At 35.4% G+C, this 72,089-nt stretch overlaps 4 protein-coding genes and 1 non-coding gene across 7 annotated transcripts; 3 read left to right on the top strand and 2 right to left on the bottom strand.

The window, feature by feature from the left end:
• Positions 1 to 5,144: 5,144 nt before the first annotated feature.
• Positions 5,145 to 8,240, top strand: LOC25490533 (receptor-like protein EIX2). Its single transcript, XM_024777823.2, has one exon. It carries the CDS (start codon positions 5,212 to 5,214, stop codon positions 7,603 to 7,605), a length of 2,394 nt encoding a protein of 797 aa, XP_024633591.1. The 5' UTR covers positions 5,145 to 5,211; the 3' UTR covers positions 7,606 to 8,240.
• A 531-nt stretch (positions 8,241 to 8,771) lies between these two features.
• Positions 8,772 to 17,274, bottom strand: LOC25490534 (DEAD-box ATP-dependent RNA helicase 53, mitochondrial). Of its 3 annotated transcripts, none has more exons than XR_003010568.2 (8): positions 16,828 to 17,273; positions 15,116 to 15,243; positions 14,582 to 14,993; positions 13,728 to 13,826; positions 13,249 to 13,473; positions 12,395 to 12,556; positions 10,225 to 11,066; positions 8,772 to 9,638 (listed from the first exon to the last, which is right to left on the bottom strand). XR_003010568.2 is itself a non-coding variant. In XM_013604125.3 (7 exons), exons 1-7 carry the CDS (start codon positions 17,173 to 17,175, stop codon positions 10,764 to 10,766), a joined length of 1,677 nt encoding a protein of 558 aa, XP_013459579.1. In that variant the 5' UTR covers positions 17,176 to 17,273; the 3' UTR covers positions 10,098 to 10,763. The 3 variants fall into 3 exon arrangements, 1 of the variants encoding a protein (XP_013459579.1); XR_005645435.1 differs by lacking the exon at positions 8,772 to 9,638 and having other exon boundaries at positions 10,098 to 10,539; positions 10,667 to 11,066; positions 16,828 to 17,274; XM_013604125.3 differs by lacking the exon at positions 8,772 to 9,638 and having other exon boundaries at positions 10,098 to 11,066.
• Positions 17,275 to 52,993: 35,719 nt separating this feature from the next.
• On the top strand, positions 52,994 to 54,860 carry LOC25490535 (ribulose-phosphate 3-epimerase, cytoplasmic isoform). Its single transcript, XM_039832337.1, has 5 exons — positions 52,994 to 53,144; positions 53,255 to 53,352; positions 53,566 to 53,658; positions 53,696 to 53,737; positions 54,535 to 54,860. The coding sequence occupies exons 1-5, from the start codon at positions 53,072 to 53,074 to the stop codon at positions 54,685 to 54,687; spliced, it is 459 nt and encodes a 152-aa protein (XP_039688271.1). The 5' UTR covers positions 52,994 to 53,071; the 3' UTR covers positions 54,688 to 54,860.
• A 23-nt stretch (positions 54,861 to 54,883) lies between these two features.
• Positions 54,884 to 54,955, bottom strand: TRNAM-CAU (transfer RNA methionine (anticodon CAU)). Its single transcript has one exon. It is a non-coding gene; the product is annotated as a tRNA-Met (tRNA).
• Positions 54,956 to 62,574: 7,619 nt separating this feature from the next.
• On the top strand, positions 62,575 to 67,607 carry LOC25490539 (leucine-rich repeat receptor-like serine/threonine-protein kinase BAM3). Its single transcript, XM_013604129.3, has 2 exons — positions 62,575 to 65,375; positions 67,036 to 67,607. Exons 1-2 carry the CDS (start codon positions 62,678 to 62,680, stop codon positions 67,347 to 67,349), a joined length of 3,012 nt encoding a protein of 1,003 aa, XP_013459583.2. The 5' UTR covers positions 62,575 to 62,677; the 3' UTR covers positions 67,350 to 67,607.
• The last annotated feature ends 4,482 nt before the right edge of the window (positions 67,608 to 72,089 follow it).

The following is a 72,089-nucleotide window of genomic DNA, read 5'->3' on the forward strand; positions in this document are numbered from 1 at the left end:
AGAATTGAAAGGGAGGTATCAACGGTCATTTGAAGAGCAGTGGGTATTTGTCCTTCGTTATCAGAGTTGACAAAGTACAAGTGTACAACCACTACCTCCACTACTTTTCTCTTGTCCACACTACAAGACAAGACAACAGCTCTGCCTGTAGAATTGTTCCTTCAAGATGTGAATGAATTTGAAGTTGATTCTTCAAAGGACTTCACCCAAATCAGGCAAAAGATTACTGGTGGATGATCAAAGGAACTCAACGACTCTTTAGACGTGCTAAAAATCTCAACATCTCTTTCACACCACTATATAAAGGAGTGAAGACTTGAAGATTGGCAAGAGACATCAACACAAGTTAAAAGCGCCAAAACTCTGCCAAATTTGATTCTACAAAGCACATTGAATTTCTGCACTGATTTGATACATCTTAGAAATTCATAAGTCTAGAGTCTTTATTGCATTGTATTGTGAACACCACTGATTGTATATCAAGTGTTCAAATCAAACATTTTCTCTGTATTTTTGTTTGAAAAGAAGCCTCTCGCATGTGTGCTTGAGCATTAGAAGACTCTTGCTTTAGTGCTTGAGCATTGGAAGTCTCTCGCCTGTGTGCTTGAGCATTTAGAGAAGTCTCATACTTAGAGAGTATTGAGCATTTGTAATCTTTGTGATTATTAGTGAAATCTCCTTGAAAGTGCAAGAGGGACTGGACTACTTCCGATTTGTGGAAGGAACCATGATAATTGCTTGTGTCTCTCTTTCTTTTCTCTGCTCTGTTTTATTCCGCTGCATATCTGATTCTGAACATCACATCAGAAGCATTTCTAACCAGCTTCTGAAGTGTTATCAGAAGAAGAATTTTTAGAGAAAAAGAAAACACAATTCAACCCCCCCCCCCCCTTCTTGTGTTTTTCTCACCTTCATCATCGACTAATTCATTTGCAATCAAAATACCATCAAGAATTTGTCTACCCTTAATACCCTCAATTGCGTTTTAAAAAATAATATATATATGTTTAAAGAGGAGGGATATTTTGACTTCAAGAGTAAGTTTATAGGCTTCCCAAAAAATCAATCGAGATTGTCTGGTTTCAATAGTCGGTTTTTATCGTTTGATGGCCGGTTAGTTCTCCTAAAGTCTGTCTTGACCTCTCTACCTGTCTATGTTCTTTCCTTCTTCAAGGCTCCGTCAGGTATAATTTCTTCCCTTGATTCTATTTTTTCTAATTTTTTTTTGGGGGGATGTGAGGATTCTAGGAAGCTCTCGTGGGTTAGTTGGACCACTATTTGTTCTCGGATGGAAGGTTGGCGGTTGGGGGCCGGAGAGGTTCTTCTTGGTGGAACGTGATTGCTAATATTAGGGATGGGGTTTTGCGTGTTGATGGTGGGTGGTTTCAGGAAGGAGTGTCTCGACTGGTAGGTGACGGGGCTAATACTTTATTTTGGCATGATTTGTGGTTGGGTGCGGTGCCTTTTCTTGTGCACTTTAGGCGCCTTTTTGACCTAGAGATTGATAAGTCATGCACGGTCGCTCACATGTTCTCTAGTGGGTGGGATGTGGGGGGAGCAGGTTGGAGATGGAGTCAGAGATTGTGGGTGTGGGAGGAGGAGATTCTGGGGGAGTGTGTTATTTTACTTCGTAATGTTTCTTTGCAGATTGGTGTTAGAGATACCTGGAGATGGTTGCTGGATCAATCGGCAGGTTATACAGTCAGTAACGCCTATCAGTTGTTGACTTCTCAGGATATCCCTCATGTCGAAGGTACAACTACGTTGGTTTGGCATAATCATATTCCGCTTAAGGTCTCAATTTTTGCTTGGAGGCTGTTGAGGAATCGCATGCCGACACGGCAAAATCTGGTTCATCGTGGAATCCTTTCAGATACCCCTGCTGGTTGTTTGTTAGGGTGCGGAGCTGTGGAGACTTGTCAACATTTATTCATTTCTTGTGATTTTTATGGTTCATTGTGGTCTCTTGTTCGGGCGTGGCTTGGTGTTTCTGGACCCGATCCCTTTATTGTTTCCGATCATTTTCTTTAGTTGACTCATTCAGCAGATGGTTTGCAAGCAAGACGCTCTTTTATGCAGCTTGTCTGGTTGCTTTGTGCGTGGATTATATGGAATGACTGTAATCAAAGGTTGTTTAATGATGTAGGTAGTTCCATTGATCAGTTGTTGGATAAGGTCAAGTGGCATTCTCTGTGGTGGTTAAAAGCTAGCCATGCCGTTTTTGTTTTTGGTTCTGATTTGTGGTGGTCAAGACCCTTGGATTGTTTGGGTCTTGGCTAACTCTTGATTGACTTTGTATATCTGTAATTTTTTTGGTCCCCTTGGTACACCTTGTACTAGGGAGAGCCCTTGGCTTGTTAATATAAGTTCCATTTTTTATTGTTCAAAAAAAAAGTTTATAGACTTACTCAAAATATCCACCTTTCATCTTATTTTAATCTAATGGTTTAAATGTGAATTTTAATTGTTAATCATGTGACCATCTTTTTGGATCTCATTCTTAAAAATACTTTCTCCATTTAATCTCCCTTTTTAATTAATGTAATAAATACCTCCCCAATTTTTTCTTTTTTTTTTGGCGCACCTTTGCCAATTCAAAAAGTGTTTTTTAATCTTATTCTCCAACATTAGAGCAAGGTTGCAGTTTGAAATATAAATTAAAATGTAAGCTTTCCACTCTCACCTCTTGAACCTATGGATGAGAAGATTTTTTTTATTGAAATCTAAATCAAAAAGGAAAGAAATGGGATTGAGAGCCATCGTGTAGAATTGAGGTTGGAGTGAAACGGAGAACCATCACTCTATATCCTATTGTGATTTATATGATTATCCAATCAAAGAAATTGGGTGTATACAAAATCAATTGGGTGAGTTAGGATACAAAGCATTAGGAGGAAATTTTGTTGTTTTCTGAGAGTTAAAATAAATAAAAAAGTAATAAGGGATAAAGGAAATTTGTTTCATGAGAATCAAATAAAAAACTTAAAAAGCCCGTTTATGAGAGAAAGGAAATTTGTTTTATGAGAATTAATTAAGGGAGAATAATTGGAGAAGGTATTTAGATCCACAAAGATGATCATATAATTAACAATTAAAACTCACATTTAAGCCATTAGATTAAAATAAGATGAAAGGTGTAGATTTGGAGTAAGTCTATAAACTTACTCTTTGAGTCAAAATATCTCTCCTCATGTTTAAATAATGATATATTAGTGGATCACATATCTCAAAATCACAACCATTCAATACCTTTTAAATAGATCTCAATAATTTACATCCATTTTCCACAAAACAAAACAAAAAAATCCAAATCTCGTACGATAGGAGACCTAACAAGGTCATGCACCCTAGCCTAAGCCTACTACTGCTCTCAAATTTGTTGGCAAAAGTGGCCTGAAATGAGAATCACACTAAATAAGCTGAGGAAGGTTGCAGCATCTCAAGTTTCAAAGATAGGACACCCACCGTCCGTTCTAAATGATGTAAGAAAGGGAAGTGACCATTGGTACCTAACTTTTGTTTATAAGGAGCATCCTAAAAAAATAAAAAATAAAAACACTCGATGAGGTGAAGGAGCTTGTGGAAAAAAAATGGGTGGACCAACTCAGAGCACCTTTTTTTTTTTTAAATCATCCAGAAAAACTGGAGGCAGCAAATCAAGCTCCTCACAAATTATGGAACAATTCACTCAAAAATAAAATAAAAAAAATTAATATTACGAGATTGATTAACTTTTAATAAATTAATTTTTATAATTATGAGTAAATTTTTCGCAGTGTGACCTAAAATAGTTAATATTAATAAAAACTAATATTCTTTTAAAAAAATTTAATAGAACTAATATTATAAATAAATTAAAATATAAATTTTAGGCCTATAAATATTATTAGCAACCAAATAAAAACATGTCAAACCCATCATGGCCACTTGCCACTCCTTTGGATTGGCACTGCTTTACAATCTATTTACAATCAACGTATTTTATAAGTAAAGAATTTTTAAAATATTATGTTACCTAAAAATAAATAAGTGGTAATTCAAATTAATCATACTATTTTTTTTTTTGTCAAGTAGTAGAGCTCACATATTTTAAACGTGGAGAAGTGGGTGTCCGGGGTTCGAACTCCGGCCCTTGCATATAAATATGCAATATCCCTGTGAACTGAGCAAAGCTGACGGGAATTAATCATACCGGTTAGTTCAATTGCTGACAGATTGTAGTTTCTTCAATTATTAATGGCAACCAATTAAATCAAGAGAAGTGTTATTTAAACAACCATTTGATTGACAACTTACAACCACAATTTACAAAGAAAAAGTATATATTTGCACGAAAAACAAAGCAATAAAGAGATAAAGTAAAAAGTAACGTGAATATGAGAGAGAAAATTGTCACAAGATGGATGCTCAAATATCATTTCTCTTAAATCAATTTGAACAAACAGAGTCTTTAAGGCATACATTCTGAGCAACGGGCTATGTCCTATCACAAACGGACTTTAGTAAATATTAAAAGTCTTCTATGCTTTATAAAATTCTTGATGTTTGGAGCCAGGACCGGTCTTAAAAATTATTGTGCCCCGAGCGATTCAATCGTAAAAGATTCATTTGTAATCAAAATTATTTAAAAATATATTCTCAATAAAATTAATTAAAATGAGTTAAAAAAAATATGTATAAAAGAAATATATTAACCGCTGAATAGAATAATAATTTTGGTGCCCCTATAAAAATGGTGGGGTAATGATATTTGTACAATTATTTGATGATAACTTTTGTGACAACCTTCTTTTTCTCTATTTTTTTTTTGACCAAAAACTATAGAGAGGAAAAAAAGAAAAGGAAAAAACAAGAACATAATGTAAATGTAAGAAGAAAGTTGTCCAAAAAATATCATAAAAGACCGCAAAAATATCGTTTTCCACCGGCTAATATTCATTTTTTTCCTAGCAAACTCAGTTTTGTCATGTCAATCACAGCCAGTTCTCGACAACATTCATATCACTGACTTCAAAGTCTTCCCCTGTTTTTTCCATGCCATTTTCTTTTGTGTTATTTCTTTTTTCATGCTTTCCCATTAGGAAATATCTTATATAATCACACTAGATTCTCCTAACAAATGTCATTAAGCTACCAACAATTGTTTCTAGCAATCACATACCTATTTAAATTATTACTATTTTTTTCTTCCCATCCGAACATTCATTCACGATGACCACACAAATGTCACTTATTTTGCTTCTACTTTTATTTGTAACCACATTCCACAAAAGCATATCTAGCAATGATCACAGATTGGTTAGATGCAATGAGAAGGATCAAAAGACATTGTTAACCTTCAAACAAGGCATCAATGGTAGTTTTAGTCGGATATCAACATGGTCAACTGAAAAAGACTGTTGTGTATGGGAAGGAGTCCAATGCGACAACATTACCGGAAGAGTTACAAAACTTGATCTCAAAGGGCAGCCTAATTTTGATGATGAGCCAATCAAAGTCTTAAAAGGTGAGATGAATCTTTGTATTCTAGAACTTGAGTTTCTAATTTACTTGGATTTGAGCTGGAATGAATTTGACCTAATAAGAATTCCATCCATTCAACAAAACCTCACACATGCATCTAACCTTGTCTACCTTGACTTATCCTCCCTCGGCCTTGATACTCTTCATATAAGTATGGATAATCTTCATTGGCTTTTTATACTTTCTTCCTTGAAGTATCTCGACCTTAGTGGACTTGATCTTCATAAGGAAACCAATTGGATTCAGAAAGTGAATACACTTCCTTCACTATTAGAATTGCGGTTGAGTTCTTGTAAATTGAACAACTTCATGCTCAACTCATCTATTGGGTATTTGAATTCCTCTTCAATTGTAACTCTTGATCTTTCTTACAACAATTTAACCTTTCAGTTACTAAACGGGTTTTTAAATCTCACCAAAGATATCAAGCATCTTGACCTTTCATGGAATAATATACATGGTGAGATACCTTCAAGCTTGTTAAACCTTCAACATTTGAGACACCTTGATGTCTCTCAAAACCAACTACAACTATCAATTCCAGATGAAATAGGTCAACTAGCACATATTCAAGACCTTGATCTTTCCATGAACATGTTAAGTGGTTTCATTCCTTCAACTCTAGGAAACCTCTCATCTTTAAATTCCTTATCTATTGGCAATAATGATTTCTCTGGTGAAGTTTCAAATTTAACTTTTTCCAAACTCTCTAGTTTAGATATACTAGACCTGAGAAGATTAAGTGTTGTATTCCAATTTGATTTGGATTGGGTTCCTCCATTTCAACTAACTGAAGTTTATTTGGACAATACAAATCAAGGCCCAAACTTTCCATCATGGATATATACACAAAAGTCATTGCAATATCTCGACTTATCAAGCTCAGGCATTTCATTCGTAGAGTTCTCGAGCCTTACAGAAAGAATATTTGTGGAACTTCTTTTGTCAAACAATTCCATTTTCGAAGACATATCTAACCTAACATTAAATTGTTCATGGTTAGGGTTGGATCATAATAATTTCACAGGAGGACTCCCGAACATATCACCAATTGCCCGAGTAGTTGATTTGTCTTACAACTCCTTCTCGGGAATAATTCCACATAGTTGGAAGAACTTGAAAGATTTAACTTACCTTAACTTGTGGGGAAATAGGTTGTTTGGTGAAGTTTCAGTGCACCTCTTTGAGTTGATACAATTACAAGATATTAACTTAGGAGAAAATGAATTTTCTGGAACCATACCAATTAAGATGTCACAAAACTTAGAAGTTGTTATATTGAGAGCTAACCATTTTGAAGGAAGTATTCCACTACAGTTATTCAATCTCTCTTCTTTGTTTCATTTGGATCTTGCACATAACAAACTTTCAGGATCTATGCCAAAGTACGTCTATAACTTGACTAGTATGATTACTTTTCACTTGAATTCATGGTATCCGGCTACAATTGAATTGTTTACAAAAGGTCAAGATTATGTGTATGATGTTAACCCGGACAGAAGAACTATTGACCTTTCAGCCAATAACTTGTCTGGAGAAGTGCCATTGGAATTGTTTCGGCTTGTTCAAGTCCAAACCTTAAACTTATCTCACAATAATTTCAGTGGAAAAATACCAAAGACGATTGGTGGCATGAAAAATATGGAATCTCTCGACTTCTCTAATAATAAGTTTTCTGGTGAAATTCCTCAGAGTGCGTCTCTCTTAAACTTTTTGGGTTATTTGAATTTGTCTTGCAACAATTTTGACGGAAAAATCCCGATAGGAACTCAACTTCAAAGTTTTAATGCATCGAGCTACATTGGCAATCCAAAATTATGCGGAGCTCCTCTCAAAAACTGTACCACAAAAGAAAATCCTAAAAACACAACACCATCTACAGAAAGTGAAGATAATGATACTCTAAAAGAATCATTGTATCTGGGCTTGGGAGTTGGTTTTGCGGTAGGTTTCTGGGGTATTTGTGGTTCTTTGTTTCTTATTAGGAAATGGAGGCACACATACTATCAATTTATTGATGGAGTGGGCGACAAGCTGTATGTAACTTTGATGGTAAAGTTAAATAACTTTCACAGAAGTTGAGTTCCTAATAGTGAAGGTTAGTGGACCTATTTTAAGTTTTATTAATCAAACTATAGAGTAATTTGTTGTATTCGTAGTTTATGTATGACATCTTTTATTGATCAAGCTATAATTTTTTTTTTTTAAGGTTTTGTTAACGAGTGCCTTCGGACACTCTTTAAACACTCTAAATAAAGTAATTATTCTTTTAAAATATAAAAGTTTTCAATTTTCTTTTTTTATTTTTATTATGTAGTTACATGCATAACTTATATCCATTTCATTTGCTTCATATTTTCTCAGGTGATTATGCATGTGGAAGATCTTGCATTGTTTTGCAAGTCATAGACATAACTTTCCCAACAGAGCCAGTAAAGTATTGTGATGGATATAATTAAGAGTTGTATGAGATGGTATTGTGACTATACCACTATTTCTGCTGAATTCATCTTTCACTTGTCGTAATGTTTTTGTTTATTGAAAAACTGTGTATGCAAATAGGGGAATGGTAGCATTCAAGTTGTCAACTGTTCCTATGGTTTGTACTCACCTCATGTTCTATATCCTTAATTTATGCAAAATGTAGTGATTTTGGACATTGTGAATTCCTCATGTTATGTAGATCTCTTCTTTTTATCAGTTTATTCAGATAGTTGCAGAATAGGAGTTTGTGTAAAAACTTGGCTGCTTCAAAATCTACATTATGTGAATATGCCATCTGATTTGATTTGTAGTACAGAATAAAAAAACCTATAATGTCATATCTAATAACTGGATTCGTAGTCGCTAAATTTTGTTTAAGTGTCTAAAGTCTAATTTATAATGATGGTATATACAATCTTATAACTTAATTCAATAAAGAGATAACAACAATCTGAGAGGGTTTTTTGGATGCCCTGATATCTTGGACGATTTCTACTTTAATTTATGTCTAAAATATGGTTTTAGTCCTTGAAAATATGCTTCGTTTTGGTTTTAGTCTTTGTAAAAAAAATTTTGCAGGGACCTTTTTAAAAATCAAAAGATTTTGTAGGGACTATTTTTCTAATAAATGGGTTCAGTCATCTTGTGCCACGTGTGCAAATCATCACAAAAATGAGGTCAGGGACTAAAACCAAAACGAGACATTTGTAGGGATCAAAAACAACAAAAAAAATTTACAGGGATTAAAATCAAAATGAGACAAATTTGCAGGGACCAAAGCCATCTTTTAGCCTTAATTTATTAGACTGAGGTTTAAGGGTCTACATAAAAACTGGATTAACTGACCCAAACTATAAATCTGGTGAACCAAACTAGAAAAGCCCAATCCACTTTCATTTGACCTGATCCAATCCATTTATAAAAAAAAAAAATATTAAAACGGGTCTCGGTTACCATTTGACCCTTCACACTCACAAACACGATTTCTTCATAATTTCTTCTCCAAACGCTATTGCTAATGGCATTCAAATGTCCAGAACCCTTAAGGTTGCATAGGGTAACTCCACATCTCCTTCATCTTCGCGCACCTATCATTCGTCTTATACACATGTTCCCTGAATCTACGATCCCTTTTATTTGGATCTTCCATCAATTTCAAAACCAGATTCTCAGCAAATTCCATTATGAAAGCTATTTTTTTTCCCTTTGTGATGAGGAAAATCCCCAAATTAAATCGGTTATAAACCCTAAATTGTGAAATTGAATTGAAAATGAAATTGAGAAATTGTGCAAAAAATTCCGGTTCAGGCAAAAAAAACCGATTCAGGTCAAAATCCGATTCAGGTAGCATGAACCGGACTGAACTATATCAAACCGGTTTTAAAAAAAATCCTTTTTTTTTTGTGAAAGTGGATTTTTGATCCAAACTGTACCCATAACTTTCCCAACTATTCAGTTTGGATAATCCATTTGCACACCCCTACTGAGGTTGTAGTAATGTCTTTACCATCGCCTTTGTAGATACGGTTTTATCTTTGCGATGCTTCAGATAGTTCTACTTCAGAACTTGCATTGTGGATGAGGAAGCTGATCTTGTTACAAGTGCACTCAAATTTGTTGGGAAAAGTGGCCTGAAATTTAGAATCACACTAAATAAGCTAAGGAAAGGTGGAGCATTCAAGTTTCAAAGATAGGACACCCACTGTTCTAAATGATGCAAGAAAGGGAAGTGACCATTGTACCTAACTTTTGTTCATAAGGAGCATCTTAAAAAGAAAAACACTAGATGAGGCAAAGGAGCTTGTGAAAAAAATGGGTGGCACAACTCATAGCACCCTTTTTTTTAAATCATCCAGAAAAATTGGTTAGGAGCAATTCAAGTTCCCTACAAATTATGGAACAATTGACTCAAAAATAAAATAAAAAATAAAGCAACGAATAGATAAATAAAGTAATTACAATCATGTTATCATTAACAAAAACATTAACTTCAAGCAGTTTTCATTTTCTCAATAAACAGTTCCTTGTGAGATGATCTTCAAGGTAGTCAAGCAAATTTGTTTCCAATCCAACACAACCCACCCAGAATGTAAAGAACAAAAATATATCATTAATTCCCATAAATGTATAAGAAAAAAAAAGTTTATTACACAGATGATGAGAATTTCCCTATATAACAAAGTGTAACAACTATATTGCGGACAAGATAGCACCTACCTATTTCTAAAATGTTGTATCTCTGCCCATTTCAAGGAACAACTACCAAATGAAACATATCGCCGTTGCTCTATAAAGGTTGCTCTTCAAGATTGCCAAGGCCGAAGGCACACCCGGTGCATGTTCAGAACCATAATCTACCACACAGCATATAAGAGATCGCATGAAACTAATCCAAAAAAATGCATGGTACGGGCTGGAACATGCAGCACTCCTACTCACTTTCCTATGGATGGAATTCAGGATGAGCTGAAGACTGTCCAGGAAAGAAAAATTGCATGCCTCAAAGCAGACTGTATCATTCACGTGCCGTAACTTTCTCCATATCAAGTGATAAGGGGATTAGGCCAGATGCTTGAAGTTATACTATATGAGGACACTAAACTAAACTAAGCAACAAGCCAAAATTAAACCATCAAGAAGTGAAGATGGCGGCACTTACCAGTAGTTAAAATGGGCTTCCTCTATTTTAACTGTTATTATTTGGCTTATCCCCAAAAGCAGCCAAGTCACAGCCTTGGATCTCCCAAGGTCTGGCTTCAATTTCTGTCACCATATCTCCCAGATTTACCTGAGCCGAACTTTCCAAAGCCACCAGAACGACTTGAACTGCTAAATCCTCCACCACCGTATCTATCTGTTTTACCAGAAAATTCCTCAAATCCCCCTCCTGACTTCCTTGAACTAGAGCCACCAAAACCACTGGATTTCCCGTAGCCATTTCGGCCAGATCCAGAACTACTACTTGATCGACGATCCCTACCTCCCGAAGAGCCGTATCGACCACTACTCGTGCTGCCAAACATGTCTGCTGATCCACTTTCAACAGCAATCTTTGGTAACTAAAAAAAATACAAGTAAGATGCAAGCAGTTGGTCATTACACAATTATAAAGCATAGTGATCAGGGACCTAAATGTTAGCATAGAAGCGCAAAATAATTACAAAGCATGATTTGACGTTTATCATGCTGAGCATACAAGAATGTATAATATGCACATGTAGATACAATTGTAACGCCACAATCAACACCAGAGATTAATAATAAATGTCCACCATTGGAATGTCATTTTATGTACTGCCCATTTATCGAATAACAGTTTGATAAAGGCCTCAATTGTGTGCTACCAATTTGGTTAAAATGAGAACTCATGGTATAAATGCAAATCTAGCCACCTCATGATCATAATAACCAACTCTAGTATCATGCTTATAAACGTTTCTCAATTTTCTTTGTTCACCCTGAAGTCTTGAAGCTCCACTAGAAGTTTCTGAGAATATGCTGGGCAAAGCATTCAAACACATGCGTAAAGCATGGACAGTTCCTAAAAATTCAGACAAGACTCAACTTCCTCTTACTAATTATCCAATAAAAGTTCAGAACTTCAGCCTTTAGAGATCACTTCCAAGCAAACCAACACAGTTTAGAATTTTTGGCATCTACCTTGACATCTTACAACAAAGATCTTCTGGTCTGGCAACTCTTTACTCATAACATTCCAGCACCAATAGCTTACAAGGTATAATTACTTAATTCAATACAAGTATTAATATATATTTTAATACTATTTATGAAAATAAAATTTCCCAATATGGAAAATGGACTAGTATTACAGGTATTTTAAACCTATCAAGTTTTACTCATTCTCAAAAGGGTTTCAAGTCTGAATTTTGCAGCTATATCACTCCCACTCACCATTTATATTATGAATGCTAAAGGTAAAGTAACACATCAAAACTTGGATTCATGTGTATGTACATACTTATAAGTTATAATCCTTTGAACCGATCTAGATAATAACCAGCATATAAGCTATTAAAGATTGATAGGCTGAATTCCTCAATTTAAGCACAATACTTCACTGGCAGAATTTAGTTCAGATATAAAAAACAGACTGGATTTGATTAAGATTTTCGGCAACTGAAATTTATCATAAATTAGTGCACAAATGTAAAATAACACCCTGGTAAAATATAATGATTGTTTTCCATGATTCTATGACATACTAATAACATGGATATTTATCATGAAACATTAGCTGGATGGGATTTATGGCAAAGATGATAGACTATCCATGGGTCTAGCAACAAATTAGAAGAAAAGAAAGAAAGAAAAAACCACTGCAAGTAAAAAATATAGGATGCATACGAAAAGGAAGTAAAGAAGCCACCTCTTTGAATTTACATCCAACATCTCTCTCAATTGTCTTTACATCCCTGGATTGATTTTCTGTGTGGACAAGAATAGCAGTTCCTTTCTTACCGGCACGTCCTGTTCGTCCAGATCGATGAACAAATATCTCTGAATTATTTGGAAGTTCATAATGTATTACCTGTGAGGAAACCAAGGTCAAATAATCACATAATAACAAATTGAGTAACAATGGATGTTGATGTCGATGATGAAGTGTTTACAGATACACATAAATAATCATATTAAGAAAACAACATTCAGATTAGAGACAAATTGCTGAATGAGTGAAAATTGATTAGCCATGATGAATTTTTGAATGCTTAGAAGAAGCTCCTATAGGAGAATTGTGGAATGTTTATAAGTTGTTAGCTATTTATAAATTGCTGTAATTCAATTGGGATGTGAATGTGATTAACTAACTCTAACTAACTGGCTACTGCAGTTAGTTAGTTAGCATTGCCTACACTAGGTCCTAACGAGCACAGGTGAGCACGAGTATCTATACTCCTCAAATAAGAAACAACTTAAAAGGAAACATGATTATATATATCACCTTCTCACTCAAATATTTGGAAAGTTCAAATTAAAAAATGGAAATATCCCACACCTACAGGAACATTTTATTTTTGCTGCTCAACCGTACCACACCATGGTCGTATGTAGTTACCAAACTATCTCAAATATATTCTCGAAAGGTCATAAGAATGGAGGTACTATCATGTAGAAACTAGATGTTGTACTTGAACCGCAATCAACTATCCAGAAACAAGGAATGGAAGTGATAGTATAACACATGATTTCAAACAATAAGTTTAGCAAAGTAGAACTTACAAGATCAACATTTGGTATATCAAGCCCGCGGGAAGCAACATCAGTTGCCACCAAAACATTGAAATAGCTGTTTCTAAAGCCAGTAAGAGTTCTTTCTCTCTGAGTTTGTGAAATATCTCCATGCAAGGCCTCGCATTTAATGCTTTTTGCCATTATATGTGATAGACGATCAGCATCACGTTTGGTTTGAGTGAAAACAATACATTTTCCTCCTTTAGCATGTTCCTATCAGAGGATAGATCATTAAGACCACAAAAGCAAGTATGGTGACAAGATTGCAGGGAGACAAATAAAGCTCTGACAAACTCAATTGCAGTCATTTTTATTATTGAAGAAGCTAAATTAATTGCAATCACTTTTAGTAAACAAAAATACGTAAATAAATTTTAAAATAGTGTGTTATAATAAACAAAAAGAATAATAGCAATCATTAATCATATATAACCAAAAAATAGAAAATATATAATATGTTGTCTTACTGTTATAAGAGGTACAAGAATTCCTGCTTTAGAATAGGCATTAGATGCAATGGAGTACAGTGAAATTCCATCTGCCAACTTCTGATCAGAATCTCCAACCTAATATATACATCAAATCTCAAACAGATAATTCAATTTCAAATATTACTATCTACTCTTCATTTTTATAAAGTAACAATAGTCTAAAAATGTGACTAAGAAACAAAGCATTGCATAAACATCAAGCAAATAAATTGTACAGAGATCTCGTACAACAGCAAAAATTCCAAAAATATATATAAAGTAATGAAACCAGAAAAATATTTATCGAAACACGAATGTAAAACTAAAAATTTCTTTTGAAGGGTAAGAACGCAGCCAGTGAAACCCACAAATATAACCAAAATATACGAATCTACATTCTATATAATGAAATTGTTCCTAAAAATTCTCCCAGCTACAATGGTCTACATGGCCTATATTATTTTAACATGCCTTACTCTGTATTTATCGGGGAGACAGGGTAGTACTTGTTGCTCAATACTATTAAAAGATGTGAAGAATTAGCAAGTTGAAGAGACAGAATGTGCTAGTTTCTGGAACAATTTGAAGAATATAGTATGAATAATTTGTTTTTAGTAATTTTCAGTGCTATTATGAAACTTTTTTTGTACCTTTAATTTAAAAAAATGGTGTAGGGTACTACTCCTCAAGAAGATTTTTTGTAATATGAAGAATATATTATTCATAAATTCATCCACATAAACCTTTTGGCCCATATCATTACCAGACTAGCACAATCTGAATAAAAAATATCATTTGGAAACTGCAATATCCTCCTACTCGCCATCCCCAAAACAGATTTGCATACTTACAAGATCAATTGTTAAGGGTTTATTTAGGTAATTGCGCGTAAGATTCTTTATCCAAGAAGGCATTGTTGCCGAGAACATAAGAGTTTGACGCTTTGAAGGCAACTTCTGCAAGATAGTCTCCACCGCTTCTTGAAATCCTACTTGAAGCATCTGATCAGCTTCATCAAGAACAACATAATTAACATCCTTCAGTTTCAGTGAACCCCTTTTGAGAAGATCAATAACACGTCCAGGTGTGCCAACTACAATATCTACGCCACTACCAAGTTTGCTAATTTGTTGCTGAATAGGCATACCCCCATAAAGGCTAATTATTTCCAAGTTAGGTGCAGCATCCTTGAATTCCTTTTCAACTTGTCGTGCAAGTTCTCTGGTTGGTGCTAACACCAAAGCCAAAGGATCCCTTCTTTTCCTGCCATAATCAACCACAAAAAAATTGAATAGTTAGAGACAAAAGTAAAGATCTACCAACCAGAAAAATAAGGCAACAGAATCAATTTAAAGTATTTTGCAAGTATCAAAAAAATAACCAACCCATTCTTAGCATTAAACTTAATAATCTTATCCAAGATGGGTATCCCAAAAGCAAGAGTTTTCCCAGTTCCTGTTCTAGCTCGACCAATCATATCCCTCCCTTGCATTGCAGGTTCCAGCACAGCTCTCTACAATAAATAATAATTATAAGAGAAGCTCAAGTTGCAAGTTACTAAGATTTCTGACAGCAGCACTAGCAAGTATGAATTGGCTTTCCTAAAAACGCTGCGAACAAACACTGTTTGACTCCTTTTTCTGCTCAAAATATTTCGAAGAAATTTAAGATAATAACACACACACACACACACACACACACAAACAGATATTTCCGAATGGATATTAACTCATTTAAGCACAGTTGTCTACTGTGACTGCTGATGCTACTCTACTAATCTAGCTGCTACAACTAATATAAGGAAAACAGGTTTTCATGAAATTTCTATAAACACAAACATTTGCCTTCTTTAACAACCAAAACTAACAAAAGGAAAATTGAAAAAAGTTAACTGAACCTTAATCAAACCATTTCAGCACAGCTCCCTGTACTACTTCTACTGTCACTATTTTTTGCAAAAGACTATCGCTAACAATCATAATAACAACAATAATAAATAATCTATCTATACTTTTATATATAATATAGGGGAAAACAAATGTTGGTGAAATCATTTTGTCTAATTTAACCATTCATTTTCACTATTTTATTTATAATTTGTCCCTGTTTGTTTAAGATTCTTCTAAATCATTTTTTATATTTTAGTTATGATTGTGCAAGCTTTTTTATAAAATCCTTTTTATATAATGGTCTGTTTTTAATAAACTACATAGACAAGCTTATGAATAATACAATGAGGTTGTTTATTTGCGTAAGCTGTGTTTTGCATAAACTCAAAAGTAAGCCATCCAAACGGTCCTAAATCATTTTGTATTTTTTTACAAATTTTCTCCCTTCAATAAAAAAAATTTCTTCAAAATCTAATCCAGAAAACTTCTCATTTTCAGCATAAAAATCATTTTTTAACAAAATAATAAAAGTAACATATACATAAACATAACTAAGCATCAAAAATGATTTTTAAAAGAATCTAAAACATGCTCTTCATCTTTATTTACTCAATCAAACAACTAGAAGATTTAACCAATGATTGGGCTCAAGTTTTGTAGCATACATTATTTTGCTACGCTAGTAGCAATACCTGTGTATTAAAAAAAGGTTTTTTTTTTTAACTGCCGATTGTAAAAAGGGTTGTATTAGTCAATTTTGTTTTTTTGTTAGATAAACGAAATGACAAAGCCATTATAAACTCACACACACAATGGAGGTACCTGGGTTCGAACCCCGGTCATGGGTCCGGCCTAACAATTTCGGCATTTTGCCGGTTGAGCTAGGAGGACTTCTGGATAGTCAATCTTGTTTTTAATCCTCAAGTGATATGTTTTGGTCCTTGTAAAATTTTTTTTTTTTTTTTGTTTTATGACTTTCAAATTTTTGAATGATTTTTTAAATATTATATTTATTTATAACATTATACAAAGTCCATCTGCAAAAACAAATTACCTCAATTTGATTTTAAGGTTAGATTTTCGTTACTTTAATCTCAAAATTTCGGTGTTTAGAAATATTTGTATTTTTCTTGTAACGTTCTTAGAAAAAAATTCATATTTTATAATAATAATAATAATTTTCACGGAAATTCGAAATTAAAACATACCTGAATGGGAAAAAGCTTTGCGATCCCTTTCTTCCCCAACGCATTCACGATCTCCTTAGAAATCCCAAGCTTCGCGATCTCCAATCCTTCATCACCATTGACACCGCAACCATCATCGTGTTCCGCGTGATCGTAATCCACAGCAAGCTGCGCACCACGAGATACCAGCGACGAGTGGAAGTTCAACGGTCCAGATTTCGCATGAAACAGCCTCTCTCCTACTTTGCCGTTGACGGCGGAGGACAACAAGGCGAGGCTACGGTGACGGATCGGAAGTTGCTCGACGGCGGCGACGAAGAAACGCCGTGAGAATATGGAAGAGGATCTTCTAAGAATTGTGCTTGTCATTGGTAGAGAAATGGAGTTTTTTTTTTTTGTTGCGGAAGGTTTTGAAAGTGAAGGAGGTGAAAAATGAAATGAAGGTTTTGAGGTTGTAGGGTTTTAGGTTTAAGGGTTTTGGGAGTAGTAATCGTGTGCGGTGGAGTCTTCTTGATTATTATGTACTTTAGTAATGAGCACTGCATGATTCATGGAAAATTTGGTCGAGGTAATTGATCATATGGTTCATATATTTGACTTTGACTTAACGCTCCTTGTTTCAAGTATGGTACTAAACAACATTTTTAGTAAGAGAAATTATATACTCCATTTAGTAATAGAAACGATGTATAATCATTTTGTAACAATTTTATGTGAGACACTCTCAAATTAGTCTTCGACATTATTAGTATTTCAAACAAGCCTCCCTCTTTGTCCATTTTTTCTTAGTTAGGTCATTATCTATATGTTTTTGTCGCATGATGGATACTGACAAAGGGAATTAATTGAGAATCATTTGACAAAGATAGAGATTATTTTGAAATATTAATGGGGTCAATAACTAATTTGAGAGTGGTTTATAGAAATAGAGACCAATTTGATGGTGTACTCATTTTAGTCCGTGAATGGCGTGTGGCTATGAAGCTAGATATAAGGATTCGGATAGAATATGATATAGATATCTGAAATTTTTGAAGTTGGGAGTACAATATGTCAAAAGTACTATCATAATTATTTTAAATTTAATTAATATTTTGGTTTCTTATCTACATGCATTCACAAAATTGATCCCCTTATTTTAAAATCATCCAATTGTATTCCCTCGCTTAGTTTTACGTACTTAAAATTATGATTTGACATATTTTAAATGATGTGGCATACAACATGATTGGTTAATATTGGGGGATGAAAATGGTAATTAAGCTATTTTTTTAATGATAAAACTTATATGTGTGTAAAGTATGTGAAAAATATGCACTGGTGTTCATTCATACATAATTATAAAGATCACAATATTTGTCCTTGCATTTTGATCGTCATTAAAAATAGGTTTAATTACAGTTTTGGTCCTAGCATTTTGACCAACTCACGAAATTGGTCCTACCTCTTTTAAATCGAACAAAATCGTCCATAAAATATATGTTTTTTGCAGTTTTAGTCCTATCACCCTATTTCCGACTCCAGAAATAAACAAGGAATCTATCATGTGGGTACAAGGAATCTACTTTGTTCAGCACACAAACCAAGAAAAACCCTAATTTCTAAGACATGTTTCAGGTATGTAACATGTCTCGGAAATTAGGTTAGTGTGCTGAATAAAGGAAACATGTTTTATGTAACGCCCACTTTTTATTAATTAATTATTTAATCGAGTCTAGACGAGTTATATTATATTTATATAATATACATGTGATTTTTGATGATTTAGATGATTTGGATGATTTTAGATGAGTTATGTGATGTGACGATTTTTATGAGGTTACGAGACTTATTTGTTGTTTAGTAAAATAAGATTTGAAAATAAAATAAAATATTTAGTTAAGGGTTGTTTTGAGATTTTAGAGAGTTTTGGGGGAGATAGTGAGATAAGATAAGATTTTAGGAGGAGATATAAAAAGAGAAAACCTAGTTTTTAGAAACACTTGGTACGTACGACTGTTTTTGGAGAAAAGGGAGAAAAAGCCATAGAAGGGAGAAGACAAGGAAGAGAGCTGCGATTTCTTCAAACTAAGGTAAGGGTGAGACTAATGATTCAGTAGTATTAATTTATGTAATTCTTATGATCAAATTAACAAGTTAGGATTGAATTAAAAAGTTTATGAAATTAGGGTTAATAGGTGATTTTGATGATCCAATGATGTTAGGTTGTTAGATTGATGCTAAAAAGTCCTTTGAACTTAGATTATGAATAGGATGAATTCTGGAGTCGAAATTAGGCTTTAAACCATATGAGATGTTGGATTTTCGTGAAAAATTGCATTCTGCCCGAGCCTATATTCATCGCTCGCCCTCGCGAACGATGATCCTCGCCTCGCGAGTCATGAAGTTCATCGCTCGCCACGCGAGCCATTTCCCTTCGCCTTGCGAGTTACAAGTCGTAGCTCACCACAACTTTAATAGGTCACACTATGTACCTAAAGTTCCTTTCTAACCAATCCAAACAACTCAGGTCTCACGATCCACTAAAACACTCACTTCTGGAAGTGCTCGCGAGGCGAGAGCATCTGCTCGCCATGGCGAGTAAAAGCCAGCTTTCCAACTAAGGTTGTTCCAGGTTCAGTCTCATTCTAAATCATCCCCTAATCGTTAGTAGTCACCTAAAGGTACTCAAAGGCATCTAAGGTTCAACTCAAAAGTCAAAAATACGAAAATCAACATGCTCTCTGGTCATGCTCGCTATGGCGAGCTACACCAAGTAACTCGCGAGGCGAAAGGTTGAGGCTCGCGTGGCGAACGATGAAGTTCATCACTCGCGAGGCGAGAATCATAGCTCGCTATGGCGAGCGATGAATTTTGGCTCGGACAGAATGCACTTTCTACACGAAAATCATCATCTAACAAAGTTCTAAGCTTAGTTTCAATCCCAGAATTCATCCTAAACATATTCTAAGGTTATAGGACGGTTTCTACAACAATCTAAACAAGTTTTACCGTTTGATCATCAATTTTTAGGGTTTTGACCTAAATCCAAAACTTTTCTAAATCAATCCTAACTTTGTCAATTAATCATCAGAATTACAACAATCAATATTACTGAATTATTAGTCTCACCCTTACCTTGTATGAAGAAAATCGCAGCACTCTAAGGTGATTCTCCCTTCTCTTGGCTTTTTCTCCATTTTCTCTAAAAACGTACTTACAACAATGTTTTTCTAAAACTAGGTCTATCTCTTTTATATCTCCTCTTAATTACTTATCTTATCTCACTTTCTCCCCCATAACTATCTAAAATATCAAAACAGCCCTCAACCAATTATTTTTATTTTCTTATCAAATCTTATTTTATTTAACAATAAAATAAGTCTCATAATCTTATCAAATCATCAAAACACATCATATTATCCAAATCAACTTAAATCATCTTAAATCAACAAAACTCACACATATATTATAAAAATATAATATAATCGCCTAAACTCGATTAAATAATTAATTAAACGAAAGTGGGCGTTACAACTCTCCCCCACTTAAAAGATTTTCATCCTCGAAAATTTACCTCAAGCAAACAACTCTGGATAAGACTCCAGCATCTTACTCTCAAGCTCCCACGTTAAGCTTTCACCAGTCGCTCCAGCCCAAACGACTCTAACAAGGGATATCTCCTTGCCTCTTAGCGTCTTCACTTCCCGATCATCAATCCTCACCGGTAAGGTCTCTACCGTAAGGTTGTCTCTGACTTGCACATCATCACTTTGGATCACATGGGATGGATCCGGAACATACTTCCGAAGTTGTGACACATGGAAAACATCGTGCAAATTCGAAAGATGCGGTGGTAATCCCACACGATATGCCACCGTTCCAACCCTTTCCGATATTTGATACGACCCAATAAATCTCGGAGTCAACTTCTTTGACTTCAAGGCACGTCCAACACCAGTCACAGGAGTGACTCTCAAAAACACGTGGTCTCCTTCCTGAAACTCAAGATCCTTCATGCGCTTATCATGATAACTCTTCTGTCGACTCTGCGACGCTTTCATTTTCTCTTGAATCATCTTAACTTTTTCAGTAGTCTGCTGAACAATCTCGGGTCCTAAGACCACTCTTTCACCTGACTCAAACCAACACAACGGAGTTCTGCATATCCGACCATACAAAGCCTCAAAAGGTGCCATTCCAATACTAGAATGATAACTATTGTTGTATGTGAACTCGATCAATGGAAGATGACTATCCCAAGTTCCCCCTTGCTCAAGAACACAAACTCTCAACAAATCCTCTAGCGACTGAATTGTCCTCTCCGACTGACCATCCGTCTGTGGATGATAAGCTGAACTCAATCTCAACTTCGAACCCAAAGCCTCTAGCTTGCAAACTTTTCCAAAATCTAGAAGTAAATCTTAGATCTCTATCTGATACAATGCTCGAAGGAACACCATGCAACCTCACAATCTCCTTGATATAAATCTCCGCCAATTGGGCAACAGGAAAACTAATATTAATCGGTAGGAAATGAGCCGACTTCGTCAATCTACCAACGATTACCCAAATTACGTCATTCCCTTTAGGAGTATTCGGCAGGCTCGTCACAAAATCCATGGATATACTATCCCATTTCCATTCTGGCATATCTAAAGATACCATCATACCAGCAGGTTTCTGATGCTCAATCTTCGACTTCTGACAAACTAAACAGGAATACACAAACTGCGCCACATCTCGCTTCAAACCAGACCACCAGAAAATCTTCTTTAAGTCCTGATACATCTTCGTAGCTCTCGGATGAATACTCAAGCTACTTCTATGACTCTCTTCAAGAATCATTTTCTTCATCTCTGCATCGTCAGGAATGCAAATCCGACCTCGGAATCTCAACACACCGTGATCGTTGACTTTAAAGTCTCCATCTTCAGTCTAATTACTAGCAACCAACAGGTGTACGAACTTGACATCAACTTTCTATGCCTCTTTAATACCCTTCATGAATTCACTATCAATCTTTAGCACTCCCAGTTTCACTTTCTGAGGTGACCATTCGCAAACTAAACTCAAGTCTCTGAACTGTTCAAGTAACTCGAACTCTCTAACCATCAAGGCAGACATATGCAATGTCTTCCTGCTCAACGCATCTGCAACAACATTAGCTTTACCTGGGTGATAATTCAAACCAAAGTCATAATCTTTCAACAATTCTATCCATCTACGCTGTCTCATATTCAATTCCTTCTGGTCAAACAGATACTTCAAACTCTTATGATCAATAAACACCTCAAACCTCGAACCATACAAGTAATGTCTCCATATCTTCAATACAAAGACCACAGTCGCTAATTCTAAATCATGTGTCGGGTAATTCTTCTCATGAATTCTCAACTGTCTAGTAGCATAAGCTACCACTTTACCATCTTGCATAAGCACACCACCTAAAGCCAACTTAGACGCATCACAATACACCACAAAAGGTTCATCAGACTTCGGCAAAATCAAAACCGGAGCAGTCGTCAAACGCTTCTTCAATTCACTGAAACTGTTCTCACATTGAACATCCCACACAAAAGTTTTACCTATACAAGTCAACTGTGTTAGCAGAAGTGCTAACTTGGAAAATCCTTCAATAAACCTTATGTAATAACCAGCTAAACCCAAAAAGCTTCTAATCTCTGTAACCGACTTAAGAGTCTCCCGTTGCGATACCGCTTCAACTTTAGACGGATCCACTGCAATACCATCACCAGAAATAACATGACCAAGAAAACTTACTTCTTTCAACCAGAACTCACACTTAGACAATTTAGCATAAAGTTTCTTCTCTTTCAACACTTGTAAGACAATCTTCAGATGCTCAGCATGTTCTTCTTCAGTCTTGGAGTAAATCAAAATGTCGTCAATAAACACAACCACGAACCGACCCAAAAATGCATGGAAGATGCGATTCATGTACTCCATAAACACTCCAGGTGCATTGGTCACACCGAATGGCATAACTTTATATTCATAGTGACCATAGCGCGTTCTGAAAGCTGTCTTCTGCATATCTTCATCTTTCACATTAATCTGGTGATAACCTGATCTCAAATCAATCTTGCTGAAGACTTTCGCACCCACTAACTGATCCATCAAGTCATCAATTCTCGGAAGTGGATACATATTCTTGATAGTTACCTTATTCAACTGACGATAGTCAATACACAATCTCATGCTACCATCTTTCTTCTTTACTAGCAAAACTGGCGCTCCCCAAGGTGAAACACTTAGTCTAACAAATTTCTTTTCAAGCAAATCTTCTAACTGTTTCTTCAACTCAGCTAACTCGGAAGCAGACATACGATAAGGTGCCATCAACACCGGCTTCGTTCCAGGAACAAGATCAATAGAAAACTCAACTTCCCTCTCTGGAGGCACATCTGGAATTTCATCTGGAAAAACTTCAGGAAAGTCGCATACCACTTGTAGCTTATCAATCACTGCTTAATTCTCAATAGATAACGAAGCCATCAAAGAAAACATCAAAATACCATCGCGTTCCATTTGCTTCAGCTGCTTAGTAGATAAGAACTCTGCACCACTTTCCTCTTCGGTGGAAGAGAAATACATTGACTTGCTAAAACAATTGATATGAACATGGTTGTACTCTAACCAATTCATACCCATAATTAAATCCAAACCGCTCAAAGGTAGACAAACTAAATCCATTTCAAAATCACGACCAAACATAGACAAAGGACATCGCAAACATACGAGAGAAGTAGTCACAGAACCCTTAGCTGGAGTCTCGACAACCATCTCTCCATTCATATCAGACAAATCAAGACCCAACGCAGAAACACAATCGAAAGCAATAAAGCAATGCGTAGCACCAGTATCAATAATAACAACTAAGGGAGTATTATTAATATAGCAAGTACCTCTGATCAAACGATCCTCATTCTCTGTATGAGTACCAGCCAGAGTTAAAACTCGACCTGTAGTAGGCGCCCTCTTCGGCTGCTTGCATTGGGAACCAATATGACCCTCTTCATTACAGTTGAAGCACACAATGTCATTTCGCTTGCAATCAGCTACAATATGACCCTTCTTGCCACACCGGACACATTTCTTGATCTCCACCGGACAAACATTACTCTTGCGGCCTTTCTCGCCACAATTGAAACAAGTAATCTCAGCTGGAGCATCCTTCTTCTTAGGCCGCCTATCATCGACCATTCTCTGTTTGCACTTATCAGCAGGGGCACTATAAGGCTTCGGGCGACTCTGATGGCCCTTGGTCTTCCACTCATTTACAACCTTGTAATGAGCCTTAGTATCCTCCTCATAGATCCTGCAGCTATTCACTAAATCAGGGAAAACTCGGATCTGTTGGTATCCGATCGCCCTCTTGATGTCGGGCCTCAAACCATTCTCGAACTTAATGCATTTCGAGAACTCATCAGTTTTAGCAGTGTAGTGCGGGTAGAACTTTGCCAACTCCACAAACATGGCAGCATACTCAGTTACAAACATATTTCCTTGCTTCAGCTCAAGGAACTCGATCTCCTTCTTCCCGCGAACATCTTCCGGAAAGTATCTTCTCATGAACTCTCTCCTGAACACAGCCCAAGTCACAACAGCTCCATCTTGCTCAAGGTTAGGCAGCAAACTAACCCACCAATCATCAGCTTCCTCAGCTAGCTGATGAGTACCAAATCGTACTTTCTGGACCTCGGTGCACTGCATCACACGGAAAATCCTCTCCATCTCCTTAATCCAAGTCTGAGCTCCGTCGGGGTCATATATCCCTTTGAAAGTTAGAGGATGATTCCTCATGAAGGTCTCCAACATCCTGGTCTCAGCATTCACACCAGCATTTGCGTTAGGTTGTTGTCCCACAGCTTGGGCAACAGCTTGTAGAGCAGCACCTAACGCAGCATCGTTTCTTCTAGACATTTCTGATATTCTACAACAAGCAGCACAACAACATAAGATAGTAATAAAAATATTACTAAGACTCGACAAGACTCTTCTAATTGACCGGACGGACCGACCTGCTCTGATACCAATTGTAACACCCCGTTTTCCCAATATGAAAATTCCTAAACATTTATCAGAGTAAACAGCATAAACGGGATATCACATTTAAACATAATTCAAAATCAGTTAAATAACGATTTAACTTTAGCAAAAAGACTTAAACGTTGCAGCGGAAAGTTATTTCAAAAATCCATAAATCAGTTTGGCATGCAGGCCCCATCAAAATATTTCAACAGTTAATCCATAACATTATAAAAATAACATAATAGTCACGTAAGAGAATGAAGCATGCATATCAATTAACCCCATCCCGTTACGTATCAGAGCGACCTAGACGACACAGTGAGGCAAGGCCACTCACAATAGCAAACTGCACACTTAAGCACGATCACCTGCAAGTTACTCATACGAAGAGCAACATTTTCAAGCAGAAGGGGTGAGATTTCATAACACAATAACATTAATCAATGTAATTCAAAATCATAATCAACATCTTAGCAGTCTTAATCAACATTGCATCTTTGATAAATATTTATCATATAAACACAGCTTCAATCATCATCAATAGCATAAATAACTTTAAACTTGACAATGCGACAATGCAACTTAGACACTTATATGCATGTGGTACCAATCGTCATCATAAGTATTAATATACTTTCATCGTGTGGAGGACAAAGCTCCTAAACGTGCGGAGGACAAAGCTCCTAAACATGGTGAGGACAAAGGTCAATGAATGCTAATGCATGGACTCTAACAACAAAACATCTTAATCAACTTATCACTTATACTTCCAATAATTTGGAGTTCATCATCAACTTATTCATAATCATGCAACTTAGTTAAATAACAATTGCAGCATAAACAAATCACATCAAGTTAAAGAACAAAACATTCTCAATAGTTTCTTGATCATTCAACAACAATTCAAGTAAGTATAATTCAATCCATAATTCACTTCATGATCATTTAACAATTCATAAAGCTTCACAGTTCACAGTTCACAATCATTATCTTTAATAGGTCACACTATGTACCTAAAGTTCCTTTCTAACCAATCCAAACAACTCAGGTCTCACGATCCACTAAAACACTCACTTCTGGAAGTGCTCGCGAGGCGAGAGCATCTGCTCGCCATGGCGAGTACAAGCCAGCTTTCCAACTAAGGTTGTTCCAGGTTCAGTCTCATTCTAAATCATCCTCTAATTGTTAGTAGTCACCTAAAGGTACTCAAAGGCATCTAAGGTTCAACTCAAAAGTCAAAAATACGAAAATCAACATGCTCTCTGGTCATGCTCGCTATGGCGAGTAGGACTGCTCGCTGTGGCGAGCTACACCAAGTAACTCGCGAGGCGAAAGGTTGAGGCTCGCGTGGCGACCGATGAAGTTCATCACTCGCGAGGCGAGAATCATAGCTTGCTATGGCGAGCGATGAATTTTGGCTCGGACAAAATGCACTTTCTACATGAAAATCATCATCTAACAAAGTTCTAAGCTTAGTTTCAATCCCAGAATTCATCCTAAACATATTCTAAGGTTATAGGACGGTTTCTACAACAATCTAAACAAGTTTTACCGTTTGATCATCAATTTTTAGGGTTTTGACCTAAATCCAAAACTTTTCTAAATCAATCCTAACTTTGCCAATTAATCATCAGAATTACAACAATCAATATTGCTGAATTATTAGTCTCACCCTTACCTTGTATGAAGAAAATCGCAGCACTCTAAGGTGATTCTCCATTCTCTTGGCTTTTTCTCCCTTTTCTCCAAAAACGTACGTACTGAAGTTGATAAAATAGTCACAAGAAAGGGGGGGTTTGAATTGTGACCCTTTAAAAATTATCCTGAAACTTAAAAATGATTCTCAAGTTGTTTACTTGGAATTATGTTAACTTTCTGACTTCAGAATGTTCTGAAGTTCATAAACAAAATTGTTTAATAAAGTATAAGTGTAAGTGTGTGTTGTGTATACTGTAAATAAAAGAGTACAGAGAAGAAAGAAAGAACACACAAAGAGTTATAGTGGTTCACCCATTGTGGGCTAGTCCACTCCCCACAATCCTGTGAGAGTTTCCACTAAGATGCTTGAGATAACCTCTCAAGTCCTGCACCTTACAATCTTGTTCACCTGAACAATTACAATCCTGTATTCTCTAAGCCTCAGCAGGCTTGCACCTTCTTGCTAAGTTAACCACTTAGACTTTTACAACTTTTGCTCAACCTAACACTTTAGGACCTCTAAAAGCTAGATGAGACTTTTTTACAATTTGTATGGAGGTTGAATGTTTGTGAATCAAACAAAGGAGAAAGAAGAAGTTATCATTCAGATAACAGAGAGTATTGATTTGCACTAAGTAAATGAAAGCCTTAGAGATTGATCAATTTCAGTTTTGCAAAAGCTTCAAACAATCTTTGTTGTTTTCTTGTATGCTTTGCAATGGTGCCAGTAATGCTGAGCCTTTGATCTCTATTTATAGAGTTTTTGGGCTCATATAGCCGTTGTAAGGTGACCAATGGTGTTATGCCACGTGTCTTGGGCCCCACAAGCTTTTACTTGAAAATCTGGGTGAACATTCTGAACATCAGAATGTTGTTGAGTTCCCAGGATGAACATCAGAATGTTGCTGTGTTCTTCATCGGTATGTTTGATATTCATGATGTTCTTCATCTGGGTTCATCAAGGATGAATGTCAGATGGGTTTCTGGGTCCATTCCATACGTGACATGAGATATGTTCAAGTTTTATCCTTCAAAAGTTACTTCTCCAAATGCATCAAAAGTTGCTTGAAAAAGTAGGATAAAGTTGAAACAAATATGTCTTGGATTTGGTGCAGGAGAGAGAGGATAGTGGATCTGCAATCTTCAGGCCTATGCTTCAAGGAGATTTGCTTGATTCATCTCAGAGTACACGTTATCTCTGATGCAAGATCTCCTTTGCTAGCTTTTCCATCTTTCCACCAACTACACTGTTCATGGCTGGAAGCATGTGCAGAAGTGAACATTCTGATCTCAGAATGTTCCATTTGTTCTTACTTTAGGTTGATTTATAAGACTTAACTTTTAATGTAATCAAACCTAATAGTAAGATACAACTGAAGTGCAGTGAATGCATCATCTAGGACAATATTCTCTTTGGAATATTCCTAGTACTTTAATGTTCATAGTCTTGGATGAACATTAAAGATCCTTTTGACATAGTTCCTTGTCCATGCCTTTATTTGTTGATAGATCCATGCAGATGTACTTTTCTGGACCTTTTATTCATGTCAAGTGTACTTGCATGCTCTTCACGTTCTTGATAAATCTGGGTAGCTTTTGAACACCCTTCTGAATTGGGTTGCTTCTGAACAACCTTCTGAACTGGGTTGCTTTTGAGCTCTCATCAGAACGTTTTGATCAACTTTTTGATCAACATTCTGAACTAACTTTCTGAACTTCAGAATTAGTTCATGGATTCAATGTCCTTTGATTTTATGCATCTTGGTATGATTCAAACCTTGTTCCTGTCTTAGTGAAAACACTCAAGAGCACAAGTTAAATACCAAGGAATTAATCAAAGTCCATTTAATCCTTAATCATTAAAGATTATTATCTTTAAAATTAATTAGGGATTTTGCCTCAACACGTACAACAATGTTTTTCTAAAACTAGGTCTATCTCTTTTATATCTCCTCTTAATTACTTATCTTATCTCACTTTCTCCCCCATAACTATCTGAAATATCAAAACAGCCCTCAACTAATTATTTTTATTTTCTTATCAAATCTTATTTTATTTAACAATAAAATAAGTCTCATAATCTTATCAAATCATCAAAACACATCATATTATCCAAATCAACTTAAATCATCTTAAATCAACAAAACTCACACATATATTATAAAATATAATATAATCGTCTAAACTCGATTAAATAATTAATTAAACGAAAGTGGGCGTTACAGCGAGCAGATGCTCTTGCCTCGCGAGCACTTCCAGAACTGAGTCCAAGTGAGAATGTTGTGATCTGTGTTGCTTGAATTGATTAGGGTTGGACCCTTAGGTAGTAATGAGACCTATATAAGAAGTTAACTGCAATCTGTGAAGCTGATATGAGATGTTAGAGTTGATTATGATGTATTATAATGTTTATGCATTACTTGAAGATTAATTGTATACATAAGATGTTGATGAATTGAATTGATATAATTATCGTGATTGTTGTTGTAATCTGCCTATGTTGCTATTGTTATTCAACCAAGTTGCATGAGTCGATATAAGATGATTAAGATGATGTTGAACCTCCAAATTATTGGATATATATGAGAAGATGATTAAGATGTTTTAAGAGATTGAGTCCATGCATTAGCATACATTTGTTGGGGGCTCATGCCCTGGAGCTTTGTACTCACCACGATGGAGCATTAGCTCAAAATAACGATGGGGGCTCATGCCCTGAAAGTATATTAATACTAAAATAATGTTGGGGGCTCATGTCCTGAATTGGTACCACATGCATATAAGAGGTCTAAGTTGCATAGTCGCATAGTCGAGTCAATGATGAATGATGTTAAGATGTTATGAGATTTATGATGCTTTAATGAAGTGATTACTTGATATATTATTATCTATGATGCTATGATATTTTAAGATGCCTTTGTTGAAGATTTATGATGTTAATTATGATTTGTTGAATTATATTGATTAATATTATTGTTTTGTGAAATCTCACCCCTTCTGCTTGGAAATGTTGATCTTCGTATGAGTAACTTGCAGGTGATCGAGCGTAGGTTGCTGTTGTGCTGTCGTGAGTGGCCTTGCCTCACTGAGTCTTAGGTTGCTCTGATACGTAACGGGATGGGTTTATGATATGCATGCTTCATTTCCTTTACGTGTTTGACTATGATGTTTTATGCTGTTTAATTGAATTTATTTGAGATATTATGATGGGGTCTGCGTGCCAAGACAATTTAGGATTTTTGAATTAACTCCGCTTCGATGATTGAGATATTTTATTGGAAGTTAAATTGTTATTTAACTGTGTTTAGATTATGTGAAATGTGATATCCTGTTTTGTGATGTTTACTCTGATTTTTGTTAAGAAACTTTTATGTTGGGAAAACAGGGTGTTACATTTTATTCTTTGTTTATTTCATGGTTGGGCATAAGGGGTTGGACTAAAACTGTAATTTCGATGCGTTTATGGAGTTGGAAATAGGGAGATATGACTAAAACTGCAAAAAAAAACATATAGTTTAAGGACGATTTTGTTCGAATTAAAAAAGATATGACCATTTTCGTGAGTTGGTCAAAATGGTAGGACCAAAAATGTAATTAAGCCTTAAAAATACTCAGTAAAATTGTCTAATCTTGACCGATTAAATATTTCTTCTATCATTACTATCATCCATAAATAACATGCTTTTAGGTCTAATTCATCAAAGACGCACATCCCAAAAGGCTTGGAGAAGCCTCCATAAACAAATCCATATGAAGGAACTACAAATTTGTACGAGCATATTGAAAACATTAAAGATATCTTCGACAATCGAAACAGTTGAGAAACATTAAGTCATGATGCTACATAAGAAGTTATGACATGGTACAACAACTTTAGAAGAGAGTCCATCGACCCATGAAAGGAATTATGCAAACAGTTCATGTCCCGCTTCACTGCATCACAAAAACACCCCAAGATGGTTACAACCTTGGAAGATATATTACAAGGAAAAAGTGAAACTTTTCGAGACTACATCAAGAGGTTCAATAAAGAAGTTGTTCAAGTCCTAGGAGCAGAAGTAAAGGAAATTATATATGTTGGAAAGAGGTATCTAAAAAGTTATTAATTTATGCAAGGCAATAGACGTAACGCAGCCCATGTCCCTCGACGAGTTTCTCAACCTCGCAAAAACCTACATCAGGCATGTGGAGAAACTTAGGGTCGATGATTTGAAGAAATCAAGAAAGGAAAATTCTCAAGCAAAATCCTCCAAGAAGCGAAAGCAAGATAAGCGCAAGGAAGAAAGACCTCTAAAAGACCACTGAGGATTTGTGGGTCGGTTCATCGAATACACGCTACTCGTCGTGTCTAAGGATAAAATTCTCGCAGAGTGCGCAACTGTTGGATTAAATGAAGCGAGAATCAATTTCTCAAAAGCAGCCACATTGAAGATTGGAACGGACAAAAGCAAATATTGTCGCTTCCAAAAGTGTCACATGTAGATCATCAACTATTAGTATATTTTTGTTTTTTGTTTCAGTTTTCTATTCAGGGTTTTGGCTTGCCCCCCCTGCACTGCTGAAAGAAATGGATAAATGTTATTCTGATTTATTCCTTAGCATTAGTTGGTTTAAATAGTGAGATTACAACTAATTATCTCCATAAATCAAGGACAATAATATCAATAGAAAATACTAGAAATATTCTTATAAATATTCCAACACCCCCGTCCCCCCAAGTTGGTGCATAGATATCTACCATGTCCAACTTGTCTATTAGATGCTCAAAGCAATCTCCTAGAGCTTGGTTTGAGACATATGTGAATGTGTGTGTGTGTGGATTTAATTTGTCCATTGTGGGGGCATTATCACTTGGAAATCATCCAAGTTGATATGAATAAAAATTCACTTATTTTACCCACATCATGTTTTATTGTGAAAATTCACTTTGAGAAAAGCAGATAGTTGCAGTCTTTGAGTAAGTGTATAGGTAGGTATTTTAAGGAGTACGTTCTAACTTTAGTGGTAAATTGACCCTTAAAAGTCTTCAGAGTAAAAGTAGTATAAGTTTGTATGGGGAGAAAAGACTTGAAAAAGAAATTGGTAATGGTTGGTCACAAAGACATTAAAATAATCAAATGCCTAAAAATAGGTTGATTATCAAGAGAGTCGGAAGCAAATATATCTATAAGGGTACATCATTGACTCTGGGGGGAAGGAGCCGCACTACCTGACTTCCCACGTGAAGATGTTGTTGTCCTGAAAACTAAAAGTAGCGTCTGTAATTCCTTCTTACTAAAAAATGACAAATGATCAAATAATTCCCACCTCTCTTATATGAAATGAAGAAATGACTTTTCTCGGTTGGTTTAGTGTTAGGGTTAGAACCTGTTCCTCATAATATCTCTTACACAGAAGCAAGAAAAGGGCTGGACTACACACAGACACACTCACTTGAGACTTGTTGTTGGGTTGAATAAGTTCATTAGAAATGCGTGAAGTTGTGATTAGTGTATGGTTAGGACAAAACCTTGGAGGAGACATGAGTTTTTATTGTGTTATCATATGTTAAATCTTGTTTTTGCTGCTAATGTTTATACCTTTTGCTTTAGGTTAAGCAAAGATTCAAGCATGGAGGAGTTTGATGAGTCATTTAATTAGTGTTTTTAATAGATTATTTGAGTTTGATTTATTTAGATTTTATGTGTTTTTATTTCCTTTCTAGAACTATTTTACTTCAATTGCAAGTTATTTAATTTCAGGAACAAATATTTCTAAGATTGAGTCTTGGAGTAAAAGAAAGGAGATTTGGAGCTGATTCGGGGTAAACATATGAAGATTCTGTGCAAAAATATTAGACACAGCCCGTGCCTCTACAATTCAAAGCCAACAAAGCTGCCAGAGAGCTTGGCACGGCCGTGCGCGCACCCAAACCCCTTTTTGTTGCTTTTGCTTCTTCGACAAGCTGCCTGGTTAGTTTATTTTTGACCTAAAGCCCATAGTTTCTTGTGGAAAATTCTATTGATGTATTTCTTGGGGCTTAAGTAGTTATAGACTATAAATAGAGCAGCTAGCAAACAAATTGAATCATCTCTTGTTTTTGGAAATTAATAAGTGACAATTGTTTCCTTTGAATAAAAGTTCATCCTTTATTTTATTTCATTTTATGTTCTTCTTCTTCTATTCTATGTATGCAATGAACATGAGTGAGTATACTTCTTTGTCTTGGGATTGTTGGATGAGTCTAATAAGCCTGGCAACCTTTGGTTCGCTCCCGAACTGGAATTGAAAGACGAAGTTCAAATCTGGAAATCTCAGGTACTGATTTCTTCTCATACTTCTCCACATGCGTATTTAGGTCCTTTTGAAAAGGCGAAAGTAATAAGACCAGAGCTTACTTTCCTCATGATGAAAAGGAACCACCTCTAGTGTTTACTCAAAACCCAGATGTACGTCGCAACCTGTATAACTTGAAAACAAAGGTTTTCAGCTAAGCCCCTAGAATTAATAAAGTTGAAAGATACCTCTCATGGCTTGATAGAGTAGAAAAACACAAAGGCACTTTCTGGAAAAGTATAGGTATTTTCGACCTCATTCAACTGTCGAAACAATGACCTAGGTACCAAAAACATATGTTGTTCTCCATTTTTGGAACAGTTCGACCAATAGCTTGCACCTGAAATGCGGTAGGCACGTTGGCATTCCAACGCTGAAGTCAGTAATGGAGTTGAGAAAGAGAGTGTAGAAAGTGTTGTGAAAAGTGAATCATACCTTGAGGGTGAAGCAAGTTCACCCTTATATAGGCGCGCGTTGGTGATAACCGCCTCCGGATTTTGCTATGTGTGATTAGAGACGGTTAGAGGACAAAATCTGCATGGTACTATTCATGACATCATACTTAATTGCAAGCAGTCCTCCATAATTTTTTAGAACATTCTCAAACTCTTCAGAACATTCTGTCAACAATTTTATACAAATGTAATTCACTTAAATGAGTTGGCAAACTTTTCTCTTCCAATTCTACCTTTAAGAGTGCATGTTATTTACAACAACGATGAATTCCTTCATCTATAAATACAAGTTTATATTGAGAGGGAAGCCATTGAGTAGAAACTATTTCACCTGATTTTAAGTCATCAAGAACACTTCAAATACTCATTCTCTTTTGAGATCATGTGCATCATAAAATATCTGGTAACAACTCTTTTGTTGAGTTCTTAACAAAGGTTACAACCAAACAAATCAAATCAATAGCAAAAGTCCTCAAGAATTCACTAAGTGTTATAGTGATTGTAAATTATAAAAGTTGGTTAAGTGAAAACTAATGTGCAGCCGAAAGAGGTGAAAAGAAAGAAATTGTAGAAGATCCAAAAAGTGATCTAAGAAAAATCATAGTTGAGGGTGAAGTCTAACATGAGGGAGCCAATAGGTCCCTCATGACATGAGGGAGCAAAAGATGCTTTTTTTTTACCTTAGTGATGAGTCAATTATATGTTATTTTAATATGCCTTTTAATTTAGTTTTAATTAGATTTTATATAATTTTATATTAGTATTATTTCCTTTTTAGGATAGTTTACTTTAAAATGCAATTTATTACATTTCAGGGAAGAATATTGGATGGAGAGAGTCTTGGAGCAAAAGAAAGGGATTTGGAGCAGATTGGACACAAAAACATGAAGATTGGGAAACAAAATATATCTCCCACAAGTCAGAAGCTTGGCACGGCCCGTGCTAGCCTTGGCACGGCCGTGCCACCCTCCAGATGCTTTTTGCTGCTTTTGCTTTGACTCCAAGCTATTCTATTTTGGCGCACAATCTACCGAGGAATATTCTAGGAATATACTTGCTTAGATTCTAAGTCAATTGTGTACTATAAATAGAGTAGCTAGCCATCACTAATATTCATCTTTACTTGGAATACAATAAGTGACATTTGCTTTTCTAAATAAAGTTCTTTTCCTTTATTTTATTGTCTTTTACTTTCATGCTTTCTCTCTTCTCCCCCATGTCTACGATGAACATGAGTGAGTAGACTTCTTCTTGTCTTGGGATTGTTGGATAAGTCTAAATGACATAATCCTAATCAAACCAAGCCCTAAGCCTTAATCTTATGTAACCCTAATTTCTTATCTGAATTCACCGTCTTAACATGGATTAACCATTATCAAACTGTGGAAACGAAAGTGGAGGGTTTGATAATTGTTCGTCCATTATTCCAAATATCAATTCATAAAATGAAAGTGGAGCTTTGATATTCGAACAAGTGAATTCAGACAAGGATTGCAAAGTCAGCGAAATAGGCTTTGCAATCTTTGAGACATATAGTTTCGATCTTCAAGGGAACTAATAACAATCAAGTCAGCGAAATAGACTTGGTTGTTAGAGGAACCAAAATCCAATAGTAATCAAGTCAGCGAAATAGGCTTGGTTGCTAGAGGAACTTAAGAGAAACTGTCTTGAGAAATTAGGTCTAACATAACATTATAAGCTTATGGTTTTGGTTTGAGAAGGACTTGTTATTTAGATGAAATCAACGATCCCAAGGCTCTTTTATTATATTGCTTTCAAACGTTTAAAAACCCCCAATTTACAATCTCTTCTCTCTTCTAATCATCTCTAAAGGTTAATTAAATTGAACTACTCCCTGTCGGAACGATACTCTTTATTACTACTTCGGTAAGACCGTGCACTTGCGGTTTTATCTCATCACTTAGGATCAAAGCAATGGATTGGATCTACTCCATCTCAGCAAGAGAGCACCTACACCTCTCCACACTCTAACACATTCCACCAAACTCATAACTCCCCAAAAAACGATACATCTTCGTAATCTTTTCCTCCCTCCACTCCGATCAAAGACCTTAGGTTTCATACTCACCATAGCCGACCACCGTTAACGGCGGCGATCCTTTCAAAAACAACGAGAGCACATCCACAACCATATCACAAAAGCTCGCCTGAGTTGTCTCTTCTCGGTTGTCACCGTCGTTTCGTCAGTCATACTCGCCGGCGACTTTTACGCCACCGGAGTCGATTTACACTGTTGGAGAAGATACAACTTTGTACATGCAAATTTACACATTCCTTTAAGGTACTCTTCTCATTTCAAATTTGGATTTATACTTACCGGTTTAGATCTAAATGTTGAATAATTAAGTTTAAATTCAATTGATTATTTTTGTTTGCTATGCATATTGATCAATTGCCCTGTTTTGTAAGAACAATTATGTGTAGAAGATTAGTGTTTATCAATATTTTGGTTTATTGTTTCTTAAAATCACAATCACATTTCACCACAATCACATTTCACTTGTTTTTTAAACAAAAGGAAATTATTTTGGCAACGGTAGGATGGAAAAAAAGGACATCACGTGACTTCTTCCTTCTTCTCCAACGGTAGGATATTAGGGTTTAAGAACCCCCAAATCCCCCCATTCTCCATTCCCATCTCCTTCATCAATTCCTTATCTCATTCATCTATTCTTCTTCTCTTAATCGAATTACTGTTTCAATTTGTGTATCTCCCTTTCTTTCCCGTATTCATCCCTTTCAATTTGTATTCTTCCCTTTTTTTCCACGAATCCAAAAATGGGTGATTATTCATCTTCAACCCTTTCTGGTGCGACACAGAAGAAAAGAGGTAACCTGGTTTGCTATTGTGGTATTGATTCACCATTGGTAACTACTTGGACAGATGAAAACCCAGGGAGGAGATTCTATGGATGTGGGAGATATTTTTAGAGGAGGAAATGCAAGTTTTTTAGGTGGTTTGATCCAGAAGTCCCAGATCGACAGAAGAAAATCATCAGAGGATTGCTGAAACTCATGTGAGTATCATTGTCATTTTAGGGGTATTGTTGTTGCTAAGTTTTGGTGTAATGTGCATTAAGTTTGCTAACTGATATGATATTAGAGGGATTAGGTGTGATGTGTTTAATTATGGTAACCTTGTAATGGTATGAAAATTCTATAAGTTATGAATTGATGATGAAGAAGGAATTGAATAATTTTGTGTACTATGTTTGATGAATTTTTGTTAGTGTGAATAAGATGTGCAAATAACCGATAGACAAATAACTGATTGCAAGATATATATTGAAGCAAAATAGTAATTAACATAATATGATAATAATAAGAGTACTTAACATTACATTCCCATAGACCATGTCTGTTGTTCCACAAAGATAAGACACAATTCAAGTCAAAGTACTTAAAGATTTCCTTCCAAAAGATGAAATTATTAAACACCCAAAAAGTGGAGCACATATTGTAAGCTAAGTCTCGTCTAAAACAACTGAAAATAGTTTAAGGCTTGTTGACTGATTATTGAGTGCCAACTTGGCACAAATAGTTCTTCAGACCTAACTAGATGCTTCCCACCTTTGACAATACAAAAAATCATTTACATATTATCATTCCTAATTCTTAGATAGCCAACTATCTTCAGCCTTGGCTTGTAAGTTTGCAGCTAACTCATTATGTTCCCACATGATTAGGCCCGTGGCCACCTTCAACCTGATCACATCCTCATGTACCTGAAACAAAATCATGTTCTAAGTATAAAATTTTACACATTATAACAATCATAACTATTTATTTAAACAAATCACAAACCAAGCCAGTGGTGTTAGGCTGAAACATGTCCTCCATTCCCATCCATCCCAGTACCCAAACTCCAGAGTGTTGGCTGAGTAAACAATTCATAAATTGCCAATATGTTATACTACAGTCATATTTTTGTTTTTCAATAATGATATATAGAGTTGACTCACCAGTAGTCATTAGAAACAATTCCAATTGGATCAGATATATCCCATTCAGCATGAATGTGCTGGCCTAGCAAAAAATCTGGTGGATAGTGGTCAGATTGCATGATTTGGATCATGGTTTCCCACTGCAATGAATATTGGTAATGGTTAGAGGCTAGGCTCAAAATATATTGGAAAATATAAATTTTCTGGTTTTTTATAATACCAGCTTCTTTATCACTCTCTGCCTAGCTGATACCATTTACTGAAACACATGGGTCCATGTGGTAAAAATTTCCCCCATGAATTGATGCCACCATTAGATGCCAATTATCACAGTTGTCCTTGATGAGAACATAAACCTATGTCAAAATACGCCCAAAATATGTATTTAGATTACTAAAATAATAAGGATCCGTAGTAATAATTGATATGTACTTGAATATAATGACTTACATATTTCAAGTCATCAAATGGTGGCATCCAGGTTTCCACATAATCATGGATTAGTTCTTGTAGTGAGGAAAAATTAATCACATCATTCTAGTGGACAATTACATTTACAACAATTACATTTACAATATTGATTAGAATTAATAAATATATAATTAACATTCATGTATCATAGTCTAACAAAGTACTTTATCGCGAATGATGGAGAGAATATCTAAACCGTTTGGGTAGGGATGCTTCTCTGAACCCATGTAGTCTTCAGGGCCATGATATACAAAATCTAACATAATGGTTAAAAAATATTAGGTGTGGAAAAGCTGAATAACTGATCCAATTGGATTTCCTATGTATATTACCTCTGTTGCCACAGTATTTCCGGGACATAGTGTTTGGAATAACATCCGATTTGCTTGATAATCCGATGCCTTGAACAAATACTCCCTTCATACAAATTGCAACACTTAGATTCAATATATAGTGTATAATGTATGGTCATGTAAAATGAATGTAAACCAATCATTGTGAATAGAAGTAAAATACCTCATGTCTTTATCGGGATGAAACACATAAGTAGTCAAGTGATGGGCTTCATCAGATAGTTCTATTTTTACACTTGTTTTGAAGTTTGACTTCACCTAAAAATGTACAGAGCAAATATTAGATTAATAGTACTTAGGATCTCTAATTATGATGTTACAACATGTAATAATTTGAGCACCTTTTGTTTGGTCTGGCCACAAGTAGTAGGGGGATCACTTTAGGAGTGTTTTGTGAGGCCCCTTCTTTCACCTTCAATGTACTTTTTGACTTATGAGGGAAGGGTACCGAACGTTGTTTTTTCTTAAGGGGGTATTCCATGGTTGGTTCCATCCTCTTTTGAACTTGTGGTGTTTTATTTGGAAGGGACGTGTGAAAGTTTGGTAATTTTGGTGTACTATGGGGTTCTGACTTGTTCTGTAAGCATAATCCCTTTGGTGTTTTGAAGGTAAGTGAGAAGCCAAAGGTTTGCAATTTATGTGTGTAACACCCCGTTTTCCCAATATCAAAATTTCTTTAAAAACATAGCATTTATCAGAGTAAGCATCAAAACAACGGGATATCACATATAACATAATCCAAACGGTTAAATAATGATTTAACAAAACATCTTAATCATTGCAGCGGAATTTAGTTCGTAATCCATAAATCAGTTTGGCACGTAGGCCCCATCAAATATCTCAAATGAGTTAAATCAACTTAACAAAATATAGTAATTGTTCAACATCATAAAACATAAACATGATAGTCACGTAAGAGAATGAAGCATGCATAATCATAAAGCCCCATCCCGTTACGTATCAGAGCGACCTAGACGACACAGTGAAGGCAAGGCCACTCACGACGGAAACAGCTCACTAAGCGCGATCACCTGCACGTTACCCACGGTCGAGGTAACATTCAAACAGAAGGGGTGAGATTTCATAACAGAATAACATTAAACAATGCAATTAAGAATCATAAGTTAACATCATGGTCAGTTCATTAATTAACTTTGCATAATTGCTCAACTATTAACACGTAATCGTATATCCATTAATTAGGGATAACATAACATAATCAATAAACACATATCACGTAATCACATATTCAATCATTATCAACAAGGCATCTTAATCATGACAATGTGACAATGCTCCTAGACTCCGTATATGCATGTGGTACCAATCGTCATCATAAGTATAAATATACTTTAATCGTGCGGAGGACAAAGCTCCTAATAATCGTGCGGAGGACAAAGCTCCTAATAAAACGTGGTGAGGACTAAGCTCGATGATATGCTATGCATGGACACATATGAACAAAACAACGTAATCGACTTATCAACATGCATCCAATAATTTGGAGCTAAACTTCATCATATATTTATGCACTTAGTTAAATAACGGAAGCAGCATAAACAGGTCACATAGCAAGATGATATCATTATATCAAAGCACATAATTGTATCCTTAACACATCTTCTTATCTTGCATGAATATACAATACCATAGTTCATATCCAATTATTATTAATATAACTTAAACAACTCTACAGTCTGCATTAAACGACGTTTCTAGGTCTCATTACCAATTAGGGGTTCACTCTTGATCAACAAGTGCGACACAGATCGCACAAACACATAAACAAGTTCATCCTGGTTGCACTCGCGAGGCGAGAGTACTTACTCGCCATGGCGAGTAACACTAATCTCCCAAACTGATGTTGTTCTGGGCTCAAACCTGTCCTAAAATCATTCCTAATCATCTCTAGGTATGTTTAGGCACTTAAAGGCGCTCAAGGTCCAACTAAAAAGTCGAAACTACAAAATATGACATGCACTCTGCCTAAGCTCGCGAGGCGAGGAAGGGTTGCTCGCCATGGCGAGTTGCACCAGACAACTCGCGAGGCGAAGGGAAAGGGCTCGCGTGGCGAGCGATGAAGTTCATCACTCGCGAGGCGAGGATCATCACTCGCCGTGGCGAGCGATGAACAGAATCACGGGCAGACTAGGGTTTTTCTCAAAAATCCATCCTACAACATGTTTCAAAGCTTGGTTTTGATTCCAGAATTCATCCTAAACATATTCTAAGGTTAAAGGACGGTTCTTTCATCAATCTAAACAAGTTTTACCGTTTATTCTCAAATTTTAGGGTTTTGACCTAATTCCAAAACTTCTCTAAATCAATCCTAACTTTGTCAACTAATCATCAGAATTACAGAGGTTAATGCTACTGAGTTATTAGTCCCACCCTTACCTGGTTATGAAGAAAATCGCAGCCCTCTTGGTCTCTTGCTCCTCTCTAAGCTTTTTCTCCCTTTTCCAAAAGTTTTCACGTACAAAGTGTTTTTCTAAAACTAGGTCTAGCCTTTTTATATCTCCTCCTAATTACTTATCTTATCTCAATTTCTCCCCCAAAACTATCTAAAATATCAAAACAGCCCTCAACTAAATATTTTATATTATTTTCAAATCTTATTCTATTTATCAATAAAATAAATCTCATATCATAATCAAATCCTCCAAAACTCATAACTTATCACGTCATCAATCAAATCATCAAAACATATCAAAATCATGCATATATTATATAATTATAATATAATGGCCTAAACTCGATTAAATAACGATTAACGAAAGTGGGCGTTACAACTCTCCCCCACTTAAAAGATTTTCGTCCTCGAAAATTTACCTTAAGTAAACAACTCTGGATACGACTCCAGCATCTTACTCTCAAGCTCCCACGTCAAGCTTTCACCAGTCGCTCCCGACCAAACGACTCTCACGAGAGGTATCTCTTTGCCTCTCAACGTCTTCACTTTACGATCGTCAATCCTCAACGGTAAAGTTTCTACCGTAAGGTTGTCTCTAACTTGCACATCGTCACTCTGAATTACATGAGATGGATCCGGAACATACTTCCGAAGTTGCGACACATGGAAAACATTGTGCAAATTCGAAAGATGCGGCGGTAAACCCACTCGGTAAGCCACCATCCCAATCCTTTCCAAAATCTGATATGGACCAATGAACTTCGGGGTCAACTTCTTTGACTTCAAAGCACGTCCTACACCAGTCATAGGAGTGACTCTCAAAAACACGTGGTCTCCTTCCTTAAATTCAAGATCTTTTCTTCGCTTATCATGATAACTCTTTTGTCGACTCTGCGACGCCTTCATTTTCTCTCGGATCATCTGAACCTTCTCAGTAGTTTGCTGAACAATCTCCGGTCCTAAGACCACTCTCTCATCATCGATTTTAAAATCGCTGTCTTCAGCCTGATCTCTAGCAACCAACAAATCCACAAACTTTACATCAACTCTCTATGCTTCTTTGATGCTTTTCAGAAATTCACTATCAATCTTCAGCATACCCAGTTTCACACTCTGAGGTGACCATTCACAAACCAAACTCATATCTCGGAACTGTTCAAGTAACTCAAACTCTCTGACCATCATGGCGGACATATGCAATGTCTTCCTACTCAAGGCATCTGCAACAACATTAGCTTTACCCGGATGATAATTCAAACCAAAGTCATAATCCTTTAGCAACTCTAGCCATCTTCGCTTCCTCATATTCAATTCCTTCTGATCGAACAAATACTTCAAGCTCTTGTGATCACTAAACACCTCAAACCTCGAACCATACAAGTAATGTCTCCATATCTTCAACACAAAGACTACAGCCGCCAACTCGAGATCATGCGTAGGATAATTCTTCTCATGAACTCTCAACTGTCTTGAAGCATAAGCTACCACTTTACCTTCTTGCATAAGTACACCTCCTAATCCCAACTTGGACGCATCACAATACACCACAAAAGGTTCTTCGGGCTTCGGCAAAATCAAAACTGGAGCAGTCGTCAAACGTTTCTTCAATTCACCGAAACTCCTCTCACAATGAACGTCCCACACAAAAGTCTTACCTTTACAAGTCAACTGTGTAAGCGGAAGAGCTAATTTAGAAAACCCTTCAATAAATCTTCTGTAGTAACCGGCTAAACCCAAAAAGCTTCTAATCTCAGTAACGGACTTAGGAGTATCCCATTGCGATACAACTTCGACTTTAGACGGATCCACAGCAATACCATCTCCGGAAATAACATGGCCAAGAAAACTCACTTCTTTCAACCAGAATTCACACTTAGACAATTTAGCATAAAGTTTCTTCTCTTTCAACACTTGTAAGACAATCTTCAGATGTTCCGCATGTTCTTCTTCAGTCTTGGAGTAAATCAAGATATCGTCGATGAACACAACCACGAACCGATCCAAAAATGCATGGAAGATGCGATTCATATACTCCATAAACACTCCAGGTGCATTGGTCACACCGAAAGGCATAACTTTGTATTCATAGTGACCATAACGCGTTCTGAAAGCTGTCTTCTGCATATCCTCATCTTTTACCTTGATCTGGTGATAACCCGATCTCAAATCAATCTTGCTGAAAACTTGTGCACCCACTAACTGATCCATCAAATCATCAATTCTCGGAAGTGGATACCTATTCTTGATAGTTACCTTGTTCAACTGCCGATAATCAATACACAACCGCATACTACCATCTTTCTTCTTTACTAGCAAAACCGGCGCTCCCCAAGGTGAAACACTTGGTCTAACAAACTTCTTTTCAAGCAAGTCCTCCAACTGTTTCTTCAACTCAGATAATTCTGAAGCAGACATACGATAAGGTGCCATCGAGACCGGTTTCGTTCCAGGAACAAGATCAATAGAAAACTCGACTTCTCTCTCTGGAGGCACATCAGGAATCTCATCTGGAAAAACTTCAGGAAATTCACACACCACCGGTAGCCTATCAATCACTGCTTGATTCTCAACAGATAAAGAAGCCATCAACGAAAACATCAAGATACCATCGCGTTCCAGTTGCTTCAGCTGCTTAGTAGATAAAAATTCTGCACCACTTTCCTCTTCGACGGAAGAGAAATGTACTGACTTGCTAAAACAATTAATAAGAACGTGATTGTACTCTAACCAGTTCATACCCAGAATCACATCCATACCACTCAAAGGTAGACAAACTAAATCCATTTCAAAATCACGACCAAACATAGACAAAGGACATTTCAAACATACGAGAGAAGTAGTCACCGAACCCTTAGCTGGAGTTTCGACAACCATCTCTCCATTCATATCAGACAACTCAAGACCCAAAGCAGAAACACAATCGAACGCAATAAAGCAATGCGTAGCACCAGTATCAATAATAGCAACTAAAGGAGTATTATTAATATAGCAAGTACCTCTGATCAAACGATCCTCATTCTCTGTCTGAGTCCCAGTCAAAGCAAAGACTCTACCAGTAGTCGGCGCCCTCTTAGGCTGAGTACACTGAGAACTAATGTGACCCTCTGCATTACAATTAAAGCACACAATGTCTGTACGATTGCAATCAGCCACCACATGACCCTTCTTACCACACCGGACACACTTCTTGATCTCTTCAGGACAGGCGTTGCTCTTGTGGCCTTTCTCACCACAATTGAAGCACACAATCTCTGCAGCATCCTTTTTCTTAGGCCGCCTAACATCGACCATCTTCTGTTTCCCCTTGTCAGCGGGGGCACTGTACGGCTTAGGACGACTCTGCTGTCCCTTGCCCTTCCTCTCATTCACTACCTTGTAGTGAGCCTTGGTATCCTCCTCGTAGATCCTGCAGCTGTTAACCAAATCTGGGAAAACTCTCAGCTGTTGATACCCAATCGCCCTCTTGATGTCGGGCCTCAAACCATTCTCGAACTTGATGCATCTCGAGAACTCAGCATTCTCAGCAGTATAGTGCGGGTAGAACTTCGACAGCTCCACGAACTTGGCAGCATACTCGGTCACAGACATATTCCCTTGCTTCAGCTCAAGGAATTCGATCTCCTTCTTCCCGCGAACATCTTCCGGAAAGTATCTTCTCAGGAACTCCCTTCTGAAAACAGCACAAGTCACAACAGCTCCTTCCTGCTCAAGGGTAGGCAGAATAGCAACCCACCAGTCATCAGCTTCCTCGGCCAGCTGATGAGTACCAAACCGCACTTTCTGATCCTCCGTGCACTGCATAACCCGGAAAATCCTCTCAATCTCCTTAAGCCACGTCTGGGCTCCATCAGGGTCATAACGTCCTTTGAAAGCCGGAGGGTTCTTCTTCATGAACGTCTCCAACATCCTAGCTTCAGCATTTGCACCGGCATTCGCGTTAGGTTGTTGTCCCACAGCTTGGGCAACAGCTTGTAGAGCAGCAGCTAACGCAGCATCGTTTCTTCCAGCCATTTCTGATATTCTACAAAAGTAGCAACAACAGAATGAGATAATAATATAATATTACTAAGACTCGACACGACTCTCTAATTGACCGGACGGACCGACCTGCTCTGATACCAATTGTAACACCCCGTTTTCCCAATATCAAAATTTCTTTAAAAACATAGCATTTATCAGTAAGCATCAAAACAACGGGATATCACATATAACATAATCCAAACGGTTAAATAATGATTTAACAAAACATCTTAATCATTGCAGCGGAATTTAGTTCGTAATCCATGAATCAGTTTGGCACGTAGGCCCCATCAAATATCTCAAATGAGTTAAATCAACTTAACAAAATATAGTAATTGTTCAACATCATAAAACATAAACATGATAGTCACGTAAGAGAATGAAGCATGCATAATCATAAAGCCCCATCCCGTTACGTATCAGAGCGACCTAGACGACACAGTGAAGGCAAGGCCACTCACGACGGAAACAGCTCACTAAGCGCGATCACCTGCACGTTACCCACGGTCGAGGTAACATTCAAACAGAAGGGGTGAGATTTCATAACAGAATAACATTAAACAATGCAATTAAGAATCATAAGTTAACATCATGGTCAGTTCATTAATTAACTTTGCATAATTGCTCAACTATTAACACGTAATCGTATATCCATTAATTAGGGATAACATAACATAATCAATAAACACATATCACGTAATCACATATTCAATCATTATCAACAAGGCATCTTAATCATGACAATGTGACAATGCTCCTAGACTCCGTATATGCATGTGGTACTAATCGTCATCATAAGTATAAATATACTTTAATCGTGCGGAGGACAAAGCTCCTAATAATCGTGCGGAGGACAAAGCTCCTAATAAAACGTGGTGAGGACTAAGCTCGATGATATGCTATGCATGGACACATATGAACAAAACAACGTAATCGACTTATCAACATGCATCCAATAATTTGGAGCTAAACTTCATCATATATTTATGCACTTAGTTAAATAACGGAAGCAGCATAAACAGGTCACATAGCAAGATGATATCATTATATCAAAGCACATAATTGTATCCTTAACACATCTTCTTATCTTGCATGAATATACAATACCATAGTTCATATCCAATTATTATTAATATAACTTAAACAACTCTACAGTCTGCATTAAACGACGTTTCTAGGTCTCATTACCAATTAGGGGTTCACTCTTGATCAACAAGTGCGACACAGATCGCACAAACACATAAACAAGTTCATCCTGGTTGCACTCGCGAGGCGAGAGTACTTACTCGCCATGGCAAGTAACACTAATCTCCCAAACTGATGTTGTTCTGGGCTCAAACCTGTCCTAAAATCATTCCTAATCATCTCTAGGTATGTTTAGGCACTTAAAGGCGCTCAAGGTCCAACTAAAAAGTCGAAACTACAAAATATGACATGCACTCTGCCTAAGCTCGCGAGGCGAGGAAGGGTTGCTCGCCATGGCGAGTTGCACCAGAAAACTCGCGAGGCGAAGGGAAGGGGCTCGCGTGGCGAGCGATGAAGTTCATCACTCGCGAGGCGAGGATCATCACTCGCCGTGGCGAGCGATGAACAGAATCACGGGCAGACTAGGGTTTTTCTCAAAAATCCATCCTACAACATGTTTCAAAGCTTGGTTTTGATTCCAGAATTCATCATAAACATATTCTAAGGTTAAAGGACGGTTCTTTCATCAATCTAAACAAGTTTTACTGTTTATTCTCAAATTTTAGGGTTTTGACCTAATTCCAAAACTTCTCTAAATCAATCCTAACTTTGTCAACTAATCATCAGAATTACAGAGGTTAATGCTACTGAGTTATTAGTCCCACCCTTACCTGGTTATGAAGAAAATCGCAGCCCTCTTGGTCTCTTGCTCCTCTCTAAGCTTTTTCTCCCTTTTCCAAAAGTTTTCACGTACAAAGTGTTTTTCTAAAACTAGGTCTAGCCTTTTTATATCTCCTCCTAATTACTTATCTTATCTCAATTTCTCCCCCAAAACTATCTAAAATATCAAAACAGCCCTCAACTAAATATTTTATATTATTTTCAAATCTTATTCTATTTATCAATAAAATAAATCTCATATCATAATCAAATCCTCCAAAACTCATAACTTATCACGTCATCAATCAAATCATCAAAACATATCAAAATCATGCATATATTATATAATTATAATATAATGGCCTAAACTCGATTAAATAACGATTAACGAAAGTGGGCGTTACAATGTGTTTTATTGGTTGGGGAATGATATACAGCTGGTGGTTTCATAGGAAAGGGGTTGCCAAAGGTTGGCATGGTTTTTGGTGCAATGGGAGGAGAGCTACTGAATCATAATGCCCTTCCTATGGTTTTTGCTTGTCTTGGTGGGGTTAAATTTAGGTTAAATTGAGAGGTACTTGCATCTGTAGCATCATCTCCATCTGATTCAAGGTCCAGGATAGCATCGCTCACATCAGATCCTTTGAAACTACCGTTCTTAACATATTTCTTCTTACTTATCACTTCTTCATGTGATTTTTTGTCAGGGGGTTGCTGAGAAGGCATGTCATATTCGTCGACGTTTTGAGTGGGTTTTACATCTGTTGTAAATTCAGGATCAAGACGGTCTTCAATTCTTATCATCTTTTTTTCCATTCTATCTAGTTTATTGCATATTATGTTGAAGCAACCGTTTAACATATCTAACCTATCAGTGTAATCCTGAAAATATATCATGCACAACCAATATATCATGCACGACCACTACATATCTTCAGTTTATCAAACATGTTTAAACTTTCTTCTTGCCTAAATCTATTGTAACACTTTTTACTGCTTTTGGTCACACATCTGTTTATTTCATTTTCAAGTAGCATGTAATCAACCTCTATTGTGTTTATCATTTTTAGAATATATACCTTTTGGAACTGCAATGATTCCTTCAGTAATGCAAGAAGTGTGTCGTTGGTTTGGCTTCCCAACTGCATTGAAAGTATGATTGGTGAGTAAATTTTGTGCCATTAATGCAATCTACATGGAACTTGAATTAAAAACTAAAGAATGAATACTACCATATCAGAACAAACAGATGCATCCACATGTAACTCCTCACCCAGATGTGAAATATTTTCATCTCTGCAAAAAAAAAAAAAAAAAAAAGTATATATATATATATAGTAAATGCACATCAACCATCATTCTTAACCGTATTAATTGCTTGTTTGTTATCATACCCCTTTATTTTGGTTTCCATGTCTTCAATGTTCATCTCTGCCTCTATCAACCACCACTTAGTTGAGTTGCAACTATTTGAGTTGAATGAATTAAACACAGGTTGTGATTTGATTTGAGGATAGGTCTATTGTCTTGCAAAGTGGACATTAAATGTAGAGCAGAGTAATTGTTTTCAAAGCATTCCATATTTGAGATTAATTTAGCCTTGGAGATAGGGTGCAGGATACCATTAGTTTCCATTATCATGCATATCAATTAATGAAAAGCAGAACACAGTTTTATTATTTTAATTTTTATTTCATAAATGCCATTAAAAATTGCAGGTTTAACATGGTTATCTAAAAGGCGCCGAGCCATCTGATAAAATTTTGGTGAAATGCATATCAATTAATAAAATTTTGAAGGATAATGTTTGTGAAAGCCTGCTGCAACATGGGTACAAGACAATATTGTGTGCTGTGTGGTTATTACAATCCTCTCATCTGCTGACATGTGTCAAGTAGCTCCAATTTTGCAATACCCTATAAATCCCTTTTTGATGTTGAGGTATGAAGACATTCCATTTGTATGTTGTTTAACTGTGTAATAGTCCAAAATTCATTAAATGCATTGCTTGTGATTCAAACAAAAATTGTGGTTTGTTGACTGTTGTGTGCTGGATTTTAATCATTTTTAGCAAATGTCTGTGTGCTCTTTGTAGTCATTACCGTTGTCAACGACTAATTTAGACAATCTCCCCCATCTAAACATCAATGCTCCATATCTTGTTGCATGGTGCGAGTCCCAATATGTCGGACGACCATTTGAGATACTACCTAATACATCCTTAGCATTTTTTGTCCATCTGCTCAATACAAGGGATTCATGCAATTTAGCATAATCAGTAAAAACCAAAACTGCAATGATATGCTCATATGGAATTCCAAATGACTCCATCCTCCGACAAGCACACTTGAAAATTTCTTCTGAAGGGTTAAATGATACACGCCGCTCCTAGTCTGGCCTCCTGTACTTACTAACTGTATAAATGTAGTACCCACAAGTTTCTTTCGATCCAGTTACGACCATGGCAGAAGATCGGTTGATTATAATCTGATATTTACAAAATATCTCTTTCGTAAATACCTTCGCACCAGAGACCTATAGTTCAGGTAATCTTGTACTGGGAACAGGCTCACCATATTCATTTTCAAAGTCTACTTGGACCTCTCTATACCGCATGAAGTTGAGACAACGGTGATAGTGTAGTAAAAAATCTGCCAAGTTGTATCGAGAATGAACAAACTTCCCCATCTCTGAATGCAAAAAAGTGGCCACGTATATGTGTTGTTGCCCATACCTTTCTCTTCATATATGGTTCTTTGATCCAATTGTTGTCATGCAATCCAAATGAATCAACAGTTTCAGCCCACTTCCTGGAAAATTCTCCAATCTCATATTCACCCAACATACACTTTCTAAATTCATCCACAAATGCAGGATCGCCTATGTTGGACGATGCATTGCGAATCAAGTGCCACACACAGAGTCTATGATAAGCATTTGGAAACACTTGTTTTATGGCATTCTTCATTGATAAATCACCATCAGTGATTACAGCAGTTGGCGATTTTCCAGACATTGCTTCCAAGAACCGTGAAAGCACCCAGACATAAGTTTCTTCCTTCTCATCAGCAACAATAGCTCCACCAAAAATAATAGTAGAGTTATGATTATTCACACCAGCAAACACAACTAAAGGGCAATGGTATTTGTTCTTACCATATGTTGCATCAAATGCGACTACGTCGCCATAAAGTTGGTAATCAAGACGACTTTTTGCGTCACACCAAAACAGGTGTTGTAGTCTATCTGTAGAATCAGTAGTGTGCTTGAAAAACATCATGGGATCATTTGAACCCAATCCACGAAGATAACTTAATGCAGAAATTGCATCTGACCTTCGCAAACGTCGTTGTTTTGCTAATTGATTATACAGATCTTTCCTCCGAAAACAAATTTTATCATATCCTCCTGCTTGATTTGCAAATGAAGCATATATGCGATTAGGTAAAATACCACTTTTTAACATATTTTTCATTTGCATTATGTCTGAATTTGTCATTACACAGTGTGAAGATAGTAGTCCACAATGTTCCTGCGATACTAGCTCATGGTTGTGCTGGTTATTAAAAATTGTAGCAGACTAGCGATTTGTGAAACTGTTTATATGTACCCGAAACATAGCTTGACATCCACATCAAGTATAAGGTTTTTCCCGACGCTTTCTATTCGCCTCAGTTATTCCTTTTTTCCTATATCCTTCTCTATGGCTTGACATTGTTATGATTTTGTACGGATGCTTGCATGAATTTCTTGAGCATACCCTCAAGTTCTTGTAATCTATCAAGTCGTCGAAGATTTTGTCGCTACTGTTGATAAGGGGTTTTAGGCTTTTGGAAATTCCTATTATTGTCTCTCTTGTAGTTGTTACCATACTTGTTTTGTCCCGTTCTTTGCCCATATTGCTCTTCTAAAAAAATACATTTTTTTTATTAGGGGTCTATCTTTACAATGAAAGTTGGTCCTTCAATTTCATAGCAACGACCTTGCTATAGTTTCCCATTAAGTGTCTTCAACAAAAACATCACCTAATAGGTCTCTTGGTTGAAGAATGTTGACCCATAATTCAAAAAGGATTAGAATAGTGGTGTCTATATCTACCATGATATTGTTTGTATCATCATTGAACAAGATATATAACATTGAATCCTTGATTTTGGATAATGCATACCTAGGCCACTTGTTTCCTAACAAATACTCTCTACTAGCATAGGACCATTGGTATATTCTTTCTCACCTTGGTCCTGGACCATGGAAATAAATAAGTCGTAGAGTTTGTTTCATCTTTAATAAGGAGTGATTTCTCTACTACCTTATTTTCTGAGTTCTAATGAGACTTATCACTTGGGTTGGCCTCCATGTCCTTTTGACCTACCACTTCCAGTCATGTTTTGGGATATCCAGGGGTTTTGTATATCATTATGTTGTTGTGCCAAATCTTGGGTGAATTTTCCCACCTTAGGAAGTTTACCAGATTCGAAACCACATAATAATGGGATATTTGTGGTGGCTAGCCTATCAAACATTGATGTTTTATTTGTCTTCATCATTATTGATCATTTCCCAACCATGACTATGTCCATGGCTGGGAAATGATCAGTATCGATGGCCATTTCAAACACCTCATTATTACCTAAGTTAAACTTGACCTCCCTTAGCAAAATACATCTTTTGTGCTTCTTCGATGAACTACTTTATGCATGCTTGTCAGGAAGACAGTTTGTTCAAATCATGGCAGACTTCCCCAACCAATTTCTCTTTTAGGTGTGGGTTGATGACAAATTTGACAAGTGCACCAAACATTCCAAGTAATAAAGTAGTAAGTTATCGTCTTTATAGAGATTGTTGTTTCGAATAAGAAATTTGCATAACTTATGAATTAAAGCAGTAAAATGGGATGAGTTTGCAAGTGTTATTTGATTGCGCAAGCAATTTGATTTAATTGCACTTCACCACTTAACCATCATGTATTCTCATCTTATTCCTTCTAAGGACGTGCGAGAGAGCCAAACATTTCCCTCCATCTTCTTGTACCATAGATTTAACATTAGGTGTCTAATATTATGTTATAAGAAACGTTATGTTAATGTTAATGTAGTATGACTACTAATCAAATAATAAGTTGTGCTTATTTCTTGACAATATGTATCACTATCGTGTCTATTAAAATTATGTCTTTTTTGTCAGTTTTATTTATGCAATTTTAATAATTTATGTATTTGTTTTGGGAAAAAGCATGTAAAGCACAAATCAGGTTGTGTTTGGTAAAGCTAATATGCTAGCCTAGCTTATAGCTTATTAGACGATTATAAGCTTGTTTACAAAAATAAAATGTGTTTTGTAACAAGCTTAAATCCCATTTATAATTTTTTTGAGATGCTATTTTAACTAAATATATTCATATTTATCATTTTTTTGTTTTAAACTTATTTACTGATTTAAACAAAATGTAATAATTTTTCATAAAAATAAATAAACAGGATGGGTAAGGTATCAATGGCTTGCTTTTCTTATGCTAGTATCTTTGTTTTTAATCCCGATCTGTAGTAACAGTGACTATTTTGAACACTTGGCTCAGTTTGATAGATTTCTTGGAAAGCAAGGAATGGGCATGTATTAAAAAAAAGGGTAAATACCTCTTTTCGTCCCTGTAATATTAGCGAATTCCGGTTTTAGTCACTGTAAAAAAAAAAATTTAGATTTTGTCCATGTAATTTCAGATTCTTCCACTTTTGGTCCCTTCTTTCATCAAGTCAACAGAATCTGCATAAATTATGTCACTGTAATTTCAGATTCCTCCCACTTCTGGTCCCTGTAATTTCAGATTCCTCCACTTTTGGTCCCTCATTTTACGTGTCATGTATGCAGATTCTGCTTACATGGTGGAATAAGGGACCAAAAGTGGAAGAATATGAAATTACAGGGACAAAATCTAAATCTTTTTTTGTACAGGGACTAAAACTGAAATTCGCTAATATTACAGGGACGAAAAGAGGTATTTACCCTAAAAAAAAATGTGTGAGTGTGTAAAAATAAGGGATAGGTGCTGTTATTGAACAAGAACTGAAAAACTATCTTCTGCATAAGTATGCATAGGGTGTAGAATGTGTTGGACTTTTTAGTTTTTTGGTTTTATTTTTCAACTTGTGCACATCTAGTATATTTCATGAAATGTTCACTTTGCATCTGCAAAACTATCTTAGTGAAGGTTCGGATGCACTTCATTTCTAATCAGTGATGTGGTTTAGTATTTTGCAATGATCACTCGTAGTTACCTTGATTTTTGCAATGATCACTCGTAGATAGTATTTTGATTGATGTCACATTCATTCCTCTGTTATATACATGCGTAATTAGCATTAAGCGTGTGGTAGAGGCCTAGTAACTCTATATCCTCAATCTCTAGGTTATTTTGTTTGGCTGTCTTCTGATTGAATTATAGTTTTACAACCTGGGATTCATCCACCAATTTCTTCTGTTTTGAAACAGATAATTGTCTTGCACTGTATTGAAACTAGGCAAAAATTATTAATATCTAAGTGGCATCAAATAAGAATGAAATTCGGGTAATATTCTTCCTTCTTCACTAATTAAAATGCTTTTCTGCATAATTTTTTCCTCGATATTGGCGTGATATATAGTGAATTTGAGCTAATAGTGTTAACCATTGTAGGGCATATATATCTGGACTGTCACCTGATGGTTACAAATCCTCTTGATTATGTTGAACCTTTGGGAAAAGCTGGTGCTTCTGGTTTAGGGACATCAAAAGGTTCGCCTTAACACTTTTCCTTCATGTTATCCGTTGTTTTCTCGTATTTTTTCTCTCTTTCTTCTGCCCACATTTTATATTACTTTCATGAAAGTGATTTTTGTTGGCAGACAACTGGAAAGAACTTATCCAAAATATTAAGTCACACGGCATGAGGCCGGGTGTATCTATAAAGCCTGGAACATCCGTCGAAGAGGTTTATCCCCTGGTATGCATTTTTACCCGCTTTTGTTCTCATCTAGTCATATCTCCATAGCTGCATTTTGTTATCATCATTTATCTCTTGTGACCGAGTATTTTCAGTATTGTGCATAAACTTGAGAACAGCTGCATATTTGACTCAGAGATCTTAGTCTTAAGAGCCTCCCTCTCTCCCGTTCCCTCCGTGTGTGTGGTTGTGTAATTTTAGTGTTTTTCACTGGTTGAAGCTGAAAATCCGGTGGAAATGGTTCTTGTCATGACTGTAGAACCAGGATTTGGAGGACAAAAATTTATGCCAGGGATGATGGACAAGGTATATTTTGGTTGATTTTCCCTCCTTTTCAAACCAGGTCCGGATACTGAGGAAGAAGTATCCATCACTTGATATAGAGGTATCTCTCTCTCTCCCTATTCTCTTGTTTCTATCTTTCCTGTCAAAATAAATACATTATTGAGATTTTTCCATAGTCACATAATTCTCTTAACATGAAGCAAACTGCGAATTGGTACTTGTGTACCGGTTCGTGGTACTTTTGTGAATTGGTTCGCACAAATTCCCCTGTAACTCATGGAAATTGACAAACTGGATAAATCGAGACAAGTGAGTGAATATTGAAGAAACATGAAGAAGAGGTTGAGTAGGAGATAAATGAGAAAGAAAAATATCTGGTGTAGCAGATAAATTTTCTAGAAAACATTCTTTGAAGCTTGGAGAAAGAGAACGTCTTCTGCAAAGTAACACTAGTTTGTTGCAGCGGGCTACTATAATTTATACTTTTTTGCAATATTAAGATAGTTTACTATACTTAATTTGGTAGTACGTAATACTGCGAACCAATGTGTACCAAACCCCATACATCCATACATACCAAATTCTTCTTATGTCGCGTATTGTGAACCCGTACCTGTACCGCATGGCGCATACCAACATGAATTGCGAATTATGTGACTATTTTTTGCTTCATTGATTCTTGAACTTGTAAAGTCCTACACATTTTACACTGTAAAAGATCTCACTACTTGTCCGATGACAAAGGTTTTATATCGGATTTTGACCAAAACTTAGCTTTATATGGACGAATTATTGTATTCATAGAGATTATAAACTGCTTGTGTCAGCCTGCTCATGGAGATTATTGTTAATAATAATATTTTGCAGTGACCAAAACATGCCCAATTTTGATTGCAGGTTGATGGGGGTTTAGGGCCTTCAACCATAGACGTGGCTGCATCAGCGGGAGCGAATTGCATTGTTGTTGTATACCTCACAACTTCATGTAATCAATATCCTTCAAGACAAAGGCATAAAAGGGATGACACATTCAATATCCTTCAGCTGTAACATAAACCCTTAGTTGAATATTGAAGTTTAAATTTTCATTTTGATCTACTATTATTATGCCGTTACCTTGTTTTGTAGACAACACGATGTAACACATATTTGTAGTACTTGAGATTTTAGATGTGTCCTACTATTATGATTATGATACATAGAAACAATTTTATTTAATCTACTGGCCAAAATAAAATACCAAATCTATCAGAGCCTGGTTTCGATCCAGGGACCTGTGGGTTATGGGCCCACCACGCTTCCGCTGCGCCACTCTGATTTGTTGTTCCAATTATCAATTTAATATTATATATTCAAACATCGTTAATATTATTATTTTTTAAAAATGCTAAAAAGAGAATATATTAAATATCTTTTCTTGAATTTTCAAATGAATCAGAAAGTGTACCCCAAAGTACTTGTTTTTTCAGTGGTGCGATGCCAAAAATGGGTCCAAAAAACCCATCACCCAAAACAATGCATGCAGAGTATTGATCATCAAAAGATGGGACCAACATGTTCAGCAATCAATTCCCCAACTATTATGCTTTGTCTTGAAGCATATAGATCATGCTAAGCTCAAATCACTGTCAATCTGCTATGGCTGATAGTGGCATTGACCCATTTGAATTATTGGCAATACTCATGTTATATTGCTAAAGTGTGTATATATAACATATATGAGGGTCCCATTGAGAGTTTGAAGGGGAAATGGGAGGAGGTTTTGGGGGAGGTGAGGAGAGAAGAGGAAACTTTCACTTTTTTTTTTTTTTTTTGTAGAAGACAAACTTTCACTTTATTTGATTGTTATAGAGAATGTTGATGATTAAATTTATTTATTTTTAACTTTTAGAATATTATAAAAACAAACTAAAATTGGAATAATTAATTCAGTCTTTCAAAACTTTGTAAACCCTACTCTAGTATATTTTCTTTTTGAATACTCGTAAACTAGAACCATGACCCGTGCGGGTCTTATTTTCATGTAGAATAAGTCATAATGAATTTAACAATAAGCCATAAAACATAGAGAGTACAAAATTTATGATACATTCCAAGCTATGAATCATAGGAATAGTAGAACTTTAATTTTGTTAAATAATAGAAAGTACACAACCGAGGGGAAAATTGTCAATCATAAATAATTAACAATGAAGAAGTTTAATTCCAGTTAATCATTCAAAGTACACAATTTAGGATACATTGCGAAAAACCTCGTGATAAACTACATTAGATGTTACATCAGTGTATTCACCATCATCATCAGATATTAATATCTTCAAACCTTCTCTTGAAGTAACCCTTGACAAAGCCACATACAATTGACCATGAGAAAAGATAGGCGATGGCAAATATACGCCAACATGTTTCAAAGATTGACCTTGACTTTTCTTTATAGTCATTGCAAAAGAAACGGTAAGTGGAAATTGCTTTCGTCGAAACTTGAAAGGAATTCTACTATCAGACGGTATCAAAGATCATCTTTGAATAAAAACTTTATCACCTATGTTAGAGTCGGATATCACTTGTGCTTCAAGCACAAACTTACCCATCCTTGTAATGACCAACCTAGTTTCGTTGCACAATCCCAAACTTTGATCTATATTTCTTAACAACATCAATGGAACTCCTACTTTTAAGTGCAACTTGTGATTTGGAAGTCCAGACGCAACTATTGTGTTGAGAAATTCAGGCGTATGAACATCATCCACTGCATCGGTACCTGATTTATTTGCTAATGGTCTATCATAACTCAAATATATTTTTTCTTCTCCTGGCAGCAAGTCCAACACATACTCGTTTATCCGATCAACAATGGAATTTTTAAGGGCTAATATAGCTCTGTTTTAAAAGTAATCTATATTGCTCATATTTTCTAAAAGAATTGGGTAAGTGTTAGAAACAATTAAAGTAAGAGGATCACCTGATGTTAACAACAATGAGAGAAGGATGCAAGGTAAAATATGAAAAGACCTCTTTAATTTAAATTAGCGTATATAAGAAGGCAAGATGATACTTCGTTACAATGATAGTCATGTACTAAAGCATCATAGTTTTTGATTGACAAAACAAAAAGAAAGCATAAAAGGTGAAGCATACTACACTCCATAAAAAGAAAATGCAAAGGAAAAAAACAGAAAGGGAAAACATTAAAATAAACTGAAAAATTCCATCAACAATAAATTGTATCATTCTCTCCAGCCATTGGCACACCAAGTCTGATCTGAACCCCTTCACGAAGCTTGCGAGCATCCACAAAACGCTTCCATTGTCCACCAATCATGGCGTGTTGGTATGGAGTAGATCCAAAAAAATCACGCAATCCCAGCCATTTCCGCAATCATCCACCAACTTGATAGAAGTAGTTCCGATATCCATCATCTTCACAACTACTCCTTCATAAATCAGCACCTAACACGGAAAGTAAATCAACATGCCAACAACCTAACAAAAAAAGACAGGCGTTGGTAAATATAAATATTCTCACAACAAACATTTTCCATACCAAAAAAACCCTTGGAAACATCAAATTCAGTTAATTTCTTCACAAACTCTATCTGAAAGTTGTTGACATCGTGATGATAAGGAATCAAAGGAGTGAAAGGGGGGAGATTAGGATCAAAAGTTGTCTGAACATTTGTTTTGTCAATCATAAAATGCATAGGAGGATCAAATACGGGATGCTTAATCACTTTGCCAAACCTATCTTTCAGTTTAATCACGAACTTCATTTGATCCACAAATATAAGAGAAACCCAAGCACCCAAGCTGATCCCATAAAAATCACGCAAGCATTTCCATCCCTTGGAGAAAAACACATATGTAACACTCCATTTTCCCAACTTGAATTTTTTTTGCATAAATTAGAGTAAAACAACTAAAACAGGATGCTACACTTCTTACAAATATGAATATAGTAAAATTACTATTTATTTCAATCATCTCATGTCATCAATTTAAATCTCAATGCAGCGGAAAACATTTAAATTTAACATCATGTTGGCACAATGGCCTCAACTTAAACAACTTATTAAAATCCAGTTTGAACAAATCTTCAACATAAAATCATAATAAATACGGAACACATGGAAAACAAGCAAAATCCTCATTCTGTTACGTATCAGAGCGACCCTAAGACGACACGTGAGAGAGTTAACTCACTTCAACAACTATATTTGATTATCTGCAAGTTACCTAATTGTAAAGGCAACATTTCCAAGTAAAAGGGGTGAGATTTCACATTCAATAATAATAACTCTTCATATAGTACTTCATTAAATCATCAATCAACTTCTGATCATCATTAACATCATATACATTGATACAATAATCCATCAATAATAAACAACATCATATAACAACATAATCATCACATCATAGACATAATCATATAACAACATAAACAACAACGATTAATAAATGTTAATACTTCTCATAGTTCTTCGTTAACAGCTCATTGATAAATGACAACTTAACGACAACGACAATGCGACATCAGCGACTTCGACCCGACAATGCAACTACAACTTCTTAATCATGCATGTGGTACCAACCAGGGCATCAAACCCTCAAAATAAAGAGTATAATTATACTCACAGGGCATCAAACCCTCAAATTAAAGAGCAAAAGCTCACAACGCATCAAGCCCTCAACGTAAAGAGCAAAAGCTCACAGGGCATCAAACCCTCAACTTTGAATGAGTATGCATGGACTCAGCAACTTACAACTTAGACAACTTCAACAACTCATGTGACTCCAATATCTTGGAACAACAACTTACAACTTGACAACCTTGACTAACATATGCAACTTAATGATTTAATAATCAATACAACAGAGACAACAACATACAACAACTTCACAACATATCATCATTAATAATAACAACTTGAATGGTATAACAACATTGTTTTCTATATCATACATTTTCCACATAAATATATGTAACTCAAATTAACAACTACTTTAATCTTTTAATTCAGGCTCTCTGATAAACAATATAATCCTCAACAACTTTCTTTTCTACCCTAAGGACCAACTCAAGAACTCATTAGACCCTTTATACAAAGTTATTTCTTTTATAAAAACATCTCTAGATTGTTAGGATAAAGTCCCTACACTTAGGAAGAAGTTTGGAAGCAATTGGAGTGAAGAAAATTCCATTTTTAAGGTTTCTAGTGTGACAGAATCGTAACACGTTCTTCTTCATCTCATGCTTGTTTTTCCGGTTTATCATCAACATGGGTAGAAGACATTTATTGGAAAAGATTTTATTTAAATGATTTTAATTGGTGACAGTGTAAAGTTGTTTTACACTGTCAATCTATTTTAATTAATCTCTTTAATAAATTATTGTGTTTTAGATCATTGAAAAATAAAATTTTAATTCAATTTAGTAATTTGACTAAAATAAATATACTATTATGATGAGCTTTAAAAAGAAGGTATCTTACAATTCTTCTTAGCCCTCTCTCCTCGTAAGGAATGCTAATAACACACGTTTTAACACGCACTCTTCAACATACTTTTTTTGATTAGTTAAAATGCACATGAGTCCCACCAAATCATATGGATCCCATTTAAATTTGATGAGTCACATGTAAATGTTAACCAATAAAAAAGAATATGCTGAAAAGTGTATGTTAGAATGTATATTATTAGCCTACAATACCTATGTCCATGCAACACTAATGGGATAAATGGAATAGATTGAAATGATGGTTCCCGACATGATTTTAAAAAATAATCAATGGTTTTTGTTTTATTTTTTTCACGTTTGGGTGAAAAAATTGATAGTGATAGTGATAGGGTGAAAAACATGCAGCGTAATGCAGAGCGTGCTCATTTCGTACCTTACTCATGTATTGTACAAGGAATGGAGGGTCCAATGGGGCCAAAGGTATCAACCTAAACTTTTTATTTTTCACATTTACATTTATTTTTAAACTTTTAAATTAATGTGTAATACTTGACTATTGAAGCAATGTAATAATTCATGAAGAAACTCTTTTAAGAGTTGTTTCTCTTCACCAAAAGACATACTTTCTCTATAATCAAAGGACATAAGTTTCTCTATAATACTAGCGTGTCAGAATTTTGTTAAAAATAATATTAAATCATTCTTTCTTTTATTTAGTGCACGAAGAAAATTGACATAACTTTATTTTGTAAACTATCATTGATCGATACACTTGATGTCAATCGAACCTAGAGGTTGATGAGTCTCACACACGCTTTGAAATTAATGTGCACACTTTATCATGTTCATCTTCATCTTCTTATTGATCAAGTTATTGCAGCAGACCCCGACACCGATTCCAACGCATCATGAAATAAAGACACCAAAAGAATAATACAACGTATTGTGTTGAGTCTTGTTATCAGATTATTGAAGTACAAACATGTTAGAAATATTGCTATTATTTGAGTTTTAATTGATACAAGATTGGTATGAATTAATGCTCTTCGAGCGATGCACTTTCTTAGAGATTGAGTCATTCTTATATGAAAAGAGAAAAATATTCACATGCAAATATTTTTGTGAGTTGGTATTCTTTTTCTCGTATAATATTTTTGTGAGTTACTTATACAAATTTGTATATGAAATTCGCATCGTAATTTAAGAAATGTAACTCATTTATGTTGGTTTGATGGTGTTGAATTAAGATCTTGAAGTGTGGTTTCAGATTCCATTCTCTGATGTCAATTTGGATTGATTAATTTCGTTTTTTAAGTATTTTTATTCGTTGCAAAGAGGGTTAGTTGTATTGTGAATGAAAGTTAATTAAAGATGAGATTATTGCAAAGAGATTTATGTATCAAAATGGGACAATTTTATGAGATTTTGTCATGGTGATAGTGTGTTTGATTTTTATCTATATAATTCCCATGACAATATATACATATCCTAATGCATTCATGTTGTCTCAATAGTAAATTTTCCAAGAGCAATCGTTTAGCTTTAATTAAACTTTAGCAAGATGATAAGTTCATCATTTCACATGTCTTGATCGTCATATAGCAACTTATCCATTTGCTTCTTTCTGTATTTTGGGAGTTTAATTTCTACTCTTCACGTTGTTTCCTAGTAGTTTCTCCCATTGGGATTAAGCTCATTTTATGTTAAATAAAATGACTCAATAATGCCGTTAATGAGAAATCAATAAATAATTACCTTATTTAATCTAATCACATATATGCTTTATATGGTGATGATGATAATAATAGTAAGAATGTGAAATACTTGTGAGGTCATGGTTGTAGTGGTCTAAGTGAAGACTATGATGCATCTTTTGCTTTAACTTTAAGAGTTATTTAAATAACGGTATTGTTAACGAATGTTTCGTCTAGTGTTCTTAAAACATTCTTTAAAGATTTTATATTAAGAAATTATTTCTTAAAAAATTCAAATATTTCAATTTACAATCATTGAATACTCAAAGTTTTATAATAACTTACCACTTAAGATGCTTAAAAGTGTTTGAAATACACTAGTTAGAATTTCTCTTTAAATAAATTGTACATGCTATTTGAATGATATCTTAAGTAACATATTTGTGCATTATTTTATGAAAAATAATATTACATTTGACTTTAAAATGATATATGAATGAATGTCTTTGTAAATATTTTGTACGTGCATAGTTTTTTTTTTTTTTTAATACATAGTTGATAGCAACAAATTTTGTTTTTAAAAAATTCATCTTTTAAACAAGGTTTTTTTTTTTGTGTGAACTGAATATCTTTACGCGCAAGTGCAAAGACTAACCTTAAACAATGTTTCGTATTGAAATTATTTAAATGAAAAAAATGTGGTTGTCTAATAGAGAGCATAGTCCCCGCTATAAATTGTCTGTTAGATTATCCAAAAAGATTAAACATCAACTAAAGTCGATGGATAGTTCGCACCGATAACATGATGACAAAAGATTTACAACAGATTTCATTTTTTAATGTCTGCTGATTATTTAATTTTTTTTTCTTCTAACAAGTACGATATACATCTCTTCCCCACCCCCTCACTTTAGTAAACCAGAAATAAAAATAATTGAGGTGCACTAAGATGGCCTAAAACTCTTTCTTATTGAACTTTTATTTTTTCCCATGATTGATGCCTAAAAATATCCATTAATGATTTAATCATACATATCTTCATCTGCATGAATGAAGATTCCAAATCTGAATCAACTTCCATGTTGGTCGTTAGACCCTACAAATTCAGTTTATAAATCAAATTAGAAAGAAAAAAAAAATTTAAATATGCCTTTAGTCCTTGCACTTTCATCAGATTTTGGCATTGGTCCCTACATTTTTTTTGTTTTGAATTGGTCTCTGCACTTTGTAAAAATATTGGTATTGATCCCTCTATTAACTTTCTATTAAAAAAAAACACAAAACTATTGGTATTGGTCCCTGCACTTTGTAAAAATATTGGTATTGGTCCCTGCACTTTGTAAAAATATTGATATTGGTGCCACGTGGCATGAAATGATTGGGCCACGTGGCACTCCGTTGGTTGTGTTTTTTTTTTTTAACAAAAAGTTAACAGAGGGATCAATACCAATATTTTTATAAAGTGCAGGGACCAATGCCAAACAAAAAAAAGTGCAGAGACCAATGCCAACATTTGATGAAAGTGCAAGGACCAATGACACATTTAAACCAAAAAACAAAAAACAAAAAAAGCAAAAACAAAAGAAAAAGGAAAAGACCAATGGTGAAACACTTAAAATGGTCTCATAAATTGACACAAAAGTAACACACATATTAATTGTGTGATGAACCTGTCTGTGGTTATAACTTATACATAATTTTATGTCCAAACACACTTACTTGCTTTTGCTTTTTCTTTTTAAAAAAGCTAAAGTGGACACCAAAGTAGTGTTAGTGAAAGAGAAAAAGATGAAAAAGAAACTGAACATTGGATGCTACCTCTCATATCTCTCTATCTTTTGTATCTTCAAGTGTATATTCATATTCACTATAACTAAGTTCAACTTTCATGACATGTTATTTTATTTTCTCTAAACAAATTCTCTCTCAAAAAAAAAAAAAAATGGCCACTCCTCTCATTTTCTACCTTCTACTTGTTTCCTTCACAAGTTTTTCTTTTGTTTCTTCACTTCAACTTTCTTTGAAAAATCAAGCTTCAATCTTAGTTTCAATGAAACAGGATTTTGAACCTTCTTCTAACACTTCTTTAAGTAGTTGGAACATGTCTAATTACATGTCACTTTGTACTTGGTATGGAATTCAATGTGACCATACCATTACCAACATGTCTATAGTTTCACTTGATATTTCAAATTTGAACATTTCAGGTTCATTTTCACCTCAAATCACAAAACTCTACAATCTTGTAAATGTTTCGATCCAAGGAAATAGCTTCTATGGTGAGTTTCCAACTGAAATTCACAAGCTACAAAGATTGAAATGCCTCAACATATCGAACAATATGTTTAGTGGAAACTTGAGTTGGGAATTCAACAAATTGAAAGAGCTTGAAGTGTTGGATATTTACAACAACGGTTTTAACGGTTCGCTTCCTCGTGGTGTTACTCAAGTTTCAAGTCTCAAGCATCTGAATTTTGGAGGGAATTACTTTTCTGGAAAAATTCCTACAAGTTATGGAGAAATGAAACAGCTTAATTTTTTGTCTCTTGCTGGAAATGATTTGAGTGGTTTTTTACCTAGTGAGCTTGGAAATTTGACTAGTTTGGAAAATCTTTATTTAGGTTATTTCAATCAATTTGATGGTGGAGTTCCAAAAGAGTTTGGTAAGTTGATTAATTTGGTTCATTTAGACCTAGCAAGTTGTTTCTTGAAAGGTTCAATTCCACTTGAGTTAGGTCAACTTAACAAGCTAGATACACTTTTCTTGCAAAAAAATCAACTCACTGGTTTTATTCCACCTGAATTAGGTAATTTGAGTAGATTGAATGCTCTTGATTTATCACTCAATAACCTAACAGGAGGAATTCCGAACGAATTCTCGAATCTTCGAGAACTTTCTCTTTTGAACTTGTTTATCAATAAATTTCACAGCGAAATTCCTGATTTCATTTCCGAGCTTCCTAAATTGGAAGTTCTTAAGCTTTGGAGGAATAACTTTACTGGCGTTATTCCTTCGAAGCTAGGTCAAAATGGAAGATTAACTGAGGTTGATTTATCGACAAATAAACTCACTGGAATATTGCCAAAATCACTTTGCTTTGGGAAGAGACTAAAGATTTTGATCTTGCTTAACAACTTTTTGTTTGGTTCTTTACCTAATGATCTTGGTCAATGCTACACACTCCAAAGAGTTAGAATTGGTCAAAACTATTTCACTGGTTCAATTCCACATGGTTTTCTTTACTTACCAAATCTATCTCTTTTGGAACTACAAAACAATTATCTCAGTGGTGTGATTCCACAACAAACACATAAAAACAAAACCTCCAAATTAGAACAGTGTAATCTATCAAACAATAGGTTATCAGGTTCTTTACCAACCTCAATTGGAAATTTTCCAAATTTGCAAACTCTTCAACTTAGTGGAAACAGATTCTCAGGCCAAATTCCATCAGATATAGGAAAACTCAAAAAAATTCTCAAATTAGATATAAGCAGTAACAACTTTTCAGGTACTATTCCAAGTGAAATAGGTAAATGTACCTTACTAACTTATTTGGATTTGAGCCAAAACCAATTTTCAGGTCCTATTCCAATTCAACTTGCTCAAATTCATATACTAAACCATCTTAATGTTTCATGGAATCACTTAAACCAAAGCATTCCTAAAGAGCTAGGAGCCTTAAAGGGCTTAACTTCAGCAGATTTCTCTCATAATAACTTCTCCGGTTCGATACCAGAAGGAGGACAATTTTCAACTTTTAAGGCAAATTCCTTTGAAGGTAATCCTCAACTATGTGGTTATGTGTTGGTTGAGTTCAATCCATGCAAAGTTTCTTCAACAGATGAATTAGAATCTCAACAGAAGAACGGTTCGAGAAACGGTTTCCCTGGAAAGTTTAAGTTGCTTTTCGCGTTGGCGTTATTGTTATGTTCGTTGGTTTTTGTAACTTTAGCTATCATGAAGAGTAGAAAATCAAGGAGGAATCATTCAAGTTCATGGAAATTAACAGCATTTCAGAAGATGGAATATGGAAGTGAAGAAATCATAGGTTGCATAAAGGAAAGCAATGTGATAGGAAGAGGTGGAGCAGGTGTTGTGTACAAAGGAACAATGCCAAATGGAGATGAAATTGCTGTGAAGAAATTGTTAGGAATCAACAAAGGAAATTCTTCTTCTCATGCCGATAACGGCTTTTCAGCAGAAATTAAGACATTAGGTAGAATCAGACACAGGTATATTGTTAGGTTGGTTGCATTTTGTACAAACAAAGAAACAAATTTGCTTGTTTATGATTACATGGAAAATGGTAGCCTTGGTGAAGTTTTGCATGGAAAAAGAGGTGAGTTTTTGAAATGGAATGTTAGGTTGAAAATTGCTGTTGAAGCTGCTAAAGGACTTTGTTATTTGCATCATGATTGTTCACCTTTGATCATTCATAGAGATGTTAAGTCAAATAATATATTGTTGAACTCTGAATTTGAGGCTCATGTTGCTGATTTTGGACTTGCTAAGTTCTTGCAAGATAATGGGAATTCAGAATGCATGTCTTCTATTGCTGGTTCTTATGGATATATTGCTCCAGGTACATACTTTAATACAAAATTCTCAAATATATAAAATCATTTTCATTGAGGGGTAACCTTGGCGCAACTGGTAAAGTTGTTGTCATGTGACTGTAACGTCACGGGTTCAAGTCCTCGAAACAGCCTCTTGTAGAAAAACAGGGTAAGGCTGCGTACAATACACCAAATGGTGGGACCCCTTCCCGGACACTGCGTATGCGGTAGCTTCAGTGCACTGGGTTGCCCTTTTATAAAATCATTTTCATTAGTTTGAAAGATGCTTAGAATTTTTTTTATTGACATTGCATAGAATCGCAGTTATTTGTCTTTGATGCGACTTTAATTGCAATTGCATTGCAGTGTAGAGACATAAAAAATCTTGATGTTGCAGTTAGATAGGTCGCGAAACTTTCTATTTGAAACCTTGATGTTTAGTGTACTTCGCAATTAGTTTGAAATATGTTTGGCAAGGTTTCAAAACTAGGTCATGACGTTGTGATCCCTGATATTATGAATCACAATAATAACCATTGAAGCTATCTCAATTGCAGTCATATCACGATATTTGATGTTGAGAATTGTAGTTAAGTGTGTTCAATGCATTTTCAATCGCGGTCGCATTATGTCCACATTGATTAGGAAAAAACAGAAATATGTATGTTTGTTTGGATTGACGGTGAGTTTGTCAAAATGAAGGAAGTTCAAAAGTATAGTTTTTGCTAAAATCGCGATGAATCGTTGTGGCTCATTGCCAAGAACCACCGTGGTTTATCGTGATTCTGCTAACCTCCCTGTCACCTTCAATCCAAACATTTATAGGACACTACTGTTGAGATATGACAACTGAGAAGAGTAAAATTACAAACGTGCTACAAAAAGCAAGATAATTTCAGGGTCTTTTTGTTTTCAAATTCAACAGTCAAATTCAAATATTCATAGCAAAAAGTACCATGGGATAAATACAAGTATACTTTACATATATTTTTGTGTTAAAAACTATACTTTTTTTTACATTCATCACTCTTTTTGTGGGACCACATTGTCAGGCAAAGGAAATTCCATTTGCTTTTTTCTCACGCTAATTGAAATATTGTGCTTTTGCTTGCATGCCTTGAAAGATGAAACTGCAAGATCTAATCACACCCATCCTTTTTTGACCATCATCCCTTATCACATTCATAACTACAAAAAAAATGTACTTTTTTTCCATCAAAGTTTTGCATTAGGATCTATAAGATTCACTTTCTCAAAACCCTAGGAAAAATATAAAAACTAGGATATCTTTAAACACATTTAATTTGATACTAATAAATCTTTTTCCTTGTTCCTCTATAAAGTATAATACTATTGTTCTAGTCTTTAGTACGAATTTGGACTCCTTGCATTAGGAAATACACGCATTAAGAACGTTATTAAGTTATCGTGGTCATTGATGTGAGATCGGTCGGTTCAAATTACACTTTGAGAAAAATTAATTAATGTGTAACACATTTAATACATGGAATCCAAATCCCTTTAATACATTTTATTTTAGCAACAATACACTTCTTTTCTTATTAAGTACTTTAGTTACATGTGTACCTTTTTCTTGTGTTTGAAATATCATCTACCTTAAGTTGTAAAAGCTATAATTTTGTTTGTATTTTTATTTTACTGATTTTAATTAATTTATGTTTGCAGAATATGCATACACATTGAAAGTTGATGAGAAAAGTGATGTGTATAGTTTTGGAGTTGTGCTGCTAGAACTCATCACAGGGAAAAGGCCAGTGGGGGATTTTGAGGAAGAAGGTTTAGACATTGTTCAATGGACCAAAATGAAAACTAATTGGAACAAAGATATGGTGATGAAGATCCTTGATGAGAGGCTACCTCAAATTCCTTTACATGAAGCAAAACAAGTGTTTTTTGTGGCAATGTTATGTGTTCATGAACATAGTGTGGAGAGACCAACCATGAGGGAAGTGGTTGAGATGCTTGCACAAGCAAAGTAACAATACATATTTCAAATGCAGTGATTTTTATTTTTTTGTGTGTGTTGCGTATATTATGCGCTTAATTACAGAGACTAATATCCTGAATCGGAAAGTACCGGTTTAAATAGAGTGATCTAGAAAAGGAAGAAAAAAAGGGCACGTTAAAAGAAGGGTCGAAGTCTATTACTTTTATATACTACTATACATAGCTTTGTGTTTATGTTTTGGGTTGGTTAATTAAAAGATATTAATATTTCCAAATTAGTTTGTCATCAATTTTGATGTTTTTTTGTGTGTGGGACTCTCATCTTATTAGCACCCAATTTTGTAGGGGAGCAAAATACTTGCATTTTTTAGGCACACTTCAAATAGTAATGTATGATTAATGTTAAAATGGGAATATCATGGTTAACTTGTATGTTGATCATACAATTGAAGTCTTTTGCTGATGAGAATTTAATGGCTGGTGTTAAAATGGCCTTGAGATTTCCATTACCCAACTACAAGGCCTACGCATAGTGTGGCCTCCTAATTAACTTGTTGATGTGGAATATTATGGTTACACGGTTTTCATGTTACTAGTGATACAGGAATATGTGAAGTTGTCAACATAACAATGAATGAGAATCATTAAAGTATATATTTACTATATTTAGTTTTGGTAGATAGACGAAATGGCAAAGCCATTATAAAATCACACATATAAGTGGAGGTGATGGGATTCGAACCCCGATCAAGACATTCCGTCCTAACAATTTCGGCATTTAGCCAGTTGAGTTAAGACTTGCAGACATATTTACTATATTTTTACTATATATAAAGAAAATGCATAGTTTGATGTGGTTTTTTCACTTCCAAATATACCTTAAACAAACTTGCTATAAGAATGATAAGTTGTTGTTGATGTCATTCAAAAAGATAAGAATTATTATATTTGCTATATTGTTTTTTTTTTATAGGTATATTAGTTATATTGTTGGTTTCTTTGAAAAAGATAAATATAATTTGTTACAATATGAGAGTATAAAATAGTTATAAATAGAATAGACGGGCATAAAGTGTTCGTCTAAATGTTAGTGTATACAAGGACGCATACCAATGTCATCGTCCACAAGCAAGACCCACAACGGAGACCAATGTCATCGTCTACTAACATGAACCAATTAAAGTCGTTACGAAACTCTAAATAGACTTGTCCAACATATTGTTGGCACCTAGGAGGTTTGAATAAACTAAACATACTCTTAGGTCCCAAACCTTCAACATCCGTTTAATTTTTTTTTTTTAATTAACATGAAGCATGAGCTTTTCTACGCACGTAAATGGCAAGAAATTCAAACTTATTCCATTTCTAGCATAATTTTTTCCTTTCACAATAAGAGTGCTAGTTCAGATAACATCAAACTAGAAATCTTTTGACAAAAGTTCCATCAAAGGATTTCTTAAGCATTGCTCTTAGGACACTGGTTAGCAAGAAATAAAAAAGATTTCTTGCTCTAAAAAGATACAAGTGTACAACGAATACATGAAAAAGACAGTGTCCTTTTATCTTAAAACCTTATTCAGACGGTATAATCAACTTGTTTGAAAATTTTGTAAAAAGTAATAATTTCTCAAAGTTAAATTGTTTTATGTCGATTAAGAATAAAAAGGATTTAAATAAAAATTTTAATTTTATTTTATAGGAATTTAAAAAAAAAAAGATAAATTTTAAATTAAACGGTAAAAATAAAGAGTAAATCTCAATGAAAAAAGCTACTCCCTCCGTCCTAATTTATAAGCCAAAAACACTAATTCACACTTATTAAGAAAACTAACATTATTTGAGGTATAATTTGTTGTGTTCTCCTTGGAATAAGTTTCATGGAAAGATATAAAAATAATTCTCATTGGTTAAAAATTATGGAGAAAATAAAAAGGAAAACAAATTAAATGCAAATTTAATTTTACATTGGAAAAGATGATTTGTTTGAAAAAATATAATAATAGCATAAAAGTTGGTCTTTTTTGCTTATATTTTGAGACAAAGAAAATCAGATTTTTTTACTTATATTTTAGGACGGACGGACATCAACTTTTTTTTTTTTGTGAAGAAAACATGCTTATAGCATTTCATTGATAATAATAGTTTCAATACAATTGGGTATCTCAAAATAAACAACGGGACTAGCTAGTAACGTGGCTTCTCTTGCAAGAGCATGAGCAACCTCGTTGGTTTGTCGCCTAACAAACTCCACCCGAGAGTTGGAAAATAAAGCAGTGAACAACGAACGACAAGAAGAAATAATGCAGCCAAATTCGGATGTGTCGTTCCTGTCGGAGAGAAAAGCATCAGCAGACAATTTAGAATCTGTTTCGAAATCCACACTATCAAACTACATGTCGCTCAACCATTGGAGAGCAGCGTGCAACCCAAACGCTTCACCTACATCAGTCGAAACAGTACACGGTAATGACACAGCTTTAGCCAAAACAAAGGTACCTGAAGAATCACGGACACAAATATCAATACCAGTGTGGTTGAGGGAGGAAGAGAACGCAACATCAATGTTGCATTTATATCGACCCGGAAGAGGAGGTCGCCAAGAATGTGTAATTTGGGGCCCCGAAGTGGACGGTCCCCCCTCAAAGGGTATTGGCGATTGGTGTTGACTGTTAGATGCTAGGGCCGCTGGATCATTGGCTAACTGCCAATCAACAACCATGCTTCGGGCTCGGTCAACCACCGTAGCGCTCATTTCTGAAACATCGTCCCAGACGCGAAGATTGCGGTGTTTCCAAATGCTCCATATTACGGTTGTCAGTCGTTGTGAAAGTTCAATCGACAAGGTTTCAAGCAAAGAAAAAATTGCAGTTGTAGATGATGGGGAAGTCGAAAGTGCATGTTAAATAGAGCTCCAAAGACCAGTTCTCTGCCACACCTGGATGGCAAAAGGACAAGAGAAAAAGACATGCGTGAAATCTTCATAATCAGATGCATAACTGGCACAATTAGTGGGACAGGTGACACCTTTGTCTAAAAGTCGAATCCGCGTAGGGAGGCAGCCCCTACAGATACGCCAGATTAAATTCTTAACCTTTGGCGGGACTTTAAGGTTCCAAATACCAGTCCAGTACCCTGGCCGCCAAAGATAAGAAGAATCGACAAGTTCAGAAACACAAAGTTTGTAGGCACTACGAACAGAGTAACGTCCGTGACATTCTGCTTTCCAAATAAGTCTATCTGTGTCAACCTGTGGGATGAGGGGTGTGTGTAAAATCTTGTCAGCGATATCACCACTAAAAACCTGTCTAATCACCTGTTCATTCCAGCTTTTATCATATAAATTCATTAAACTGTTAATGGAGAAATTTTGGACAAAATGAGCCCCAGGAATATCACTACGGATGCATTCTCCATCATGTAACCAAGGTTCATTAAGAATAGAAATAGACGCACCTGAACCTATACTCCACCTTGCGCCACCACGAACGAGAAATCTAGCGTGCATCATACTCCGCCAAACATAGCTCGGGTTGTGACCAATCTGAGCCGTGAGATAGGAACCCGAGGGGAAATAACGTGCTTTAAAGATACGGGTCACAAGAGACTCTGGTTCATTAATAAACTTCCAACCCTGTTTACCTAGCATAGCTAAATTAAAAGTGGAAAGATCTTGAAGCCCATACCTCCATGTATCTTTGGTACAGATACCTTTTCCCAACTCAACCAGTTAATACCTCTTTGCATTATTCGTCCATGACCCCACCAAAATGAATTCATTATCTTCTCGATTGAATTTATCAGAGTCGTTGGCAGTTGGAAAATACTCATAACATAAGAAGGAATTGCCTGCAAAACAAATTTTATCATAATCTCGCGACCTGCTTTAGACAAGCACTTTCCACTCCAAGAATGAATTTCGTTCCACACACGGTCTTTGATATAAGCAAAAGTTGTGTTACGGTCTCGGCCAATCATAGAAGGTAAACCAAGGTACTTACCTGTGCCTGTAACAGCCCGATTTTTAGCTAGATTTATTTTAATTATTTTTATTATGTGTTTCATATGTTTATGTGTGATTAATCATCATTGGGTGCATTTTCATGGGTTTTCGTATTAGAAGGGTATTTTGGTAATTTGGTGAGGATGGGTAAAATTATAATTTTTAGTGGGAATTGCTTTTAGTAAATAGTGAGAATGGATATTTCATTAAGTTACTAGAGAAAGTCGAGATTTTACCGTTAGTGACATTTTACCGTTATTAATTAAAATATCGTTGGAGTGTAGTAATATTTTGGTTTGAATAGAAATGGGTTAAGCCCACTAGAAACTAAGTTAAGCCCATTAGTGGAGATAACACTAGGGTTGTTTTAGAAGAATCATTTCATTCATTTCACAAAACATTTCCTAAGAAGAGGTAGAGAGAGAAAGTGGGAGAAGAGAGAAACAAGGGTTAGAGAGAGGAGGAGCTTGAAGAATTCAAGGGTTTGGAGAATCATAGGAGCTAAAGTGAAGCTAGAGCTAATAGTTGGAGATAATTAAGGTAAGGGGGTTAGTCTTTACCATAATCATCATCATTTTGTAAATTTTCAAATGTTGTATGAATTTTGATTATGGATTATTGTTGTTAAATTCGTGCTTCAACTTTGATGATATGTTTGTATCCATGAATTGATAATAAGTGTATGATTGTTGGTTAAATTACATTTTTAAATATGTAAAAATGAAAAGTTATGAAAATTGTGCAAAATGGATGAATTTGACATGTTGTAGTT

This window comes from Medicago truncatula, chromosome 3 (assembly GCF_003473485.1).
Source record: "Medicago truncatula cultivar Jemalong A17 chromosome 3, MtrunA17r5.0-ANR, whole genome shotgun sequence".
Lineage (NCBI taxonomy): Eukaryota > Viridiplantae > Streptophyta > Magnoliopsida > Fabales > Fabaceae > Medicago > Medicago truncatula.

Coding starts and splice junctions, on each gene's coding strand:
- LOC25490533 (XM_024777823.2), top strand. CDS start 5,212: ATGACCACACAAATGTCACTTATTTTGCTTCTACTTTTATTTGTAACC.
- LOC25490534 (XM_013604125.3), bottom strand. CDS start 17,175: ATGACAAGCACAATTCTTAGAAGATCCTCTTCCATATTCTCACGGCGT. Junction 13,474..13,727: donor TTCTTGTACCTCTTATAACA/GTAAGACAACAT, acceptor ATCCTCTGATAG/GAACATGCTAAAGGAGGAAA. Junction 12,557..13,248: donor ATATACCAAATGTTGATCTT/GTAAGTTCTACT, acceptor GTTTCCTCACAG/GTAATACATTATGAACTTCC.
- LOC25490535 (XM_039832337.1), top strand. CDS start 53,072: ATGGTTACAAATCCTCTTGATTATGTTGAACCTTTGGGAAAAGCTGGT. Junction 53,145..53,254: donor TGGTTTAGGGACATCAAAAG/GTTCGCCTTAAC, acceptor TTTTGTTGGCAG/ACAACTGGAAAGAACTTATC. Junction 53,353..53,565: donor TCGAAGAGGTTTATCCCCTG/GTATGCATTTTT, acceptor TGTTTTTCACTG/GTTGAAGCTGAAAATCCGGT.
- LOC25490539 (XM_013604129.3), top strand. CDS start 62,678: ATGACATGTTATTTTATTTTCTCTAAACAAATTCTCTCTCAAAAAAAA. Junction 65,376..67,035: donor TTATGGATATATTGCTCCAG/GTACATACTTTA, acceptor TTATGTTTGCAG/AATATGCATACACATTGAAA.